We start from the raw sequence: 72,089 nt of genomic DNA, 5'->3' as shown, positions 1-72,089 counted from the left end.
GCGTTCAGCCTCTGTGTCCGCCACCCTGACCCCCTATGCACTGTCAGTTTCTCCTGTCGCTCTCGTTCTTCAAGATCTTGACAGCACTCAGAAGCATGAGCCAGGTACCCGATAACTGTCCCACCTAGTAGGTCTGACTAATGCTTTTCTTGTAATATACTGTGTCATACACAGACCCTTGAATTGTCACTTACAGTATACAGAGGTGTCAGTACTAGCCAAATTCTTTGTTGTTGTTGTTGTTGTTGTTGTTGTTGTTGTTGTTGTTGTTGTTTTGAGACAGGGTTTCTCTGTGTAGCTTTGCGCCTTTCCTGGAACTCACTCTGTAGCCCAGGCTAGCCTCTGACTCACAGAGATCCACCTGCCTCTGCCTCCCGAGTGCTGGGATTAAAGGTGTGCGCCACCACCGCCCGGCTATTAACCAACTTCTTCCCCTAGTTGATGGTGTCCAGCACTTTTCAGGATGGGTCCCCTAGTTGACAGTAACCAGTGCCTTTGGGGATGGATTCCCTAGTTAATGGTAACCAGCGCCTCTGAAGATGGATCCCTAATTGAAGCTGCTCACCATTTTTCCTGGATAAACCATATCCATAAGGTACCACCTGGGAGTTGTGAAATCGAGTTCTCAGAAGAGGCAATATAGATTAGGAATGTTTTGGGTTTCAAGTATCAATGATTTAAGTGATGTAAACATTTAATTATCTTGGAAATCCAATAGACAGATACTTCTCCATCAGTGCTTTGCCTCTGTGATGTCACAAAAGACTCAAGCAAGCCTCTCCTACTTCAGCAGAGGGTTTGTAGCCTTGTGGTTACAAAATGGTTGCTGAATCTCCAGCTGCCATATCTATATTCCAGACAGGGAGAAGGTGGCAAGTCTGTTACTTACAAAACAACTTCTCATAACTGTTCCCAGTGCCCACAGGACTTTGACCTGTCCTTGGTAAAATCTGGATCACAGGGTATAGCCACCTCTGAGGAAAGTTGGCAAGGCAACCAGGATGTTTTCCAGACAGAGCCCACAGCAAAGGCAGATGAGGAAGCATTGGAGACAGGTGACAAGATACCCAGACAATACGACCCACCAAAGGAGACAGAACCCAAAAGCATCTCACAGCCTTGTGAGTGCAGAATTCTGGATGTCCTGAAGTATTCATCTTCAGTCTGAGAAGTGACCACTTTTGTATTTGTATCTACTTTTGTATTTGTATCTAATTAGACACCATTCAGTTTCTCTTTTATCCACCCAGTTTAATTTAGTTGAAATTATCTCAACTGACATGAGTAGGTCTGAGCACAGTCCAGGATACCCTCTGCAACTTCTTCACTCCTCCTGGAGCAGCCCAGGGAGCAGAGATTGCAGTGCATGCCTGGAGGGGGGTGGGGTCTCTGAGGTCCTGGTGCTCAGCGCTTTGCTGAGGATTATACCACACAAAATCTGGACATCACCCTGAGTCAACCAGGAGAGCATTTGTCAAAAATAACTAGAGGCTCTGTCAGAAGTTTGAACAAAACTGAGACATCAAGCCTGCTCTCCTGATAAGGGGATGGGATGTGGCATCCTTCAGGATTCTCGAAGATAGAGAGCAGGGAGTGGAATGGAGATGCTGGGCACTCACGCACACAGCAGATGGTACAGCTGGGGTGCCCACATCTGCTGAGCTGTCCACTGCTCAGCACACAGGCCTCACACAAACCACAACTGCTATGCCAGAGGGCTCTCTGTGGCCTTTAGTGGGGGAGCATCAAGACTCTTAGATAAGCCTTCCATGGATAACAGCAGTTTGGGACTAGGGGCTCAGTCCTTGGCCCCCTAGGGAGACATTCAGAGAAGTGCCCAGCAGGTCCCCAGGAGTAGAGTTTGATAACCCAATCAGCTGGGCTTTGTCCCTTTCTGAATGTTACTTCCCAGGAGGATTCTTCAGAATTGCTCCCCAAATAAAGTACCTAGAGGCAAATCCTGAGACAAAATATCATCACTAACACTGTGGGCACTATTGACACTTGCAATACGGACCTGGAATGCGGCCAGACAGAACATGCTATCTCTCTCCTCTTCCCCAGGGGAGAGTTACTGCTACAGATTAATAGACCGAGGCCCAAAGAGCCTGGGAAACTCGCTCAATGACACACAATGAAAAATGGACGAACAGATAATATTACATATGCATATATAAATGCATGGAATTGTGGACTGAACCCTTGCGGGGTTGCCGAGCCCAGGGCCTGCTAGAAAATGCTCTACCACTGAGCCACAGCCCAGCTCCTTAGAGGCCCCGTCTAAAGCTCCAAGGGCATCAGTTCCTGCAGCAGGGTGCTGTAGTCTATTGAACGCTTCAGAGAGTCACAGTGTGCAAAAGCACATTCAAGGTCCTGAGAAGTCCTGCAGCACGAAACCTGTGTAGGACTAGCAGAAAGTGCAGCTCAAATCCTGACTCAGCACAAGCTGTGTGACCTTGGGGAGCTTAGTCATGCTGTCTGGTGCTTCTCTTGTGTCTTCTCTGGTAGACTCAAATAAGAACCGATCAGGTTTATGGAAGTGTGACAGGAATCCAGTGTGTCAATCAACTAAATATATAATTCAATATCTAATATATTGTGTATACACAGAATATACTCTGTGTATTATATAATATATATATATACCGTCACCACCTACCAAATAAATGTTAGATACATGTTACAGTCTATAAAAGGTATTCATTGGTTTAATACAACATATTACAGAACTTTAATTCTGATCACACTTTTATGTGTGCTTAAAACATATGTATGTGTTCCTGTGTATATGCAAACTTATGTGTGTGAGCTTGTCAAGCCCAGAGGTCAATTGCAAATGTCCTCCTCAGTTTCTCCCCATCTTATCTTTGGAACCTGGGTTTCATGGAGCTTCCCAATTCAGCTAGACTGCCTGGCCAGTGAGCTCCAGGGTCCTCCTGTCTCTGCCTCCCCACTGCTAGGATTATAGGCACACAGCACCATGCCTGGCTTTTGTGTGGACGCTGGGAGTCGAACTCAGATCCTCATGCTGCACAGAGAGCAGCTTACCGGCTGAGCCAGGTCCACAGCCTCTGGGGGAAAAGAAGGAGACTAACACACATTCCCTGTGTCTTAATGCGAAGGGTGGAAAGATGAACTTTTCTTTGTAAACAAAGAAGCCATTCCAGCCACCTGTCCCTTTAATGACCACCTGGAGAGTGAGCAGTGTGATTATACCCCTAACTTTGGAGCCCTTCACCTATAGACCCATTCTTCTGTCTTCTGAGCCGATTGCTCTGCATATAGACCCCCTTGGAAACAGTCCCCAAACAATGTATAGTGGAGACTTTGAATCTAACTCCTTAGGCCAAATATGGCATCAGATCCTTATTTTAACAGCTGCTGGATACTTCACGATACTAAGAAATCAGAATTCAGCTGGCCAGTTCCCATTGATGGACAGCTGAGCGGCCCACCCTGTATCTCCACACACCACCACAATGTCAGACCATGTACACGGTATACCAGGCACATGACTCCACCTCCACCTGGCCCACCTCTCTTTTCCTCTATGATGTGACCATCCCAAAGGCCTGGCTTACCCTTGAACCGGGGTCGGTCAGAGCTCAGCAGGTTAAACAAGATGTAGGGCTTGATGGGCCAGGGCTGACGGTGCCAGCTTCTACCAGGGCCCAAAGCAGATGGAGGAAGCCAGAGGGAGATTATAATAAAGAGGGAGCTGGCAGCTGGGCCTTCCTTTGGGAACCAGGGAGGCCAGCGAGGATGAATTAAATGCTTTTTTTTTTTTTAGGGAAAAAAAAAAAGGTGATGTGAGCTGGAATCTAGCCACAGGCTTGTCTTGTGTCTGACAGGGACACATATGCCTGGCAATGATGGACTCTGGTAACAGTTTGGGGAGTCCATGGTATGACATGAGGGACATCGGTCCACAAAGCCCAGTCTCGCATGCCTGCTTTTTGGTTTTTTTTTTTACACCCACCTCACCCAGACCAGACCATCTCAGGGCCTTTGCACAGGCTGGATTCTGTTTCTGGGAAGCTCTTCCCATGGATGGAATGTCTCCTTAGACGTCATTTACCCATCCCCTCTCCTCGATGGAGGCAAAGACACCCTCTGGAAGGCAGCCTTTCCTCCCTGAACCCACTGTGCTGCCCATCAAAGCTCCCTATACGCTTCTCTTACACAGCCAGGGGAAGTCGGGTGGGTACAGCTCAGTCGTACAGCACTTGCCCGATGTGACAGTTAATATTGTCAACTTGACAGGATCTGGCATTAGTTACGGCAAGAGTGCCTGTGAAGGATTCTCTAGACTGGGTTAACGGAGAGGGGAAGACTTGCTGTAAGTGTGGGTAGGGCCATCCCTTGGGCTGGGGTCCTAGGTTCAATAAAAAGAAGGAAATGAGGTAAGAGCCAGCATCAATGGCTCTCTGCTTCCTGACTGGGGACGGAGTGTGACCAGCTGCTTCTTGAGCCAGCTACTGAGACTTCCCCGTCATGATGAACGGCACCCCTCAATAGGGATACCCCTCTTCTCTTTCAGTTACTTTCTTATTTATTTACTTATTGAGACAGCGTCTCACTTTGTAGCTTCTGTCTGTAGACTAGGCTGGCCTCAAACTCACAGAGATCTGCCTGTCTCTGTCTCCTGAGTGCTGGGATTAAAGGTGTGCACCACCACCACCCAGCTGCCATTTTTATTTATACAATTTCAATGGTTTTCGTGAACAGTTTTACAATCAGGTTTGTTTCCTTATGTTTCTAAAAATGGTTATAATAATTACCAGTTTGTTCCTTTGTCTTTCCCCCCTTCCATCCCCCAACTTTCCCACCCCTCACCATTACCTTTTTGATCTATATATAACTCTACTGTTAGAAGCATAAACAGACTTGTAAGCTACAAAGAAATTTGCTAACTAGGCACACTGACAGGTAGAACAGTGTGCCCATTGGGTGTATTTGCGGTTACAGCATCATGCAAGGTGAGAGATAGTTTTGTCTCTAGTGGTTACTATTTACATCTGGTAAGGTCTGGGCTCTCAAAGTCAATTCACCAGCTTGAAGCTGGATCAGTCCGTTCTACATCCTGTACGACTCCATCTCCTTTGGGGATATACCAGGTTCTTCCTTTTATCCTCTAAGCAACATAACTTGAAAACTTACCCTTAATAGTTGCTTATCCCTTGTTCTCATGTCCTTCTTCCTCAAGTTCTTGGGGCATCGGCACAGTTATTAGAAATGAGGGAACTGTGGGTTTCTATGCTTCTACTTCATTCCCATTAATCCTAATATCATCGATTTATTATTAACATTTCTCCAAGACTCTTGTGGTTAAAATCATTCTCCCCAGAGCAGTGATATGTAATATGTAATATTAAACTTTATGACCTATTGTGACTCTTTCAGGCCAGCAGCACGGCTAGCATGGGGTCAGCAAGGAGAGCGTAGCACATACGCTCCAGGGGTCATGCCCAGAATTATGCAGCCAAACGTTCACAGGTCTTTCCCAAGTGGCCAGGGTCTCCAGGGTCTCGCCACAAGGACAGCCAATCATACTGTTCTCAGGCTTTGTTCCCCAAAGAAGTCACGTGACTCCTGCCCGGTCTTTCAGTCACTTTCATCAGTCACTTCGTCACAGCAGTAGAAACGTAACTAATACACCACACATGTGCAAGGCCACAAAAAAAAAAATGTCTCTTTTGCTTCCTTAACCCTGTCTATAGTGTAAACTCCGTGAAGACAGGGATTTGTTTTCTTTCTTGTCCCTGCCTTGCCCCGCCCCCACCTTGCATACCGCCTTGCATAGGACAGAGGTGGAGCCACACAGCACCAAGAATCAAACCTGGCCTCTGCCACTAAAAAACCTGAGCAAATCTTTTAAAAAACATGAGAATGAGGACTAAAGAGAGAGCTCCACGGTTAAGGATACTGGATGCTCTTGAAGAAGACCCAGGTTCAGTTCCCAGCTACGGCAGGAAGGTTTTTGGATCTAACATCAGGTCCAAGGGATCTGATGCCCTCTTCTGGCATCATTGGGTACTGCATCCACTGCACCTGTGGAGAGCAATTTTGTACATGCAGAAAAAAACTCATACACATAAAATAAAAATCTCAATTAAAAGTAAGTAAATAGTGGGAATGGTAAAAAGCTCTCGCCTTGCCAGAATGTCACAAATATTAAACAGCACCCTTGAACATATGCAGTGTACAGGGGCTCAAAAGTCTAGCCAAAGGAGTCCCAACTATGACAGACACCACCACCCCCTTCAGTCCTTCCCTGGATTTCCAAATCCATAATTCTACCCTGAAAGGTCTGGTCCAGAGTCCCTTTACTGCTGCTGCAGACCGCTAAAGATAATTATCACATGAGTTCTGGGGACCAAAATGTTATTAATCCGCACTTCTTTACAGCCCAGCTCAAAGGTCAGTTCTTAACAATCAACAGTGCCTGGGGGGCAGATTCTGACTTACTCATTAAGGTAGAAAACCGGCCTCTAGCCACTGTCCACTTAAAGCTTTAAATGCCAATGATTACAGCTTGCACGGTCCACACCCACCTGCTGACCAGCGGTATTATTTACAGAACAACACTAGTGGCCGTGTCTCTCCTTGAATTCTCAAATTCCCTGCAACAATCCCTAGTTGAATCGCTCATTAGCGGCTCCACGTGTAGCAACAACCTGCAAGGGTTGGCGGGCGGGGGAGAGGGGGTGGGCGGTGCTCCAAAACAGGTTTCCCTTTGCCAGGAAATTAAGGAAAATCCCAGCGGTTTTCAAAGCATCGTGCGCCCTCTCGTGGCCATACTATGAACTGCAACGCCAGGATCCAGAGTGCCGCCACTGGCCTTGGAGACATGCAGATGAACTTTAACCCGAAGAGGGGACACACATGACTTTTATTAAGTTCCATGTGGGAAGCGGGGGTAATGTGTATAAACTCTTAAAATAACAGGAATTAGGGCTTGTGCCAAAATAAGGCTACACCTGAACACTTTCCCTTGGATTTCAAAGCCAACTTGTGCCTCCAGGGGTAGGGAGTGGGGTGGGGGAGCATTGGGGTTTGTTTAGGCTGGGGAAGAAAGGGTTTCCTGCTGTAAGAAGACCGGATCTAAGCTCCGAGCCTCCTCCGGCTGCCAACATTTTCTTAAGCAACCTCCTTTGATGAAGCTGCGGCCAATTAATGGAAACACACGGAACACACGGAGGTGATTTCCACAGAAATCCACCAGGCCTGAGACGCAAGGGAAGCTTGGAGCTTGGGCAGAAATCAGAGGCTGCCAAGCTAAAGAGAGACAGACAGCCTCAGTTCAGTGTGTGCGTGGGCGGGCCAGCTAGGGCCTGGGGTCCTTAGGAAGGAGGCGGCTCCCTGGGGAGACCCACTAAGTTTGAATCCCTCAGCAACATTTTAAATGAACATGTTTCCAACCGGAACGCCGCTTCTTCGATCTTTCTTGCTAATGTTGTTTCCAAGACTGAAAATTCCCCAGCTCTCTTTGTGAGCAGCAGCTGGGTTCCAGGGTTCTACTCTACAGTCCCTGCTGACCCTAAGTAGCCAAAGACGAGGCAGTGGGCAGAAATTCATCTGTAAGAGCATCAATCTGAAGATTAGTAGGAAAAAAACGTGTAAGGACAAGCCACGGCCTGGAGGAGTGGCCCTGGGTACAGTTAAGTTTAGGGGGGGGGGGGCTGGACAGGACTCCCCAATCCCCTCCCCACAAGTGGGTATTCAGTTTGTAATATAAATACAAACAGAAATGCTCCCTCAGACAATTAACAGGTGCTGCTTCATAAATCTGGTTAAGAAGCTGGGAGTGGGGCTCAGTGGTGGAGCACTTGCCTGGCATGCTTGAAGTCCTGGGTTTGATCCCCAGAACCACCAAAATGAATTAAGTAATAAATAACTACAAGAAGATGCAGTCCTGGAGAGTCTAGAAGCCACTCTCTTCCCTAGGCTTAGCCCCCATGGGCTTGGTCATTAGTGTTGATGGAACTCAGCTCTTACTCCTATTTTAATCCCATATAAGGAAGGGAAGAAATGTTTTTAGTTGCTAGACTCTCTTAGAAGCTCAGAAATGGGGAGATTCACTTCCCCGAGGATTGAAGGGCAAATTCCTCACAACTGGGAAGTGAAGAAACACATCGAGTTCACACTCTAGGTGAACGAAAGGGCTCCGTGTTCAGAACCCAAACTGCAGCGCACCGGTGGCTTCTCACACCTCGGCCAACAGCAGAAGCCTCTGGAGGCTTGTTAAGCACAGGAGACAGGGCATCCCAGGATGGCTCACTCAGCAGGTCTTCACTGGGACCTAGGAGGCAGGGGTCTCACATCCCATAGGCTCCTGGATGTAGCTGAAGATGCCATTCCCATCCTGGGAACCGCACACTGAACCACTGACTACTGGCCCTGCAGTGAGTACTCCACTTTAAATAGAGGAGGAAACTGCAAAGGGAGGAGAGATCGGTCCAAGAGTTCCCAGGCTTGACTGTGCCTCCAATGTGACTGTGTTCCAATGCAGGTTCCCAGCCAGGTGGTGGCAGCTCAGGCCTTTAACCTCAGCACTCGGGAGGCAGAGGCAGGCAGATTTCTATGAGTTCGAGGCCAGCCTGGTCTAGAGAGCAAGATCCAGGACAGGCACCAAAACTACCCAGAGAAACCCTGTCTCAAGAAAACAAAAAATGCAGGGGGCAGGGTTCAGTAGGAGGCCAACTGGCCCCACGGTTTAAGAGTGGTAAGAGACAGCTGGGAGGAAAAGAGCACGCCCTGGCTTCTCTCCCTGATACCTGGGTTCAGTTCCCAGCACCCACATAGTAGCTAGCTCACAGCAGTCTATTTTAACTCAGTTATAGAGGACACAGCACCCTCTTCTGGCATCCCTGGGCATTGCATGCATGTGGTGTACACACATACATGTACATTTTTTTTTTTTTCTGTTTTCCAAGACATGGTTTCTTTGCATAGCCCTGGATTTCCTAGAAATCTCTCTGTAGACCAGTCTGGCCTCAAACTCACAGAGATCTGCCTGCCTCTGTCGTCTGAGTGCTGGGATTAAAGGCATGGACCACCGCAACCCAGCAACACTCTTACATGTAAAGACAAATAAATCAATATTTAAAGAGCTGCTCAAACATTAAGAAACACCTGGATTTCTGCTCCTCCCCCCCCCCCCAGAGTGAGCTAGAAAAAGATTTCCAAAAACAATTTCTCAATCCTGGCCACTACAGATTACTCATGAGCGCCTGTGGGACTGTCACGGGTGACTTTTCTAATCCAGGGATTCCTAGAGGGCCTCTGGCTCACTCACAGGTGGCCCTTGCATGGTCTCTGGATCTGCCTCTTCATATCACAGCATGCACACACCCCTCCACTCCCTACCATCCTTTATCCCCCTCCACCACCCCTACCAGCTTCTTCCATACTTCCTGGGCTGAGTCAAGACGGTACCAACAACCCACCTGGTGTATCATTCCACCACCATGACAAAGCACTCTTCATGGGGGAAACTGAGGCTTGGAAAAGCTTACAGAGTGACAGCAAGTGGCAGAGTCACAAGGGAACTCTGGCTAAGAGGCACAAATACTTGCTGTCGACGATGACGACGACATTGGGTCTTACAGCCCAGGATGGCCTGAAACTCACTATGTAATCCAGACTAGCCTCACACTCTCCACCCTCCTGCTCCAGAATGCCACTGTGTAAGAACACTGCTTTCTACTCCATATGGGAAACAGCTCCTATGGGAGTATGGCTTCAGACCCAGCCTGGGCCTCCCCTCCCAGCGAGCAGGGGCTCTTCCGTGTCCAGTCATTGCTAGAGCAAATATTGATGGGCCCACACACAGCACTATGGATTCACACTCCCCACATGCTTCAAACTCACGTGACTCTCAAGGGACACCATCACCCCCACTTGACAATGTACAAGCAGTTCACCAGCTGTTGGCCTTACCTGCGTCACCAGAGTGAAGATGTTTCCCCTCTGTTTGTAGACACCAGGCCGTCTGTAATAAAAGCTGGGTTTTCACCCGTTATGTGTCCAGATCTGGAGTCACCTTGCTCCACCTGCTAAGGTCAAATCCCTGAAGGTCTCACTTTGTTGACAAAGCCTGTTCTGCCACTGTGGGAACAGCCACAAGCAGGTGTATGTGGAGCCCATGGCCAAAGGACCCTGGACAGGAGCTGTGTTTTCCCCCCACGGGGTTGCCACTCAGACTCCTGGGAAGCCGCCCTCTGGACCCAGGTGTGTCAGCTGAGGCTGTGAGAAAGCCTAAGGCAGAGTGATGGAGCAGGCAGGGGAGCTTCGGAAACCCCAGGCAGGCGCAGCACAGGTCCATGCCTGGATCCTTTTCCCTGACACAGCGCAGCTAGGGCAGCCTGACTGAAACACGCTCACTTTCTCATACCTGGACACACTATACTGAGGGAAATTCAAACTTCATACAGATAAGGAGTTTGGGTTTTTTTGTTTTGTTTTGTTTTGTTTTGTTTTGTTTTGTTTTATTATTTCTTTGTTTTTGCTTTTCAAGGCAGGGTTTCTCTGTGTATCCCTGGCCATCCTGGAACTAGCTGTGAAGACCAGGCTGGTCTCAAATTCACAAAGATCCACCTGCCTCTGCCTCCCGACTGCTGAGATTAAAGGCGTGCGCCACCACTGCCCAGTAAGGAGTTTTAAATAATATTTTAATTAATTCTTTGAGAATTTCAAACGATGTATTTTTAAAGATTTGTTTGTTTTTATGTGTACCATATGCATGCAGTGCCTGAGAAGGCCACAAGAGGGCGTCAGATCCTCTGGATCCAGAGTTACAGATGTTTGCGGGGCACCCCGTGGGTGCTGTTAACTGAACCCAATTCTCTTGCCCTTAACCACTGAGCCATCCCTCCAGGCCCTGTACAATGTATTTTGATCAACTTCACCTCTCTTCCCCCAGCTTCTCCAAGATCCACACTCTCCGTCTTCACTTCCCCACATGCAATGTCTAGTTTTCTTTCCTTTTTTAACCATTTTGTCCAGTTGGTGTTACCCGAGTTCTCTTGGGAGTGAGAACTGCCCTGGTAGGTTATCACCCTATCAGGGGTAACAACTTTTAAAAAAGCAGACTCTCCCTCTCTCGGGAGCTACCAGCTGCCAACAGCTCTTCCTGAGCACCTCCCTGCTCCGCTCCATGCTGGCTTGAGCTCATGAAGGGCTTGGGCATGCGCATAACAACTGCGGCTAGTTTACATGTGCACCTTCCCTGCTGTGTCTGGCAAGCACTGCTGTGTCAGGCTTGCCTGCCACCTCTGCTTCTTACATTCTTGAGATGGCGGAGCCTTGAATACGAAGTATGATGTGTCCATCCCATTTAGGACTAAGCGCTCTGCAGTCTCTTGTGAGTCTTTGTATTAACTACCATTTACTGCAAGAAGAAGAAGAAGAAGCTTCTGGAGCTGGAGAGATGGCTCAGTGGTTAAGAGCACTGACTACTCTTCCAGGGGTCCTGAGTTCAATACCCAGCAACCACATGATGGCTCACAACCATCTGTAATGAGATCTGGTGCCCTCTTCTGGCCTGCAGGGACACATGCAGGTAGAATATTGTATACATAATAAATAACTCTTTAAAAGAAGCCGGGTGATCCCAACACTCGGGAGGCAGAGGCAGGCAGATCTCTGTGAGTTTGAAGCCAGCCAGAGAAACCCTGTCTCAAAAAACCAAAAAAAAAAAAAAAAAAAAAAGGAGGAGGAGGAGAAGCTTCACTGAGTCATTAGGAGGTGTTTTCATACTGTGTCCATTTAGCAGAATAAAAGCATTAGAGAGCTTCTCTCCCGGGATCTATGACTTATCTAGCCACAGGTTCTCGACCCTGCTAGGGGTGCCAAGTATGGGTCCAGCTCATGATGGAGTCCCCAGTTCCAAACAGGAAGTGGTTGGTCACTCCCATAACATTTATGCCACAATTGCAGCAGTGGGTGTATCTTGTCGGGCAGTTGTTGCTTGCAGGGTTCACGTCTGGGTGAGACTGATGGTTTCCTTCCTCCTCCAAAAGCATGCACAGCACCTTCTGGCCCTATGCAAGCTACAGTAGGGATGAAGCATTCAGGTGAGTAGCACTTTGATTTCTCCATGTGTGATGAACATGGGTGATTTGTGACAGTAACTTAAGACTTAAAACTTCCTTCATAACTTGCTCTGCGGGGTTGGGGATTTAGCTCAGTGGTAGAGCGCTTGCCTAGCAAGCAAGCACAAGGCCCTGGGTTCGGTCCTCAGCTCCAAAAAAAAAAAAAAAAAAAAAAAAAAAAGGAAGGCTGAGAACCACTGCGGATAACTTGCTCTGCAATGACAAGTGGCACATGGCTATGAACAAGGGAAGGCCCATTTTTTATTTTTTAAATTTTAGTCTGTGTGTGTGTGTGTGTGTGTGTGTGTGTGTGTGTGTTCAGGCTTGAGTACCACAGCACATATATGGAGGTCAGAGAACAAGTTCTGGGAGTCAGTTCTCTCCTTCTACCATGTTCCTAAAATGGAATTCAGATCCTTAGGGTTCTGTGTCAAATGCTTTTATGCCCTAAGCCATTTTACCAGCCCCAGTGAGGGACTAGACCGCCTCTTAACAAAGCTCACTGCGGAAGGTGTTGAAACTACCTTCCCAAAGCATTTCTCTCCATGTCCATGTCTCAGTCTCACACTGTGGTGGTGGATTTGAGGGTTAAACACATTGTACACGTTGTCTGGATTAATTATCTTAGCAATCATTCCAGTTATCCCCGTTCCTGTCCCACGGAACCAACCTAAACTCAGTGACAAAAACTTCTCTAAACCCAAGTTCATGGGGTGTGTGTGTGTGTGTGTGTGTGTGTGTGTGTGTGTGTGTGTGTGATGAAACCCTGGGATCCACTCATGTCCACTGAGATCCCTGCCCTGGAAGCCCAAAGCAGGATTTAGCTTTGTAAAAGTTAGATTCCTGGCTGGAGAGATGGCTCAGAGGTTAAGAGCACTGGCTGCTCTTCCAGAGGTCCTGAGTTCAATTCCCAGCAACCACATGGTGGCTCACAACCATCTGTAATAAGATCTGGCACTCTCTTCTGTATACATAATCAGGGACCTCATCTTGGTCCCCCAAGGAGTCAAGGATGGCATTCAGAGGTATGGGATGGAGGATCAGTTGGGCTCATGCCTCCACTCAGGGCTGGATCCTATCTTCTCTCTGGTCCTCCTTTTCCTTGACTATATACTTCCCAGAATTCAACACACAGGGAGGCCACAAGAAACGAGATCTTCACATCCCATCATTCTGGGGCCATAGATGCAGTTGCCACCACAATAATATGGCCCCAAATGGCAGAGCATGAAGTCCCAGCATGTTCCTGTTGTCTTATAGTCAGCAGGTCCCCTCATTCCCACCAGGCTGACACTCCCTTTCTACAAAAAGCTCCAGGCCATCCAGGAACATGACACACATCTTCCTTCTAGAATGGTCCAGCCTAGTAGCAAAGAAATACAAGCTATGGTCATTCCCTGTTTTGTCTTAGAATAGTCCCTGCTGTTGTAGAATATTATTTAAAGATGTGTTATATTTGTTTATGTTGTGGAACATTTGTTTAATGATGCAAAGATGTGTTACATTCTTTTATGTTGCATTTGTTTAACTCTGTGAAGCTGATGGTCTAATAAAGAGCTGAATAGCCAATAGCAAGGCTGGAGAAAGGATAGTCGAGTCTGGCAGGAAGAGAGAATAGGAGGAGAAATCTGGGGGGGAAAGACCAAGGAGCAAGAAAAGGAGGAAAGAAGGACACTAGGGGCCAGCCACACAGCTACCCAGGCACCCAGACACCCAGACACACAGCCACACAGCCACACAGCCACCCAGACACCCAGACACACAGCCACCCAGCCACACAGCCACACAGCCACACAGCCACACAGCCACACAGCCAGCTGTGGAATAAGAATGTAAGTAAGATACTCAGAAGTAAGAAAAAGCCCAGAGACAAAAGGTAGGTGGGATAATTTAAGAAAAGCTGGCTAGAAATACACCATGCTAAGGCCAGGCATTTATAATTAAGAATAAGCCTCCATGTGTGCTTTATTTGGAAGCTGGGTGGTGGCAGGCCCCCAAATGGCAAAGAGTAAGGAGTAAAAAGAAAAACCAACAACACCCTGTCCCCCACCCCAGACCCCGATGGGGAGTGCACTTTGAAGGTGTCAACAGGTAAGCCCTGAGTCAGGGAAAGCACTGGCATTAGGAATTTGCTTGCTTATCAGCTCACCAGTCCTGTCAACCGTGAGTCCACAGGGTACAGGCTTCCCTTTGCACACCTAACTCAGCACGGTGGCCTCACTTACAGCCCTTCACATCCAGATGCTCAGTTGCTCAAGTCACAAATCTAAGGGTCAGGCCTTGAGGGATGGCTCAGTGGTTAAGAGCACTTGCTACTCTTGCAGAGGACCTGGGTTCGGTTCCCAACACACACAAGGCTGCTTACAACTGTCTGTAACACCAGTTCCAGGGGATCAAATACCCTTTTCAGGCCTCCTCAGGCACCAGGCACACACATGACACATATACATATATGCAGGCAAACATTCCTACACATTTTTTTTTCTTAATTCACAGTAATGGCTGGGGATATGACTCTGTTGGTAGAGAGCTTGCCCAGCATGCAGGAAGCTCTGGATTCACTCTCTCGCACTGCATAAACCAGACATGCTGGCACATACCTGTCGCTTCAGCACGTGGGACAGAGAGGTTCAGGAGTTTGAACTCATCCTGGACTACATAGTGAGTTCGAAGCCAGCCCTGGCTACATGAGACCCCAAACAACAATAAAAACACTGGGTCACCTTGATCTGTTGTTCCCTTGTGGTCCATCTGCATGGGATGTAAGATGAATTGCTAAACAGTTTTATTAATTAAATTTTAGGATAAGCCACAGCCAGCCTCACCCTACCAACCCTCAGCCTCCAAAGAGACCTACTTCCTGTATACCCACGACTATATGCCTTTCTGTTCTGACATCTCATTTCCTCTCTCCGCCCAGCTACATCACTTCCTGTCTGTCTGTACAGACCTCCAGAACTCAATGGTTAGTGCTGGGATTAAAGGCGTGTATCACCACACCTGGCTCTGTTCCCAGTGTGGCCCTGAATTCACAGAGATCCAGATGAATCTCTGCCTCCCAAAGGCTAGGATAAAAGGCATGTGTGCTACCACTGCCTGACCTCTATGTTTACTATAGTGGCTGGCTTTTTCCTCTGATCCCCAGATAAGCATTATTGGGGTGCACAAAGAAAATATCACAATGGATGCTTGAAACTGAGTCACCCCTTCCGTGGAGACCTCTCCTCTCTACCCATCAGTAACTCCACCCATTACCACCACCTCCGAGTGCCCTATCCACAGCGCGTTCCCTCCTGAAACTGGCATTATTCCGTGTGTTTTTGCCTACTTGTGTCCCTCTCCCTTTGAAATCGGGTCCCTGTGATGGCAGAGGTCCCATGCACACACGCACAGACAAGCCAAGGAAGGAAGTTTTGTGAAGCTTGCAGGGAGCTCAGCGTCCAGCTCCAGGCAGTCTCCAGCTCTCCTCTGGCCTTCTGGGTCCAGGCTCCAGTTCTCACACGCGTGCACATGACTTACCCAGCTTCCCTTGCCTGGCTCCTTGTTACCATTCAAAATGTTTTGGCATCTCTGTCAGGCCGGTGGAGAACGCTGAGAAATGTGTCCACATTTTATGCAGCGGTTACTTTAAAGTTTGGTGAATTGTATTGTTTTGACAGGACTGTCACATCTTAAAACGTCCCGACTGAAAACATATACAGGTCCTTGTTCCTCTCCCCTCTTCCCTCTCCATTCTTCCCTCTCCCCTCTCCCCTCTCCCCTATTCTCTCTCCTCTCTGTCTCCTCCCTCCTCTCCTCTCTCCTCCCTCCTCTCCTCTCTCCTCCCTCCCCTCTCTCGCTCCCCTCTCCCCTTCCCCTCTCCCCTCCCCTCCCTTCCTTTCTTTCTCTCTCCAGCTCAGAAAAACTGCCACCACCCTCCTGCAGATAAACTCATGAACACAAGGGGGCACCATGAGGCCGTGTGTCTGCTCCATCTGTGAGCTGGCATGGTCTGGGACACTGGCAAACAGGAGATTTTTCTTAAAGTCATTTCAGTCTGAGACACAAAACTCGGAACACCTATTTGGGAAGGCAGGCTAGGAAGCTACATATCGGGACAGTGATAACAACAAGAAGTATGATTTCTTCCTGGTGGCTGAGGCTTTATGACGACTGAGATTCATTCAAACTTTCTTTGTCCTAAGTTTTTTGTTGTTGTTTTTTAATTTATTTATTATGTATACAGAAGAGGGTACCAGATCTCATTACAGATGGTTGTGAGCCACCATGTGGTTGCTGGGAATTGAACTCAGGACCTATGGAAGAGCAGTCAGTGCTCTTAACCTCTGAGCCATCTCTCCAGCCCCTGTCTTAAGTTTTTTTAAGTCACAGTTAGATGAAATATACAGCAGTGTGTATCAGTTGAAGAAACTGAATGTCTTGTCAGCTACAGCGTCCAGAAAGCCTTTCTTCATAATGGGGCCTTCAGAGGAGTCTGAAGACAGGCTGTGGACACGTGTGCTCACCCTGAAAGCACAGAGCCTGAGGTCAGATCCCCAGCACCTTAGCAAACAAGGGCACAGCACCTGTAATCCCAACACTGGGACCAGGGGGAGACAGGAAGACCCCTGGGTATGCTGTCATGGCAACGCAGCAAGCCCCAGGCACAGAGATAGACCCTGTCTCGGAAAGCAATAGAGCCTGGACATTGATCTGTGGCCTTCATATACACACACAGGTATGCATACCTGCACGCATGCACATAGAGAGAGACAGAGACAGAGACTGAGGAGTGGAGCGACATGAGAGAAGCCTGAACTCTACCTATTTTTACATCCTGATTACTTCCAAGGGGATTTCATTAATGCCATCACTAAGCCGGTTGGATGAATTTAGATGTAGGGGAAGGGAACAGGAAAGGGCTTTTAATGAACATATAATTATTACAAATATCTCTTGTACGGGCAAGGGAAATTAGGCAAAAGGGAAAACTGAGCCTTTGATATCGTAAAATCCTATCTGGTGTTCACACAGCTAGCTGTGTGTCATTAGAGAAATGGATCAGCCTCTCTGAGATGTTGTCTTTCTTATCTCTGCAGTAGACACAGTAGCAGTATCTACTTCCTGAAGCTGAGTTGGGTGGGGAGTAGAAAACAGTTGCCTCACCCTGCTCATGCAAAATAGCTGCTGTCTGACCTTTATTTCAAGCTCCATGACTTGGTGAAAGACACTTTTGCTGTCAATCTTAAAAGTGAAATGATTTCATGGCTGTGGATTATAAAACGTTTGTTTTTTTTTTCATATTCCTCAAAAGATACCAGGGAAGTTTGCACATGTTTTGTTCTGTTTGTGATGGGGTCTCCCTATGTAGCCCAGGCCAACCTTGAACTACCAACCTTCCTTCCTCAGCCTTCCAAGTTCCAGATTTCCACGCCCAGCTCTAATAGAACACTTCTCAAGCGAGCTGAGAAAACATTTATTATCCCTGATTACTGTCGTTCAGTCCAGGCCTTGTTCCCTGGGGTGGACTTAAGAACCAACTCTTGCTGGGCGGTGGTGGTGAACACCTTTAATCCCAGGAGGCAGAGGCAGGTGGATCTATGAGTTCCAGGCCAGCCTGGTCTACAGAGTGAGTTCCAGAGCTATAGCTCTGTAGAAAGACCCTGTCTCCAAAAAAGAAAGGGCGGGGGGCGAATAGGAACAGTTTTCACCTGGAAAAAAAACAGACTTCACCCCTTGGTCCCTGAAATGGCAAGTTACTCCCCACCTGAGAAAGCCCAGGTGTGCCCTGGTGGTGGGACCCCTCTGATTCCCTGCCCGTTTCCTCTCATCTGTCAGGTTCTGTATTTTAGGGGGTGGAGGTAGACATGAGAGGCTCCACATTTCAAAGACAGAAGTGTTCATGAATTGAGACAACCACTGCTTAATGAGTATGGCTGTGTTCAAAAATTAAAAAAAAAAAAAAACACTTAATGGGGCTGGTGAGATGGCTCAGCAGTTAAGAACACTGGCTGCCCTTCCAGAGGACCCGGATTCCATTCCCACCACCTATACTACAGTTCACAACTATCTGTGACTCCAGTTTCAGGGGATCCAATGGCCTCTTCTGGATTCTCCAGGCACACGGTACACAGACATACACACAGGCAAAACACTGATACAAATGAAGTGAAGTAAATATCAAAAAAAATGTTTTTAAACCCACTTAAATAGATGCTGACTTTTGAACATCAAATAATTTCCCACCTGTTACAAAGTCCTTCCTGGGTTTTTGTTTGTTTGTTTGTTTGTTTTTTTCCAACCACCAAAATGTAAAAACTGCCTTTTCCCTCATGAATTATCTAAAGAAATGATGGGTCTGTCGCCTGAATGATCTACTGACATTGCCATGCTAGTCTCAATGAAACCATTGTCCTGACCACTCTAGAAGATCCTTCTAGCATCCTCTGGTCCCAGTGTGAATTTGTGGATGAGAACTCCTAGAAGAAAGCCATGTCTGCAGAGACGGATCCACGGGTCAGAACTGCAGTTCTGTGGAGAGGTTGAAATGGTGCAGGTCCAGAGGCTGATTAGCTTATTTCGGGCTAGTTCTGGCCCTCTGGAACAGCCATTCCTCTCCCACCTCTGCATCAGAATTAACATCTGTGACTAATGGATAAAAACCTTTTGTGGTGCATGCCTTTAATTCCAGCACTTGGGAGGCAGAGGTGGGCAGAACTCAGAGTTCAAGTTCAGCCTGATTGATCTACAGAGTGAGTTCCAGGACAGCCACAGCTACACAGAGAAACCCTGTCTTGAAAAATGTGAAAAGAGAGAGGGAGGGAGGGAGGGAGGGAGGGAGGGAGGGAGGGAGGGAGGAAGGAAGGAAGGAAGGAAGGAAGGAAGGAAGGAAGAGAAAGAACGTTTGGAATTTATCAACTTAGCAGACCAGCTTCCACCAACCCAAAAGCTAAGAATGTCATCGGATAATATCTAAGACCTATAGAAAAGCTCCCCCATCTCATTGTGCCGACCTGCCTCTGATGTACCCACCAATGTATTTAAACTTGCCTTGATTTATGACTTTCTGTGATCTATACAACTATAAAACCTCATGAAATTGCTTCCATGTTGGAACATGGAATTTGAGGTAACCTAAAATCTGTGTTCCCAGGTCATGGTCACTCAAAATGGCTCCAGAATAAACTATCTCCTGTTCCCTGTGGTTTTTGCATCGGTACCTCTGGCCACACTTTAGTCAGCAAGACCACATCAATCGCCCTGTAGCCCTGGACCTGCCTCGTCTTCAGCTCAGGCCCCTTGCAGCTGGCTGTCAGCTGCTGGGATGGGGGGTCTCTCGGAAACAGAATGCCACAGTGTGTTTATAAATAAGTGTAGGTTTCTCTGGGGTTTTTAGAGGTGAGTGGAGGATGGTCACACACTGTGCTCCGGCCCCGATTCAGAAGCATCCCACAAAAGGACACCCTCCCTCCCTGCTCTTGCAGCAATTTCACAGAGATCTATCTCCTTCAGCTTCCACTGACTGCTGCACCTCCAGCTGGGGCATATCCTGAGTCCCTCACCGTGCAGTTATGAACAAATGAGTGTGTCTCACACTGATGGGTGGCTCTTCCAGAGAAATCTGAGTCCCATGTCTCAACTTGGAAATCCAGACACATCTCTTGGTCTTGTGGCTGGCACCACCCAGAGAAAGCACCGTGTTCACACAGGAGTCGCTGTAGCCAAGGTGCAAGTCACTCTAGCTGATGGAGCATGTGTACTGAGGAGAATCACCACAGACCACGTCTTCAAGAAGATTCCCCACAGAAGCAAGTTAGCCCAATTTCCAACAGCCACTAACGGCAGCGAGGAGGGGCTGTGCCACTGGTAAAGCATCTATTTTTGTGCAAATGAAATTCTGTTTTCGTATCGAGTAGCGGGCATGAATTTTACAGAGCCTAAGAAAGAAAAACACCCACAAATGAGCACAGCTGTTTCACTATAGGCCATTCCCCAAAAGCCGAATCACTGCAGGCGATGGAGAATGGACAGGATTCCTCAGAAGAAACTGGACTGCCAAGTCAGCAAAGACCGGCGTGGTGGGCTGCGGGACAGTGACGAGCTGGAGGTGCTCTCGCAAGAATATCGTGAAGGCAATTGGCCCCCTTCAGCAGGCAGCTTATATTCTTATTGTGGTGGCTAGTCCTATCTACTTGGCATACCTAGGAAGAGGGACCCCTAACTAAAGTATTATCTCCATTGCACTGGCCTGTGAACATAGCTGTGGAGCGTTTTTAAAAATTGCAGCTTGATGTAGGAGGGCTGAATCCACTGAGGGCGATAAACCCTTCCCTCCCACAAGCTACTTCTAGCCAGTGTTTCAGCACACACAGCAACAGAGAAGCTACCTAGGATGTATACTTCACGCTTCAATACACGTGCACATAGCATGACGTAAAATAGAGCATGGGGTTTACCATCCAGTCCTTCTTCCCTCCACCACAGACCCAGGGACAAATATCACACCTTGACTAACCATTCTTTAGGTAACAAAGTTTAAAGGATTGTTCAGGGTTCCAGGGAATGAGGGAGGGAACAAGGAGGGAATGAGGGTTGAAGTCTTATGCTGCTTGAACTGGCAAGTTGAAATACCACAAAGCCACTTACAGGACACTAGATTAAGTCATGGTTCATGTGTATATGAGGTAGCTAAAGGGCAGCTAAAATGACGTGAGAGGCAGCTGTTAGGGTGCCAATTCAGAAGATTCACTAAGATCTACTGAGTAAATAAGAGGGGAGGGGGTTTTCAATATGTGAGCCATATCCACTATGGTGCTTCCAGGCAGGCAGTGATGAATACCTTGTGTTTGAAAAGGTAAACTTCATCTGTGGACATAGGACAGTACTGCACAGTACTGGGACCTAACCTCATGTGCACATAGCAACTAGGACCTGTCAGAGCCTGGTGTGGTTCCTAACAGACTGTCCTCTTGTTTTGGGAATTACCCTGGCAACAAGAGGCCATGAGGATTTAAACCCAAGGAATCCAAACGTTGGCTCAGGTGCTGTGCTCCATGGCACTAGGTGGAAGGAAGGGTGTAACTAAGGGACGAGGAATGCAGGGCAGTGTGACAGTGACCTAATTTGTTTGCACTGTTGCTGGGCCTAAGTAACCCCACCCTTGGGGTGTATGCTACTCAGAAACTAGAGGGTAAGAGGGGCTCAAGAGGTCCACACCACACATCTGACACGTCCTTGGCAGGGCAGGTTTTCCTGACTTCATCACCAAAATTCTTTATTATCCAATTTTTAATTGCCTTTCCACGTGTATAAATGTTTTGTGCGCATGTATGTCTGTCCACCACATGCTTGAAGTACCCAAGGTCAGAACCCCTGGGAAGGCAGTTACAGACAATTACCATGTGGGCACCGAGAATCGAACACAGGATTAATAATAATCACCCCAAATTATACTTCACTACTCACTAATTTCTGAGTAGTGAAGAACCCAAAGACCATAAGCTCGAAAACTAAAGCCTGTTTCACTATCTTCTCCTTAGGAAGATAGCCAGAGACCACTCAGTTCCCGGCAGTACAAGTCAACCCTAAATTTACATTAGCCCCCAATCTGTACTGGCTACATTATTTAGCAGTTAAGTTCTAGTGGAGACTAGTCACAAAGGTCAACCAGGAATGAGAAGAAATCCTGACTCATTCATCCTAGCTGAACATTTTGTAATAAAGCCACAAAGTAAGCTGTAAACCCCCTCTCCAGACAACACTTACCATGCAGGTGCCTCAAGGTGGGGGTTCCCAAATGATACCAACACCTAGATCAATGCATGCAAACCAATGCCAAGTCCTGCCAACAGAGAACCTGCACATGCCCGGGAAGACCCCACTGTCCATGCAACTCTGCATTCTCCCTGCCAGCACCTCAAGCTCTCAAGTACTTAAGTCACACAATAAGCTTCCTCCCTGTGGACCTTCAACTGAGGGGAAAACGGAGAAGAGGCAGGTGTGCTAGAATAGTAAAGAAAGTAATTCCACACATGAAGACATTCTTCTATTTTACATTTTATTGCATTATGAAAATAATACATTTATTTGGCAAAGTGATCTAGGCTCCAAGTTGAAATAAAGGAGAATTCTGGTGTCTGGATTATTTTTTAAATGTGAAATATATGTATTCTAGCCAATACATACTAGCATCCTTGTTAGGCCAATAACCCAGTCAAGCTAGTTTTCATAATTCCATATGAAATTACAAGGTGTTTTTTTTTCATCCATTCATCTTATGATCAGCACAAAACTCAAGAACTGACCTTCATTTTATCAAAACCAATAGATCTAAGAAAGTCCTTCTCAGAAGACGATTTCAAACACTACTCAAAATAATTTGCTTTGGCTCTGCAGGTACAGCTCCTCCCTCTCATTAGTTTTTACATTCAAACATTGCAGCAGCTTCAGGCTCTGCCCAGGTACTGTTAAGTAAACTAGTACATTACATACATTATTTGAAAAATTAATTTTACAAATGCACAAATACATGCCTATCTACACTGCCAAAATAAAACACTGGGACCTCAATGCTCTCTAACAGGTCAGCCAGACTTTCTGACCCAAGACTTCTGGAACAGCTTTCCGAAGCCGATAGTTACAGCTCCCTAACTCCATTGCTCTGGCCACACGCGGGCAAGGTTGTAGTTGTAACAAACAGTAAATGGATTAAACTGAACCAACACTCAAAATGTATTTTCACTACTCATTTTTGCTCTGCCACACTCCCAGAACTGTCAAAAATGTTCCCTTTTTAAAAGGGGGAAAAAATGGCAAAGTCACATGTATACTCTTTCCTCATTGGCATCACCCAATTACATGTCAAGGTTGGGAGGGGAGAAATTGACTTAAGAATTTATCAGAGGGCCAGCTACTTCAGTCATCAAAACCTTGATTCTCCTGGATCTTCTCATAGGGATCTGCTGCATACATTAAAATATGCCTAAAATTTGCCTTTTGAACAAATGACTCAGTTCATATTAGAACTGATGCTTTCTTTGTACAATGCCTACAGTAAGTGCATCTAACACTACTTGTGGAAATGGGCTTCCAAAGGGCCAATGCATCTACAGCCTGCTGAACATAGTTTCACATGACGAGCACTGCAGCTGCCCTAGAGACCCTCCCCAGTATCCTACATGAATCTGTATAAACAGCAACAACTTTCATCTATGATCAACATAGGAATAGCTAATAAATATTAAAACTATTAAACTATAGATTAAAATGCAGACCTCTCATAGAATTGAGTGATGTCATTTTGGTACATTTACCATTATACTTTATTTAATAAAGAAATACATTTTCTCTTGCAAAGATAGTAATTGCAAGTTTACAAATAAAACCACAGACCTTCATTCATGATGCTAAATCTTCAACTTTAACCAGCAGCAAACTGATTTGTTTACAAATGGTCCATGGAACCATAAATAAAGACTTTCAAAGAGGTCAAAGGAGCTTCGAGAACAGGTTTATTGACAACAATCTCATAAATACCCTAAGGAAAATCTCAAAGTTTCTAAACCTAAAATGGTTAAAATCTGCTCTCACTGGCAATCTCTCAACAAAATAGAGTAACAGGTCACTACACATGAATGTCACATTCAAAATTCGCTTCATTTTAACATTTTTGCCAAAATTTTTTAAAATTACATTTGATTTTCACCCCTCTTGGGTGAAGTAAATCAATACTCAATTTCATTAGACAGATTTATAACTATATCTAGCTGCTGTGAACCTGAAGGTCGTAAGTCAGTAGTATATTACTCTGTGAACAAACGGAGCCAAATATCTTGCTATTTTCAGTCATAGTAATGTCTAAGTAGTCAAAATGCAAACTTTGTGGTTTCCCTCCAAATCCCCCAAAGCTTATGATACAGTGTGAGAAATTGTTTGCATCAGCTACTATAAGTCCATCTGTGTACCTCAGGTGTCTGAAACTAAAAAAGGAATTCTTTAGTATTTTGATAAAAATGTACTCGAATATTTCATAACATTAATATTTATTGCTTTATATGAATACTGTATTGAAAGCCCAAGCATTCAGTTTACACACGAAATTATACAATTATACCGCTTCACAAAGGCAGTGAACACATTACAGTCTACAAAATCTACTTTACAGAAATTTAAAAATTCTAAATATCAAAAGGTACAGCTGAAGAAACAGGTATAAATTTGGCAGCCAGTAATTTTGACAGGGAAGTTGCAGCTTGCATGACTTTAAATATGTGAATTTGAAAATATTGAGTTTAGAGTAGTAACTTTGTGCTTTGTGTTGATCTGAAAAATATAACACTGGCTGTCGAAGAAGCATGTTCAAAAATATTAATTCACTTCAAAATGTTATACAAATCGTGGTGGATTCTGTGTACCCTAGAGCTTTGGTCATTTCAGCTCAGGTACATTACTGAAGTGTCTCCTCGTTCTTCCAGTACAGTGCTGGTTCACAGCGGTGCCATGCGCACACAGAGTAATTTAGAAATAAAGGTGTAATGTCACAGAGTTCAGAAAAGCAAGTAGACGGGACCTGTGGGCTCTTCTGAGATGGTTTCCTGTCAGGCTCCTTCCTAAGCACTCCTACCAGTGAGTTAATGCTCCTATGCAACTCCCAACATAAAGCACATTTTCTCATAAATAATGAAGACTTTTTTTACTCAGGCACCTTAGAAGTATACAAAAGAATTTTAGTTTGCACAGGTCTCTTGGAATGTGTTTAACCTGGTATTTCAACAAGACTTAAAAGACTGCCAGGGTTTTACAGGGGCCAGCTTTTATCTCAATTACTCAGAAGAGAAAGAAAATGTCTTCTGAAAGAAGTGAACTCAGTCATTACCAATAAAAAAGTATCCACTGTATTCATCTCTTATAGAAACAGAAAAATATAACATTCCCCCTTAGAATTATCTATATATGTATATATGACTTAAAGTTCCATTGTACAGTTGAACAATAAAATCTGAAACCACATGAAACCCTATAATTCACATGTTAACATGTTCAAACTATGACTGAAATATGGAAACCACTAGAGACAAGACAAAAAAATCTTCCTTGTGTATGTATAAACCAAATGTGATCATCTTTAAAAAGCTCAAAATTATAATTATCTTCCAGTTTAAAAACTTTAATTCTAAATAAAAAAAAAAATCTATACACAAACCACTGATTTGAGTACACCAAAAACAAAAAACCCAAAACAAAACAAACAAACAAAAAAAAAAAAAGCAAAAAACCAAACAAAACAAGAAAATCAGCAATAAGCGGGACCTAGATGAGCCGGTATTCACAGCTCTTCCACACACAACTCCTTCAGGGTTTATTCTTAAGATTCTTTATTTTACAGCCTGTTTCTCTTGTAAAACTAAAGGTCCACTTTATTACTTAAAAGTTTTATACAGTGTAAAACCAGAACTGTATGTAAAATACTGCCTCTAAGTGGTTCTAAGTCGATAAGTCTTGTTCCATTGGTTCGTCTGAGACGTCTGTGGTTCCGTCGTCGTTCTCCATGGGTGACACCGAGACACCTTCTCCAGCTTTCCTGGGCCCTCCCGGCTCTTGTGTCTCCAGGCAGTCAGAACCACTCCTCACAGCCCCTGCACTGTCCCTCCTTTCTGGGGGAAGATCTCTCTGAGCTGCAGACCGGTCCGAGTCCTCCATGTGAGTACCCTCCTCTGAAGGCTCTTCATTCACAGCTAAGGTGTCTTCAGATTCTTTTTCTTGATTTTTTCTTTCTGGGACGATTTCTCTTGTTGTCATAAAAGATTCTAGAAATAAGCAAATGTTGTAGTTAGATTTTATTTACAAAATACACCCAGCTATGTTCCATGAACTCTGTTATCTACGGTTCATTAGCAACCACACGCAGGGGACTCTCCCCTCACCTTCTTCCTCCTCTTCCTCCTCCTCTTCCTCCTCCTCGTCCTCTTCTGTACAGTGCTGCCTGCTGTGACTTTCCCTGTCCTGCTCCTCCGGAGGGGAGGACGCTGCTTCGGCTTCCTCTGCTCTGACCGAGCCTTCACTGGACATGGTCTGGCTGGCTGTCTCTCGGACTTCACCTTCCTTGTCAAACCGCAGTCTTTTCACCTCATGCTCCTCAGCCTCCACAGCATCTTCATCTGGATGTTTATTTTTAACAGGGCTCAGTGAGGAAACCTCAGATTCGGATCCTGGAGAATCACTGCTGATGGTTTTTAAAGTGTTATTAACACAATTATTTTCCTCATGATCTACATTCTCATCTATAAACTGAATCCTTAACAAACTGCACTGTCAAATTAACTGCAAGTACCCGTGCTGAGAAAACACAGAACAACCCCAAAGCAATTTAAACTGGCTGTTCATGGATGTTCCCACTGGCACCTACTTGGCAAGTTCAACCTTTCTGGGAAATTCTAGAAAATCTTGTCTACATTCACCTTCAGCTGTACTAACACAGAAACCATAGCTCCTACAGCTACATTAAGGCCTGTTCTGACCCTCAGAACAGTAAATGGGTCACATCCCACAGGACCCATGGAAATTCCAGGATCCCAGGGCACCAAAATCTGAAGAGCTCCAAGTCTATATATAAAAGGCTCAGTATTTGCACAGAGCCTCCCTTCTATTTTAAATCACTGCTAAGTGGCATAATACCTACCTAACGCAAGTAAACACTATGGGCACAGGGGACAAATTCTACACATAACCAGTACAAAAGCAATTTTCTTCCTTAATTAGTTTTGATCTTTTACTGGCTGAATCTACCAAACCCAGAGATGGAACCCATAAATACAAGTTCATGTATCCTGTGAATAGTAAACAGTGCTAAAAGCCATTAACAGATGTCAAATTTCTATGCACTTCTGTCTCTCTTTAAATATAAAACACACAAACCTGTGGACTTTCTCTTCACTTGGCTGTAGGTCTGAGTCTTTGCTATCTGTGCTCTCAGGCAAACCATTTGTTGTCAAGGAGGCTGACAAAGAAAGCTTTGGTCGATTAAGTGGCCTGGGTGTTCCAGGCCCATTTATATTAGACCTAGAATGAGATAAACCAATATCATTTTCTACTTTTAGAAAAATAAATAAATAGATAAGTAATTTTGTGTGTGTGTGTGTGGGGGGGGGGGTAGCCCGGTATAACCTACAACATAGATCTCATATCTTCCCCATAAAATGTCCAATTTAAAAAAAAGTTTAGCCCAACACCCTAGATGGTTTAAAAAACCAAACAAACAAACAAAAAAACCAAACAAACTCACATACACACAATATTCTCACCTGTCAGTATAGTTTGGTGAGTTTCCAGGAAACATAACACCATTCATTCGGTTTAAACTATTAGAACTGTTCTTCCTGTAATAAAAGAAAACATGGTAGCACATGACTTTAATCCCAACACTGGGAGGCAGAGGTAAGTAAAGCTCTGAGCTCAAGGTCAGCATGGACTGCATAGCAAATTCCAGGTCAGCTAGGGCCAGAGTAAGATCCTGTCTCAAAATAAAAACAAATAATTCGGGCTGGAGAGATGGCTCAGAGGTTAAGAGCACTGACTGCTCTTCCAGAGGTCCTGAGTTCAATTCCCAGCAACCACATGGTGGCTCACAACCACCTGTAATGAGATCAGGTGCCCTCTTTGTGCATGCAGGAGTATATGCAGCCAAATTATACACTGCACCATAAATAAATAAATAAATATACATGAATCTTAAAAAACGCAATAAAGGAAGACAGAGGAGGGTGGGTTACAAATGGCTCACTTCTTTAATTTTGATAACAACTGGGTGTAGGACTGCAGAAATAGTTCAACAGGTAAGAGAGCACAAGCTGCTTGCTACTCCAGAGGACTTGTGTTCTGTTCCCAGAATCCTCAGTGTCTCACAATCATCTATAACTCCAATTCCAGAAGAGCTGAGGCCTGCTTCTCAACTCCATGGCATGCACAAGGTATACATACATTCAGGCAAAAACACTCACACATAGGAAGCAAAATAAACACATTAAAAAGAAGATGGGTCTTTAAAAACCAAAACAACAAAAAGCTCGAGCTGTCAAATTCAAACACACATAATGGGAAATTAGCGCGCGCATACACGTATAGCGGAAAACAACTATCAGTCAATGACACTTGCTTTGAACCTCCTGGAATGTTCTTCAGGTAACTTCATATTCATCAGAAAAGCAAAACATTTAATTCGAAAGGAAATCAATTTTGCGTCACTTTTTTTTTCTATCAAGAAGCATCAAGGGATTATCTCAGTATCTAACTTAGCAAGACAGACAAAGTCAAGAACTCTTAAAACAAAATTGTCTAAGAAATAAATGGCACTTAAGATTAAGCCAATGGATCTTAGGCCTCTTGTCCCCACCTTCACACACCCCAGAGCACTCAAATCTGTGAGTGTGTGTGCAATTTCCAGGACACCCGCCCACAACAAAGAATTATGCAGGTGGCCCAATTGCTGAGGGTGTCATGGCTGAACACATGCCTGGAACCAAGTCCTTAATTTGGCATAGAAATCCTGACAACTACCAATACCTGTCCATCATGGAGAATACCATGAAGTATCTTATTCCAAAACTAACAGCCACCTGTAGAAAATCATCTAGGTGGCTGTAGTTCAAATCTCTCTACTGGAAACACTTCAGCAGTATTTTGGCAGCATTTTCCTCAGGGACCAGGTGGTAGATTTCACATGTACTGAAGTATATTTAGTTACGTATAGAATGAATGCACACTACTTTAACAACATTTTAAAATAATTAGAATATAGTAATACCAAAAGCAGAGAAACTCTATACTTACTCCGAAGAAGGACACACACAGCTAACAACCATCACGTTCTGAAATAACAAAAGTAGTGGCTCAGTGAGTGAAAGCAAAGCACAGTAACCTACAGTGGAACAACTTGTTTGAAACTCTCAGATTACGCCTCCATCCGAAAGCAACTGGTTACAAATAACAACAACTAAACCAGAAAACTCTGAGCAGCAAGAACTTCAAGAGGGTCTCAGTGCACACTCACTGGCTTGCTTTATCATTTATCTTGTATGCCTTTGTGTCTCTGAGTTCAAGGCGGCAGACCCCTCCACCACACAAGTCTCAGGACCGGGCCTGGGAGACAGGTGCTTTGCTGTGCTGAGCGGCCTCACAGGGCCTGACCCCTACCTCCCACCACCACTCCTTTTAGCTGGCCTGGAATTCACTATGTAGACCAGGCTGGCCAAGAACTCAAGAGATGGACTTGCCTCTGACTCCTAGATGCTGGGATTAAAGACTTGTACTACCACACAAGGCTGAAATATTTTCTTTTCTTATATTTTCAATAATTTAAATCAGATAAGCGGTATTATGACTCCTGGAAACTCACCAAGCTATACTGTGACAATGTTGGTTCATTTTTAATTTCTTTTACTAGTTTTTTTTAAGCCTACTTTGGAACTCAGACAATGTGTAGTATATGTAAAAGTACAGTCCATTTTATTTTCCATTTTCCTGTGCACGCATAAGTACATGCATACACTTATACATGGAGAGCCCCAACAGTCTTCTACCTCATTCAACAAGACAGGATCTCTCAATTAAACCCAAAGCTCTATAGTCAGCTTGCTCTGTGGATCCCTGTCTCTAACCCCCCCAAAGCTGGAATTCATTACAAGCAGGCCAGCACATCCACCAGCACTTATATTGGATCCAGGGACTCAAACTCTGGTCTTCACACTGGTGTGGCATCTCCCCACAAATGTGATGCCCAAATCCCCAGTCTCTCTTCTAAAACTATTTTGAGATTTAAATATTTAGTACAAGAGTGATGAATTTCCTTATCTATAAAGCAATACTCAACCCAAGGACAGACCAAACCCCTCCTTTGGAAATTATCCCAGAAGAGTATTTTAAGGTCCCCTCACAGCCCTATCACCCAGATTATGTTTAAATCCCTGCCTCACACTGTAAAACACAGCAACACTGAGGTGGTAAATGCACCAGTGATATCCTATCTGCTCATCAAAAACTTTCCAAACACAATTACTAAGGGTCCCCAAGTTGAAGTGCCCTGCAGAATCTAATTCAATAGGCAACAGAAAGGATTAACAAAATGTATGAGAACTACCAGAAAGTTAATGGGCTGAGATTCCTGTTCCCAGAGTAAAAGAAGTGATTTTTTTTAAACAAAAAATTCTAATGTCAACTATGTTTTAGGATCAACTACCATATAAGAATTAGTCATCTGTCCAAATTCAGTTGATCCAATTACTCCTTCCAGTGATTTAATGTTTTGATCAAACACATCTTTGTTATTTCCATCATCATCACCCATCATCATCATCATCATCATCCATCATCATCATCATCATAATCGTAGCAGTACCCTGCCATCCATAAACGTGAACTAGAGCTTTCTACTCAATATATCACTAAAATGCTCTTACACATCAGTTTCTAAGGTTGAGTGCCTCTGAATTCCAGAATTCAGAATTCCACAACAATATTTATAATGTCCTGCTAACACTTACGTCTTTTTGCTGGACTTTTTTTTTTTTAATGCTTAACAAAAAAAAAAAAAAAAAAAAAAAAAGTTTGTAAAATAAACAAAAGAAGCCAGGCAGTGGTGGGACACACCTTAAATTACAACACTTGGGAGGTAGGGGCAGATCTCTAGGTTTGAAGCCAGCCTGGTCTACAGAGTGAGTTCCAGGCCAGCCAGGGCTATATATAGAGAAACCCAGTCTCAGAAAAGAAAACCAAAAAATAAATAATAAATTAAATAAAACTGAATAAGCAGCTTTCCTCAAACTTAAAATAATGTTTGCCTAGGGCCTTTCTTCTGCCTCTGCTTATAAATTTCTCTCTGAACCATAGAATGCAATTTAGAAAGCAAAATAACTCGGTCTATGAAACAACCCATGCCATTGTATTTTCTGTAACCTATTAGGTTTCACTTCAATTCGTGTGACAGAATACATACCTTTTCTACTCCTCTGAGAAATTTGTCTGTTCCTGTATAATTTCTTCTTGGATCTGTTAGCAGTTCACATAGTCGTTGAATAGTAAAAGGGATACTGCAAAGGAAAAATTGTATAGTTTGAGTGCTAAGTGTAAGAAACTAGGAGCAGAGATCCACAGTGAGCTTTATGGAGTCTCTGTGCTGTGTTAAGCCATAAACAGGAATGTAGGAATCACTGAAGCAATATAAAAGAACACTGAGAACTGCATCAAAACCCATGCTGGAAAAATTGTGGTGCAGTGTTTTAAATTTCAACTTTACCAGAGTGGAACACAAATAATAATTGTCAGTTTATTTTCATACAGAATGTTTTCTCAAGCATTCTTTTGCACCCAAACATTTTACGGAACATCATAAATGACTTCATTACTGGATAGAGTATAATCACAACAAATAAAAAAGACAATAATCATTATAAAAAGTTTTGAGAAAACCAGAAAGATGGCTCAGTAGTTTAAAGCACTGGTTCCTCTCCAGAGGACTCAGGTTTGATTCCCAGCAGCCACATAACATAGCAGCTCACAGTTTCTGTTAACTCTAATCACAGGGGAATCTGACATCATCCCCGGAACCAGGCACACAGGGGGCACATAAAGACATAAATGTAAGCAAAACAACAATTCTTATAAAACAGATAAATTTTTAAAAAGGTTCTGACTCAAAAAATTATTAGCAACCATCAGAATTACTGCTAAGTGTCATGTTGTAAGTACTAGATGTGAACAAACTCTGAGAAAATGTACAAAATACATCTTTGGATTTCAGTGTTTTCCATTAACATCTACTTGTGTGGTTTATGAAGAGCACTGCAAAGCCTCAGATTCACATTCAATATTCACAAGGTCTTCAGTTTCATACAATAGTCTACCCTACAGCAATGCAACTAGTGTGTGAGTGATAGTGACATTTCTGCTGTACCACACACATTTGACAGAAATCATAGTAGTTTCTCACTGGATAAACTGTACTTATATATCACTTTTTTCCCCTCCCTCCCCCTTTTTTTTAAAGAGGCAAGGTACTTTTGTAGACCAGGCTGACCTGAACTCAATGGCTAGAAATGGGGACAGAAATTATCTGTGGTGAGAGCCACATCAGAAGCATGCAGAGAGAAGCTGTATTTTCTTGTTCCCAGTTTCTGTCCATTTTAGAGCCAGGTGACTCAAGTATGAGGGGTTGATACACAGAGGGCCCAGTGAAGGAAGAAACTGAGCAATGTGGTCCAAATGTGCTTTGCCAGAATACCATCTATTAAAAAGACCTACAGACCAGAAATTATCATATATCTCCCACAGCTCTCAACAACAGCTCCTGAAATGGAAAATCCATGAAGAGTCCTGAAGCACCTGAATAAACACAGCTATGGGTTGCTAACATTTTGTTGTAAACGCTGCAGTGATTTCACACAGCATGGAGAACTAGAGCTTGTACACCATATATGAAGTCAGAAAGAAAACAGAGAACAGGCTCTGGAGAATATCTTCCTGCTCACTGAATTTCCAACAAGCACGAGAGTGTCTAGATCTAAAGGAAACAGCTATGGCAATCAGACTTGACTCTTGGCATGAAGGGTGCCTCTACAATGCAAGTCAGAGCTCTTGAGTGATCGCCTCTGTGGTGCAAGAACGCACTTAAGTATTATGCATGCAATACCCCATTCATTCTCACTGGAGTTGAGAGTAAGTGAGCTCCAGCCAAGGAGTAGAGAGGCTGGTATCTGCCCAGCTTCTGCCTGTCTAGTTCTAGGATTAAAGGCATGTGATACCACACTCAGTAAATCTCACACTCTTAGCACAAACACCATTTTTGCATTCTTATGACAGTGTAAGATTTAGGAAATGTTCATAATAAAACAAATGTTTTCTGATTTAAATGAATGTAAAATAAAAGGTGCATTTACCTGACATATCCAGAAACAAAACCCACAAAACTAACAATCAAAGTACAGCAAAGACACAACCTAAATAAAAAGCTAAGCAGACATCTTATTAGAAAACACCAAAATAATACTAATAGACATGTAAATCAATGGGACAAAAGACCCAAATGTGCTCATACAATTACAGTCATTCCATAAAGAGAAAGACAGCATCTTCAATCAATGATACTGGGGAACTGGATGCCCACATCTGGAAGAATGAAATTAGACCCATTATCCATACCCTGCTCATAATCAGTTCCAAATGAACAATGACCTCAATGTGAAGCCTGAAATGCCGAAACCACCAGAAGAAAACATAAGCAGTGTCTACAAGATATAGGTGTAGCTAAGGACTTTCACTCAAGAATTCAGGCCAATAAGTGATAAATGGGACCAAACTGAAAAGCCTCTATAAAGCAAAAGAAACTATACAGTGAAGAGGAAGCCCAGATAGTAGGAGAGAATTTGTCTGTCAGCTATACATCTGATAGAGAATTAATATCCAGAATATATGGAAAGAAAACCCAACACAATAAAAACTCAAAGAATCAAGAAAACAACCCAATTTAAAACTGGGCCACTATCTGAACAGAGTTCACAAAAGAAGAAATAAAAATATTTGTTAAGCCAGGAGGCGCATGCCTGCAATCCCAGCTCTCGGGAGGCAGAGGCACGTGGATCTCCAAAGCTACAGAGAAACCGTCTTGAAAAGCAAACAAAAAATTTGTTAAATGTGTTCAATATCCTTAGCAACTAGGGAAATGCAAATTAAAACAACTTTGAGTTTTCACCTCACCCTAGTCAGAATGGCTATGGTCAAGAAAACAACTAAATGCTGGCATGGGTGTGGGGAAAGGGGAACCCTTAATGTTGGTGGGACTGCTAACTGGCGCAGCCTCTATGGAAATCAATGTGAAGAAATCTCAAAAAGCTAAAAGTAGATCTTCGTATGATTCAGCTACACCACTCTTCTTGGCTACGTCCAGGACTCAACATCAACATCCTACTCCACCGATCCATGTTTAGAGGCTCTGCTAACAACAGTGAGGAAAAGGAAACCGACTGATGTCCCTCCACTGATGAATGGATTAACAAAGATGTGCTGGGCTGGAGAAATGGCTCAGAGGTTAAGAGCACTGGCTGCTCTTCCAGAGGTCCTGAGTTCAATTCCCAGCAACCACATGGCAGCTCACAACCATCTGTAATGGGATCTGGCGCCTTCTTCTGACCTGCAAGCATGTATGTAGGCAGAACACTGTATACTTAACAAATAAATCTTTAAAAAATTAAAAAACAAAAACAAAGATGTGCTAATGTGTGTGTTAAGTATACACAATGGCTGGGCATGGTGGCGCATACCTTTAATCCCAGCACTTGGGAGGCAGAGGCAGGCTGATCTCTATGAGTTCAAGGCCAACATGGTCTACAAATTGAGTTCCGGAACAGCCAGGGCTGTTACACAGGGAAACCCTGTCTCGAAAAACCTTAAAAACAAAACAAAACAAACAAACCACAACACACAATGGAATTCTCGTGGGCTGTAAAGAAAAAAGTGAGATCATGACCTTTGCAGATAAATGGAACTAGAAAATACAACAATACTGCATGAGTTAATGTAATACAGACCAAGAAAGGCAAAGGGGACCATGGAGTGTAGTGAAAAGGAGCTCTAGAGGGGCACAGGAGGACACACACAGGTACGATGAAGAAGGAAATGGGAAGAGTGGACGTGGGTGTGACAACATGACTAACAGGGGAGAGAAGAAGAAAGGCTAGCTATACAGAAGAATAGTAACACTAAGAATGCTCGAAAGAGAAAATCATTGTTTACTTACAATTACATGTAATCATATAAATGTATGTGTATATATACACACAGTTTAAATGCAGTTAACAGAGTGATAATGTTCTCCATGGGTTCTCCAAGCACAGAAAACCCTCATTTGAGTTGTTCAGGCTGTCTCTCCAATCAATATAAGCTATTGCCCTTGGTAGACTAGCAGAATGTGAAGGTAAGCCACTAGTGCTAAAGCTATCACATACACTCCAGACACAGGACTTGAAGACTAGGATAGAACTGACCTGGAAGCCACCTTCCTGAGAACTAGTAGTACCCAAAAGTGCAATGCAAACTGCCAAGGGAGGGCAGCAGTCAGTAGTCCTACCTAGCTGTAAATCCTGCAAACCACAATGACTGGCCCAGCAAGTTATCTCCAATGGCTGAATAGTGGCACTTTTTACCTTGGGACTAACCAACAACTGTGTAACTGGACTGAAGGCTGGCTAAATAGGAGGGAATTCATGCTTGTTACTATAAACCTAGTCAATTACAAAGTTATGGACCCTTGACGAGAACCTATTGCCATGTTCCTCAACCAGCATAATTTCTAAATGCACTAAGTATTTATCTTTATATTCACAAGTAAATGTAGCTCATCCCTCATCAAAGAAGTTTGTTTTTTTACAGCAGATGGAAACCATTACAGAAACCCACAAATGTTGGATTTCATGAGCCAGAGAATCAAGATGTCTGTTGCTGAACAGTGTTTTCTAGACTTGACAGGGAAGCTGCACCATTAAGTCCTAACAATACTGCTGTTCAAACAAGACCTGCATAATGACAACTTCAGTTATGTGCCTACATGGGTGGGGAAATCACACAAGATCCTTCTCCCAGATGAAGAGCTATGGGTGAACAGGACATAGAGAGAAAGCCCCAGGGTTAAGAGCACTTATTGCTCTTGCAGAGGACCTGGGTTCTGGCCTTAAGGTACTACTGTATGCATATGGTAAGCACACATACATACACTATTTTATGTCACAGCAACAAATGGATGCAGAAAGAGAAAATCAGTCTCCTCGAGGGATGAGCCCCCTGATAAATTATCCAATCTCAAGTAGCCCTAAACACATATAATATACATAGAGCAACACTCAACTCAGTATGCTGTATATACTTACAAACATACATAATTTAAAAGGTCATAAATTTGAGAGTGGGGCCAGAATGAGGGGTGGAAATTAAGTACTTGCAGTACTTATATATGAAATATTCTTAGAAAAAAAAAAAATCCAAAGAGTCATTCACTTGTATGTGCAGCATGCAGTTTTAGTGTGTCTTTTTCACTCAGTCTGACAAACTACTTAATAGAACTTAACTAATAACAAAAAACTGAAGAAAAGCTGGATGTGGTGGGTCACGACTTTAAAATCAGCTCTTGGAAGAATGGCAGACGGATCTGTGAGTTCCAGACCAGCCAGAGATACACAGTGAGACTACAGTAAGACGCTAGTACATCCTTCCAAGGTACCAGAACCTTGACTGAGGGTAGTGAGAGAATGAAGAAAACAGAGGCATCAACACAGAAAGCTAGGATGGGATGTCTAGGATAAAGAAACTATAGCACCCAGAAAGCTTAGTATGTTTATTATTTACAGCTAACCTCAGTAGGAACAAACAGTCTCTGTAGGAGAACCCATCTTCAGGAAATAAACAAAGCTAAAGTGCACATTTTCTGCAGTCAACATTCCCCAGAGGAAGGCTTTGTCAAACACACTCACAATTGTACTTGCTCCCTACATGATGCTGTCTCAAATAAAAGCTGAATAGGCTCCTACTGAATTATCTCACACAATTCAGAAACGGAAGTCTAATAACATTATCTTTACTTGAAGCACTATGTTCTTTCTATACCAAGGCTTAGTATTAAATGAACAATGGGCCTCTTTCAATATTGGCAAAAAGCCAAGGTTGCGAGTACATTAATGTTTGTCTCAGTCCACATCCCTAAGTCAGTCCACAGTATGTCAAAGCCTTTAACCAAGTTAATCACCTCAGTGCCCATAGTAATCTAAATTGTGATTTTATCATACCAACCCCTATCATCACAAGCCAAGGTGAGGGAATAATGTAAGGAGGAATAAGTACCAAATTATACCAATTCTCAACTAATTATACTCTGAAAGGGGGAGAGAAGAAAATAAGCACATTTTAATGAATAGACCTGCTGCTCTTACAGAGGACCTGGGTTTGGTCAAGCACCCACATGATGGTTCACAACCATCTGGAACTCCAATTCCAAGGGATCAGACCCTCTTCAAATCTCACAGACACCAGGTCAACATACATACACACATGCTGACTGAACACTACACATAATATAATCTTTAAAATATTAATATATTTATCCAGTTAACAAATGCTTACCCCAATAATGAACAAAAATGCAGGTATTTTCTCAACCAATAAAGGAACAGAAAACCCAGAAACAATAAAGTACCTCACAGAGTAAAGAACAAAGTAACAAAAAGGACACATGAAAACAACCAGAGTTAACGATAAAGCAAACAGCAAACCTGTTTCAAATCTGTATGTAATCCAAAGGATAAAAACCAAATAAATGCTCTTCTACAAAAGTACAAACTGGTCCCTCAAATGTAAACAGAAGAGATGCACATGTGCAGGATGGACACATGAGCACAACGGGGCAGGCACAAGGGGGCACACACACACACCACCAACAACAACAACACCTAAAGTATCAGTGTACATTTGAAAACCTATCAATCCAGATGTCTACCTCAGTCTTCTATAGCCTTTTTTGATAAAAATCAGTTATCCCCAGAAGCCAACCATTCAGATGATTTAAAAAAAAAAAAAAACAAAACTATTTTTTTTTTAAAAAAGGAAAGTGAGTGGCAACTTTTAACTAAAAAAGAGTAAAAAAATTACACACTCAGAATTTACTAAAATAAGGATCAAATGGGGAGGGAGGAAAAAAGGGTAAGGGAAGAAATACGGGAAGAGACAAAAATTAAGTGTCATTTGAAGGGCTTATGGAAAACCCATGAAACAGAAGCTCCTTAAAATATACACATATGGCCGGGCAGTGGTGGCGCACACCTTTAATCCCAGCACTAAGGAGGCAGAGCCAGGCGGATCTCTGTGAGTTCGAGGCCAGCCTGGTCTACAGAGATCCAGGAACAGGCACCAAAGCTACACTGAGAAACCCTGTCTCCAAAACCCAAAACAACAAACCCACACATACATGTAACTACATGGAATCACCAAACAATGAGGGAGGAAAAAAAAAGCCCCAATTAGACATTAACACCAAATGAAACCTCCAGTTCTAGGGCCCCACAGAACCCCTAAAGAACCCAGGCTATTGGTTGCTCTCCACAAAATGATGCTAAGACCCTACTGCTGAAGACAACACAGAACAACTCACTGAACAGAGACGTTGGGCTGGCACTACCTAGAGCCTTCCTCCTATAGATTAGTGTTCATGGCACTAGAAAGGACTCTGCACTCTACCAAAGAAGAAAGGCAAACACCAACCCAGCTACAAACCCTTCAACCTACCGCCAAGTGACCTGCCCCCAAGATACATCGATGCAATAGTGGCACAAAGCTTGGTTGGGGGAGTAAACGACAAATAACTGATTGGATCTAAGACCTAATCTATGAGATGGACCCATACCTGCTTGGAACCCTGACAGTGCTTGGGTGGCCAAGAACCTAGATAGCCCAGGTACCTAGGGGAAAACGAATGTTACTGCTCTGCTAAAGGAACATAACAATCAAATGACCCCCAGTGATAGTCTACAACACTTATAGATCAGCCAGTGCCTTGCTCAGCCATCACCAGAGGCTCTTCCTCCTACAGCAGGTGGGAACAAATACAGAGACCTTAAAACACTCAGCCCTAAATGAGATGTCTCTATCAAATTTCTCTCCTCAGGGTTCAAGGAACTCTGCAGAAGATGAAACAGAGTTTATGAGCCAGAGGGGATTAAGGTCTCCTAAACACAGCTGGAGTGGTGCACATATGAAGCTGGAGACTGGCAGCCTGCACAGGTCTGCACAAGATAAGGTCCCAGAGCTAAGAGAAGTGGACACACACCCTGATCACTAACCAAAAGCTACTTTTCCCCAGGAGAGTTTCACTGGGGAAACAAAGGGTAGGACCTTATGCCCAGCAGAAGGCATCTTTGGAAGTTGTCTCATATGTTGGATTGAGGGTTGTCGTTTTTTAATCTTACAGGTCTTTTGCATATATATTATGATTTCTGGTTTGTGTTTACATGGGATTCCTGTGTGTCAACATGTGTCTCTGCATCTGTGTTTCTTGTGCTTTTTCTTCTGTTTTGTCCTATACCGAGTTTTTCTTTTATCTTACCTTACTATTATTCCTTAGATGGCTGTTTTCTTAGGAAAGACCAAAGAGAGAAAGTGTAGATCAGGATGAGAAGCCATAATCAGAATTTATTGTATTAAAAAAAAATCTATTTTCAATAAAAGAAAAAATTAAAATAACGAAGTGAGTGAACAACTTGAAACTCAAAGAGCAAAAAATTACATACTCAAAATTTACTAAAATAATTTGGAAAATAATATAATCTGTATCAAGATACTATGAAGCATTTAATTTATAGCTTTCAAAAACTAAAAGCATAAGCTGGGCAGTGGTGGCGTATGCCTTTAATCCCCACACCCAGGAGGCAGAGATAGGTGGATCTCTATGAGTTCGAAGCCAGCCTGGTCTACAGATTTCCAGGACAGGCCAAGGCAGAGAAACCCTGTCTCGGACAAAAAATATGGGGGCTCATCTGAGACTCAAGGCAATCTCTTGCTTGTAGCCATTGTAAAATCAAAAAGCAAATTACAAACAGAACAGGGCTGGAGCGATGGCCCAGCAAGTAAGAGCACTGGCTGCTGCTCCTGCAGAGGACCTGAATCTGGTTTCCAGCATGTACACGGCAGCACTTGAACATCTGTATCTCTGGTCCTAGGGAATCTGATCAGGCCTTACCCTGGCTTCCAAGACCACCATGCATGCATATGCCGCAGACACACATGCAGACAAAATACACACACACACACACACACACACACACACACACACACACACACACACAGCTGGTAAAAGCTTAAGAAAAACAAAAAGCCATTAATTAAAGGACTACTGACACATGGAAAAAATGCCATTTTACTTCACAAAAGTACAAACTGGAACCTCAAATGTAGACAGAAGAGATGTACACAAAACCCCTAAAAACATACATAGGCATATACACATCTACAGTAACTAATTATTACACAGAGGCTGTAATAAAATGAACATTTTGTGATAGGGCTGGGATGTAGCGGATTGGCAAAGTGCTGGTATAGAATTTGCAAAGGGTTCAATTTGAACCTCCAGCAACTAACTAACTAACTAACTAACTAACTAACTAACTAACTAAAACAGGACCACAAAAGACAGCATTTTATTCTTTCCTTTTTGGATTTTTTTTTTAAAAAAAGATCATGTGTGTAATGTGTATGTGTGTATGCACACTTGAGGTCACATGTTGGTGGAAGCCAGAAGGCATTTAATCCTCTGGAGCTATAGTTACACGTGGTTGTTAAAGGGCCTGACATGGGTGCTAGGAACCCAACTGTGACCGTCTGCCATGTCTTCAGCCCCTCTTCTTTGGGTTTTTGAGACTGATCTTATGATGTAGCACAGGCTGGTCTGGTCTGCATGCGGTCTTAAAACATCCTGCTTCAGACTAGAGTGCAAGGATGAAGTGTGAGGAGCCACCACAACAGACTATAAATGTTACTTACTAATTACTGAAATATCAAAGTTTCTCTCAAGTGAAAATACAACTAGCATGTAACATGACTCCAACACATCTATTATGTTTGGGGATCTTTTAAAAAAATAATACAGATCACTTTTATCAAAGACAACCTATTAAAAATGAAAGAAGTATACTAACTAGAAAGAAGAGCCTCAACTGATAGAACAGGGCTGGGGCATTAGCTCAGTGGATGAAGTGTTTGCTCTGCCCCAGCACAAGCACCTGAATTTGAGTACCCAGCACCCTTGTAAAAGCTGGGGTAGTAGCACACATCTATTTTTCAAATGCTGGGAGGTAGAAACAAGTGGATCCCTGGGGCTTAATCACTGGCTAGCCAATCCAGGCAATTAACAGGCTCCAGGTCCAGGGAGCAATGGAAGATGATGCTATGACAGAACCTGTGGTGGCCACAGGCGCTGCACAGGTGAGCACACACACAGGCATACACCACACACAAAACGCTATTTAGAATTAAAAAAAAAAAAATCCAATGAAAAGCAAAAACGTATGATTAAAAAAATTATCAAAACCTTTATTTAGAAAAAAAACAAAACCTTTATTCAGAACTTTAAAACAAAGACTTTCTTGTTTCAACATATGCATAATTATAGACCAAAAATGCAGATATAAAATGAAAATTCATAATGTATCATTAGTTAAACTTAAATTCTGACTAATTAGAGTAAATAATCCAAACAGCTATTCTGAAAATTGGAATTAAAAACACCTTAAGAGCAATTATGTTTAAGTGTGCTTAGGCATTTAATGACTGTTCAAATCATCTAAAGTAGATGAATACATGTTTTAACATGTTAAGAAATTATAAATATTTTAACTTTATCTAACAACCTACTTATCTGTTATCTACTCTAATAGAATTAATTAAAAGAATATTTGCGCTGGGCAGTGGCGGCACATGCCTTTAATCCCAGCACTCGGGAGGCAGAGCCATGTGGATCTCTGAGTTCAAGGCCAGCCTGGGCTACCAAATGAGTTTCAGGAAAAAGGCACAAATCTACACAGAGAAACCCTGTCTCGAAAAACCAAAAAAAAAAGAATATTTGCTCTTACTAATTTATAAATTAGCTCATTATTCAAAATGCAGTGGTATAATTCATTTTAACCCCACACATCTGGAATGTCCGTGTGTGTGTGTGTACACATATGTACTATATACAAATATTCTACAAAGGAAGTCTGTTTATGCTGCATACATCCAGCTCAAGAATAAAATTTTATGCAACATATAACACATAGCTTCCCCCCCGCCCCCACATGTGCTTTTAAAGAGCCCCAGATAAACTCATAATAAACAGGCATACGGTTAAATAACTAACAGGACAACAGGGTATCTCCAAGAAAAGTTTTAGTAATAGACCTAATGCCAGAGCATAAGCTTCTGATAGCGCAGGCAAATTCCTAAACTTAAAATGGAATAAGAAGGTGAGAATGGGGCTGGAGAGATGGCTCAGAGGTTAAGGACATCATCTGTTCTTCCAGGTCATGAGTTCAATTCCCAGCAACCACATGATCTGGTGCCCTCTTCTGGCATGCATGCATACAGAACACCATATACATAATAATAATAACAACAACAACAACAATAAAGAAGCTGAGAATGGCAGTGTACACATTCAACATCAAAGGAACAAAGGAGGCAGTGGATCTCTGAATTCAAGGCCAGCCAGGGCTACACAGTAAGACCCCGTCTCAAACCCCAGCTCCTCAGGTTATTTCCTCTTCACGTAACACCTACCAATAAACAGGGATCTTATTAACAGGAACCCAATTCACTGTATTTCACACTGTTGTCACATGCTTCAAACTACTAGAGCCAAATGCAATATTCAATGAGTCGACTCCACAAATGCATTATACCTTCAGTAAACAAAGTTCTAAATTAGAACTTAATGACTAATAGGAAGCACAGCAACACTTTAAAAGTAATAACATTCACTTAGTGTTCCTGGTGTTTTCAATATTTTACAAAAGATTAAAAGTGCTTATAGTTATTGAGAGAAAGGTGGACTCAACTTTAAAATAAATAAACCTCTTAAGTATAAATAAGTCTGGGTTGGGGATTTAGCTCAGTGGTAGAGCACTTGCCTAGCAAGCGCAAGGCCCTGGGTTTAATCCTCAGCTCAAAAAAAAAGTACTTTTCACCAAATATCAAAATAATATCAAATAAAGAAAAGAAACATTCAAATATTTCTTGACAAATGAATGTTGCTGCTATCTTGATAAATGCATGCATAAAGTATGAATACCCCCGAAACTCATAATCGGTTCAAGTTTTTTTTTCTTTCAATGAAGACTGTAAACATTTAAAATATTTATGAGCCAAAATTTGGCAAGCACAGCTGGGTGGTGGTGGTGCACATCTTTATAATCTCAGCACTCAGGAGGCAGAGGCAGGTTGATCTCTGAGAGTTCAAGGTCAGCCTGATCTACAGAGTCCCGAGACAGCCAGAGCTGTTATACAGAGAAACCCTGTGGGGGGTGCACCAAGCACTAGAGATACAATAGTCAATTATCAACCAGATATAGCAAAACTTAAAAGATATAACATCTATGTTGTTAAAATTAAATCTTTAAAATATTATTATGTGCATACCCATTAAATCCAGTGACAATTTTCAGTATTCTTTCCTTCATTTCATCAAAGGGAATATATTCAACATTAGGATTGGGAGGACCTCTTGGTTCAGGAGCTGAAGTTCTGAAATCATCCATCACTTTCTCCAGTTTGAAAATAAAATAACCTTTAAATTGGGACCACTGAATCCTATAAAGAAAAAAGTCAGAAAACATTAACAATTACTCTTGCAATTACTTAACACTAAACACAGACACAGACACTATAAAGATGCTCATAATTTCCATAATAATGCTTACGTGGACTAGGAAAGTCTCTTACCATTAAAAGTACAGAGTAAGTCACGTCTGCATATACCTTTAATTCCAGCACTTGGGAGACTTGAGTGTTTTAGTTAGGGTTTATATTGCTGACAAAAAGACACCATGACCACAGCAACTCTTATAAAGAAAAACATTTAATTGTAGTGGTTCACTTACAGTTCAGAGATTCAGTCTATAAAACAAGGCAGCATGCAGGCAGAAGGAAGTGGTCTGAGACACCTGAGTATATATAAAGTCTCAAAGCCTGCCTCCAGTGACACCTCCTAATGATGCCACCCCCTACGGGCTTATGGGGTAATTACAAACTACCAAACTGAGGCAGGAGGATCTGTGAGTTTAAAGCCAGTCCTGTCTACAAAGTAAGTTCTGGACAATCAGGGACCACACAGTGAGATCTTGTCCCAAAAACCAAACAACAACAAACAAACAAATATATAAGTAAGTAAGTAAGTTCGTTCTTTCCTCCCTTTTCACTAACTGTTATTAGAGGTATCCAGGTTACTGGTCCCAGCCTATCTGGCATAGCAAATAAAGTACACAAATGCCTGGGCTAGAAGATGGCTCCATGTTTAAGGCACACACAGTTCAAGCATGAAGGCAAAACCCTGGATCCCCAGAATCAAGTACCAGGTGGGTATGGCAGCCTATGTATAATTCTAGCACTTAGAAGGTAAAGATGAGAATCCATGAAGCTGACTGGCCAGCCAGCCAAACTGTATCAGCAAGCCCTGGGTTCTACAAAAAACTTGACTCCACTCAACAAAGTGGAGGAAGAAATCATCAATTCTAACATTCCAACATCATTCTTTGACTACAAAAATGAAGAAACACATACACACAGGCATACAAACATGCACACATGCATAAGGAAAATATACAGGTACCCCATTTATTTTTTATCTCTATTCATTGCTGGGTAGTAATTTCCTCCAAGATAAAACGCTAACATTGACCAGCTCACTGTGACCCATCTTCCCCAAACTTATATAAGGAGTAAGGACTGCTGATTTTTTTTTTTTTTAAAGTGTACGGGTATTTTGTCTAAATGCTTGCTTGTGCACCCTCTGGGTGCCTTGTGCCCAAGGAGGCTACAAGAGTGTATCAGATCTTCCAAAACTAGAGTTGCAGGCAGTTGTGAGCTGCCATATGGATGCTGGGAATCAAAACCCAGGCCCTCTGGAAGAACAAGTGCTCTTAACCACTGAGCCATCTCTCTGACTCCCTCCCACCAGACACTCTTAGGCAAGCTGAGTAACCTAGAAGATGGTCAGACCAGCTACACTGCCTGGAAGATACATTCTCTGACCTGCTCAGCTGCTTACAAGCGGCTCAGTGTGTTTCCAGCTATTGTAACCTGCCAGGCATTCTGGGGTTGGCTTTTGGTGGTAAAACTGCCTCAGAGTCACTTCTGCTCTTGTAGTTAACACTTCATCCGTGCTTCAACTAACAGCTGTATTTGAACAGAATGACTCCACACACAGACTCATATACTGAGTGCTTGGTCATTAGGGAGTGGGACTACTTGACAGGGATTAGGAGGTGTGGCCTTGGTGTTGGAGGAAGTGTGTGTGTGTGTGTGGGGGGGGGGTTTCAAACATTCAAGGCAGGCCCAGTGTCTCTCTCTTCCTGCTGCCTGTGGATCATGATACTGAACTCTCAGCTCCTTCTGCAACACCCTGTCTGCCTGCATGCAGCCCCACTTCCTGCCATGCTGATAATGGCCTAAACCCCCCCCCCCCCCCCAGCTGAGAAGTGAACCCAGGCAGGGCCTTACTGAGCTAAATCCCCAACCCCATAATGGACTAAACCTTTAAACCAGCAGTTTTCAACCTGTGGGTTGCAACCCCTTGGGGTGTCAAATGAAACTTTTATAGGGGTAGCCTAAGACCATCAGAATATATTTACATTACAATTCATAACAGGAGCAAAATTAAAGTTACAAAACAGCAACAAAAATAATTTTATGGTTGGGGTCACTACAACATGAGGAACACAGCATTAGGAAGGTTGTGGACCACTGCCCAAAATGTAAGCAAGCCCCAATTAAATGCTTTCCTTGTAAGAGTTGCTGTGGTCATGGTGTCTCTTCACAGCAACAGAACACTGACTGAAAGCAGTAAATATAAACTGAGCCAGTGCTCACCAAGTTGGACTTTGGTGATATCCTTACTTTAGTCTGACAATGGTTCCTGATCAAGGGTGAGTAGGTTTGTTCATGTCTCCCCAGGAATAGTACCAGACCTCTTAATCCTTTCTTCACATTTTACCATTAACATAAGAAAAAGTGTGAAGGTGATACCTAACAAACAGTCTCAATTCTAGGAGATACAAAAGTTAGGGATGTCACCTATTTTTTTTTGTACAGACAGTACTCTCATAGACATTCACTAAACACAATTACAGAAAACAGAGTATTAATTTGCTATATATGACTGTCCAGCAGTCCTACAAACTAGGAGAGTAGTTTCCAACTGTGATTTAAGACATCAGGCTTGAATCAGGAGTTAGGCAACTTCACTATGCCTACAACCCTGAGAGCAATGCTGGATGGAAAGGATGATGACCTAGCAGCAATCCAGCAGCAGCACCAAATCATACTAACAGTATTGTCAGAAATTCAGTTTTGCTTTGTTCTGTGTTTTAAATCTGGGGCTGGAGATGTTAACTATGTTGGTAAAATGCTCACCTAGCATAGATGGCGTGCCCTGGGCTTGATCTAGCACAGTATAAATTGGCCATGGTGATGTAAGACTGTAGTCTCAGCAATTGGGAGGTGGAGACAGGAGGTCAGAAATTCAAGGTCATCATGGGCTAACATGGGGTAAGCTCCTCCACCCTTTTAACAACCCACAACATCAAGGTCAAGAGCAGTAAAAGGTCTTGAGGAAGAGCAAGTAGTGTCACAGACTGTGGATCCCAGCTACTCAAGAGGCTAAGGCTGAAGGACCTCTTGAACCCAGTTCCAGATCCGCCTGTCTCAACATAAATTTTCTCAAGGAACAGGAAGATCCACAATCAACAAAATTAGTTTCAAAAGACTTTGGATTAAATAGAAAATTCATGACAGAGATTTTTTGTGCTAATACACAAAACCTACAGGAGGATCAATGTAGGTTTAGAACTGTTGACAGGAGGGAGCCCTGTTGACAGGAAAAGTTGGAATAAGCTGGACCTTAAAAGGATAAAGCCAGCAGTACAAGAAAAAAAAGTCAACAAAGGGAATTTCCCACACTCAGCAATGTTGGCATTGAGGACCACAAAATCCTGTCTTGCGGCAAGCTACCCTATGTGCTTTAAGTTTTCTGCAGCATGGCCAACCACTATCCATGTGTGCCAGGAACAATGGCCACTCCTCAGAAGTAACAATCAACAGAAGTACCCCCAGACATTGTTAAATGAACCTGCCATCAGTTAAGAACCACTACAACCCTAATCCCTTCTGCTGAAGACTACAATAAAAAAATGCAGCTAGGAAACCCAGAACCTCAAACAGAAACCTCACAATGAGACATAAGGCTTACTTAAGAATACTCTAGCACTGTGGCCTCTGGGAGGGTAAACACACAGGTTAGTCTTCCCGCTGGCTCTGCCTCTGACAACACCAGTCTGTGTCACTATGAAACTGTAACCCCAAATAAATCCCTTCTCCTTTCAGCTGCTCCTGTCAGGATATTATCACAGCAACAACGAAGTCACCAAGACCAACAGCACATGGAAAGCTATCTGTAGGTTCAACATAACAAATATTAAGGAACTCGAACATGACTTGGTATCAGCAGGATTCCTATATATCCATACCCTGAAGACACCAAGGGATGACTATCAGTTTGCAAATTCAAAGAGCTCACAAGGATAACTGAAAGTAGCATCTAAGAATTGACAAGACAGACCTGTATCAAAGCATGATAGAAAAAGGGCATAATCTTGGAACCAAAAAGAAAAACCCTACAATATTTCATTGATGAAACACAGAGGACCTCAAGTCTGTGTCAGAAAAGCAATAGGAAGACACCTCAAAATCTGAAGAGACGAGCCTTTTCAACTATATGCCAAAACTATCTATCCATCAAGTAGGACAATGATAGCAACACATCTTCAAACAATAAAAGCAAAATTAACCAGTTTGCTGTCCAGCCTTCCCTCACTCCATGAAATCAAATAAAACCAAGAAAGGATGACATAGTGTCTAGAAAATGAAGATCACAAATCAATCAGAATTATAAAGAGGGAGATCTTTCATTCTAAGAATTGTCAACTTAATTGTAAGATATGAAGATTCCTATCTTTATAACATGGTAAAATTAAAAACCTACAGGTAATCAATTTGGAATAAATAATCAAGAATGGTTCTTTCAGCTTTTATAGGGCAAAAGACACAGTCAGTAAGACAAAAAGACAGCCTACAGAATGGGAAAAGATCTTCACCAACCCCACATCTGACAGAGGACTGATCTCCAAAGTATATTAAAAAAACTCAAGAAACTAGACATCAAAATACTGAACAATCCAATTTAAAAATGGGCTAAAGAGCTAAACAGAGAATTCTCAAAAAAAGAATCTCAAATGGCTGAGAGACATTTAAGGAAATGGTCAACATCCTTAGTCATCAGAGAAATGCAAATCAAAATGACTCTGAGATACCACCTTACACCTGTCAAAATAGCTAGGATTAAAAACACTAATGGAATCAACCTAGATGCCTATCAACTGAAGAATAGATTAAGAAAATGTGGTACATATACATAATGGAGTACGACTCAGCAGCAATAAACAATGACATCATGAAATTTGCAAGAAAATGGATGGAACTAGAAAATATCATCCTGAGTGAGGTAACCCAAACCCAGAAGGGCAAACATGGTATGTACTAACTCATAAGTGGATACTAGATATAAAGCAAAGAACAATCAGACTGCAACCCACAGGGAGGCTACACAGCAGGGGGGGACCTTATCTAGAATGACTGTGGCTTATAATAAGTTTTGGTTTTACTCAATCACTGGGCAAGCTTCAGTGAAACATTTTACTATTAGGATAAGAATTTGTACTGTATCAAGCTGATAATAGAAAAAAATTAAATTAAAAAAAATAGTTCTTTCTGGGCTAGCAAGAGGCTCAACAAAGAAGGAGCTTGCTGCCAAACCTGATGACTTGAGTTCAATCCCTGAATCCTACACTGTAGGAGAAACAAACTCTTGCAAGTTGTCCTCTGACCTCCATGGGCACTGTTACACGTATGTCCATCACCCACCCCAATTTAAATTTTAAAAATGCCTCTTCATCCCTGGGCATGGAGGCCCTTGCCTATAATCAATCCTAGCAGAGGGAGTCCTGCCTCAAACATCTACAATGGGGCTACTTGGGCCAGCCCTTCCAAAGGTCACAAAAGCCAAGGGATGATGCAGAAGCAGTCCGTGCATCTAACTGTAGTGTGTAGCCAGCCATTCCAGCTTTGATCTGGAAGTTCCAACCCCCACTGAGGCTTTAGTAACTGTCATGCCTACAAGGTGGGGCCGAGAGAGGACCCTGAACGATGGAGGTAGACCAAGCTGAGTTCTCCAGAGAACACCACTGGACTGAGCTACACCTTTCCCAGACCCTGTAACCAACCAATCCCTTCACTACTAAATTACCTCACAAAATAAACCTCCCTTTTAACTACATGGAGTGGCCTTAGTAATTTCACCAATACCTGACACTGTCTAAAAGTGATCTAACCATGGCTCCTACTTGCATTCTGTTTATATTTGTATCAGATAGTGGCGTGTTTCACCTCAAGACTGAGGTGTTGAAACAAAGAGTGAGATGTACTTGGCCTGTCTTGCAGGAATGAATATACTCTAAGGCAGTGGTTCTCAATCTGTGGGTCACAACCCCTTTGGGTGTCCAATGGCCCTTTCACAGAGGTCACCTTAGAGCATAGGAAAACACAAACATTTACCTTATGATTTGTAACAGTAGCAAAATTAGTTATAAAGTAGCAACAAAAGTAATTTTATGACTGGGGGTCACCACAACATGAGGAAGTGTATCAAAGAGTCACAGCATTAGCAAGGTTGAGAACCACTGTTCTAAGGAGACACATACACTCCCTTCTTTGGCTATCAGACTACTAAGACTTGCTATTCTTGCAGAGGGCCGGCATTAAGTTCACAGCACTCACACTTCTGCTGACAATCATATGTAAATCCAATTCCAGGAAATTTGATGTTCTCTTCTGACCTCCAAGGGCCTCTTCTGACTCCAGAAGCACCAAGTATGCATGTAGTGTACATATATACATATAGGCAAAACACTCATACACATAAAGTAAATCTTTAAAAAAAATAATAAAGTAGAAAGAAATATAAGAACTTAGGGATGTGGGTAACATCTTGGGATGGCATTAGTAAGAGTAATATGTGTCAGTTAACAAAAATGTGTTGAGCTGAATATGTATTGTCACATTAACAGGTAACTAACTTCAAGAAATCTCTACCCTAGAAATACTTTCAGAGGCACTCTAAGTAATCTCTCTTATTAAAGAGAAGAAAATTCTCAGTATTACTTCCCAACTCATTTCTATTTCTTTAAAGATAAAGAAAATATGTCGACTGGCAAACCAGTATAGAAAATAAGGGAATATGCATTATATTACCATGTGACTGCAGAACAGGCCAAAGGGTCCAGCTAACTCCATGGAGCTCACACCAGAAATACCAGCAAAACAAATTTAACATATGACTAAGGAAGTCATCAAGTATCACAAGAACATCTAACATCTAAAAGGCCTTAGAATGTCTTTAAAGATGGGTGCCCACAATGGAGGAATGTAGCTGGAGAGCTTTTCTCCAGGTCCCACTACGCCCAGCAGTCCGGTAGCCCACTTATAAAATAAACACAGACGCTTACATTATTTAAACTGTTTGGCCTAATGGCTCAGGCTTCTTGCTATCTATTTCTTCTATCTTAAATTAACCCATTTCTATTCATCTATACTTTGCCATGTGGCCCGTGGCTTACCGGTACTTTACATCTCACTTGTCATGGCTGCAGCTGGCAGGTCTCTCTCCTCAGCCTTCCATTTCCCAGAATTCTCCTCTCTGCTTGTCCCGCCTATACTTCCTGCCTGGCTACTGGCCAATCAGTGTTTTATTTATTAACCAATCAGAGCAACACATTTGACATCCAGAACATCCCACAGCAGAAGAACAGGAAGTCACCTTGACAAGGGAGCATTATCTACTAAAGAACTAAGGAATTAAGTAAGCAGGAAAACAGAGGGTCACAATTTAATCAGACATATACTCACAGGCTCTCAAACTTCAAGAGGGCCTAATTTAACAGTGAAGGCACACGAGGATTTTCAATACTATGTCCAAAGAGAGTAAATAAAACTGTACTTCAGGAAAATATTTTTTAAAAAGCCCATGCTGGCCAGGTGGTGCTGATGCACACCTTTAATCCCAACACTCAGGAGGCAGAGGCAGGTGGATCTCTGTGAGTTCGAGGCCAGCCTGGTCTCCAAAGTGAGTTCCAGGAAAGGTGCAAAGCTACACAGAGAAACTGTCTTTATTTAAAAAAAAAAAAAAAAAAAAAAAAGCCCATGCTGAAATCCAAAGACAATGAGAATGGTATATAGAAGTTATGTTCCCTGATGGAAAACCCCAAATTGTCTGAGAATCTTATTTCCCCTACTGCAAGTCTCATTTCCTCAAATTTATAGTAGTTTCCTGAGAATTTTCCTAGTACTCCTTAAGTATGCTAGATTTCCCAAGAGCAAAGCTATGGTTTATCCCTCTCTTGCACAAAATCCTGAAGTAACCACTTCTCATTTCTCCGTTTAAAAATTCCACACACTGGGGCTACATTTTCTGACCACCACATCAACCAAGAGTCTTGCACTTCCTGACTTCCTTTGATCACTGTAGACCCCCACCTCCCCATCTCCTTCACCTCCTTGTACAACCAGTAAAAACTGCTAATCCCTTCCTAGGCACGACCTAATTTACTTACTAAAACACTTTGTAATTCTGTTAAAGCATCAGATACCTTGATGCTAAGACATATATCATGAGAAATGACCTTTCTTAGTCCAGCTTAGTGGCATACATCTTTAGTCTCAGTGCTTGGAAGACAGAAAGAGGCAGGCGGATCTGTGAGTTCCAGGCCAGCATGGTCTACATAGTGAGTTCCAGAGCTACATAGTGAAACCTTATCTACAAAGGGGATGGGAGGGAGAATACATTTCTTTTTTTAGGAGGCAACATCCTTGTCATGAAAACATTAAGGTGTAGTAGGTAGCTGTTTGAGCCATGCCCTGAAGCCCGCCCCTATTGAGGCAGCTGTAGCTGTTATACCTGCTTATGACCTTGACATATAGGCCTCTGGGGACGTGGCAACCAGGGACGACCCTTAAGACCTCAGATGCTGACCCTCTTCTTGGCTACCTTGTGGTTCTAGATGCTGAGATCTTGGACCAAGCCATTCAGCATGGGACATAGTTAAGCTTTCCCAGACCCTACAATAAATCTTCCATGGTTGTGAGTTTACCCTCAAATAAATTCCTTTGATCATTACATAGACTCTGTGGATCGATCCCATTATTGAGTACATAATACCAACTCAAAGATTTCCAGATTGAGGTACTAAATGTATCTGGGTCCAAGGAGGGGCTGCTCTTCACACAACAAGAGAGCTGTCATTGCAGCCAACTTCTGGAGTTTACTTAGTAGACCCCAGAAGTAGACTGAGTAGACAGACTGCATTGCTTGCTGGCTACAGAGTATGTACAAAGGAGCTGGCTCCCCAACACATTTGCACTCACTACTCTTCTAGAAAGACTTAAATAGCGGGGATGGGCCTCCCCAATTGTTTCTATTTTCTTTCCATGGGATGGTGCCCACCAGGTCTCTCCACAAAAAGTGGATTAATCCAGTGGATCGGTCATACACTCTCTCAGAAATGTAGAACAGAGAAGAAACCAGAGGGGAAAGCACTGATGCCTAACCAAGGAGCCTTTCAGCAGCAGCCCATGGAACAGTTCCACCAACTACGGTGGCTTACTCTTCCACAGGTACCTTATCCTCTACTCAAAGCCTGACAGGGTTGCTAACATCTTTCCCAAAAATGTATCTTTTTCTTCTCTTGGTTCCTTTTGGATTTAAGTGAATCAACATCAGTTATGCAAAAGACCTTACACTCAACTATACTTCCTAAAACCCAAATATCCTTTTAGAATATCTAGAATGCGTATTTCAAACAGAAATGAGGGGTAAAAGGGTCTCTTCTGAATTTCTCATTATGATTTAAATTTTTATTTTGTATAGTTTAAATGTTAGAGCACTAGTACATTAACTCAAGTCTTTGAGAACATTCCCAAAAGAGTCATTTAAACATCCACCCTAGCAGATCACCCAATACTTGAAGGCTCACCTCAGTACTCAGAGAATCTGGGCTTTAATATAGCACAATCTTCAACTAGTCACAATTAAGACAGTTTTCCCCATTAATCCTACTAACCCAAAAACAGTACACACATTTTGAACATCCCTAAATAAACATAAAAAAAAAATCCTTAAAATCTGGAAAACTTAGCTTTCCTGTCAGGGCTCAAAGTTTCAGATGTCAGAGCATTTTGGGGTTTGGATTTTCAGATTAAGGAAGCTGAACTAGTAGAGTCCAGAAAACTTCTTTTTGGACAAGGAATGTTGAACTATACCAACTATCCATTAAAATGTACAACTTTTTCACACTTAAGGCATAATTTAAGGCCAGGAGATGGCTCAGCAGCAAAGGCACTCACCCTACAAGTCTGACAACCTGAGCTCAATCCCCAAGACCTACATGGTGGAACTGACTCCTGCAAGCTGCCTTCTGTGAGGCACATGTGAGATGAAGTCCTGAGAGAATATGTATTGCTGACAAAGGCATGGCCAGGGCAAGGCTTTCCCCAAATCAGGCTCACAGAAATGTCAAAGCCTTTGGCTAAAAGCAATGTATCAGACTACTGAGATTAGCTAAACTGCCCAGCCCACCAGGGCTTCAGTAGCATCCCCCTCAGGGCACTCCTCCCCACCTGATACCAGCTAGCCTTCAGATATGCTTGTCTGTCTGACTGTCCTAGTTCATTTTCCTAGTCACCTCAGTCACGTTTCCAGGATCCAGCTCATGGCACACACAATAAATAAATATCCTTTAGGAGTGAATGCTCGGGCTGGAGAAATGGTTCAGCGGTTAAGAGCACTGGCTGTTCTTCCAGAGGACCCAGGTTCCATTCCCAGCGCCCACATGGCAGCTCACAACTGTCTGTAGCTCCAGTTCCAGGGGATCTGACACACTCACACCAATGCACATAAATAAAGTTTTAAAAAAAGTATTTAAAAAAAAGACTTAATAACAAAAAGAGTGAATGCTCTTTTAAGTTCTAGAGCTATCAACCAATACATTTAAATACATGCCTCTCATACACTTCAAACACTTAAGACTATTAAATCTAGGTATGAAATATAATACTCCATTATAAAGAAAAAAATGTTGGACAGTTTGGTATGAGAGTACTATGTCTAACTTTAAGATTCTATCCCCAAGAGGAGAGGGGAAGGGACAGAGAGGAAAACTGAAGTTCCAAAGATTTGTTTATACATTAAAATACAGGGGAAGGGGCTGAAACGATGGTTCAGCTGTTAAGAGAACTTGCTGTGGCAGAGGAGACTTCTGTTCCTCTGGCCTGTGCGGGCAACACACTCACGCACACATACTGAACCCCCCCATACACGATAAAATGATTAAAATAAACCTTCGAAATGTGGGAACAAAGGGCTAGAGAGATGACTCAGAAGTTATGACCAAAGGGCTGTAACTCCCCCTCAGAAAAACTATTCTACAAACCACAGAAAACAATCAGTTTTCCACAATGACTTTGGCTGCTCTTCAAGAGGTCCTAAGTTCAATTTCCAGCAACCACATGGTGGCTCACAACCTATAATGATCTATAGTGAGATCTGGTGCTCCCTTTCGGCTTGTAGGCATACATGCAGGCAGAACACTGTATAAATAAATAAATTTTTTAAAAAATTGACAAAAATCATATATTTAGTTTTTTTTATAATGTCTAGCTAGCAAAGAGAGTCCAGAATTAAGCCATTAGTCAGGTTAAGCTTATACTTAAGTCAAAAATCTTAAAAATAATTCACATAAATATTCATAAAAGAATTCACATATTCATAAACACAGGAAAAATTTTTATAAATGTAAATAAAGCAGATTTCAATTTTACATGTTCCTGTTATATGTCACATGTTTAAAAAGCTAGTACAGACAGCATGGCACTGAAACTTACTTTACTCACTAAGCATCTATCTCCCCAGTCCCCTAAGGTACTTGGGTACTTGCAACACAAGCTTGAGGACCAACCTGCCCAGTGTTTGCAGTGACAAAGAAACCCTGCTTCAAGGTGGAGAAAAATATACACCATAAGGACTTATGTGCCTGCATGCATACACACCCCCACACAAACACCCTCCCTACATACATGAAAAGAACTACATCCTTTTAAATAGAAGTGCATAGCAAAAAAACCACATCATTTTTAAGTAAAAATGCAGTCATTTGTCAACCCCATTCTGGACCCAACTGGTCTTGTACTCATTTAAAGGACTACTTAAAACATTTCTTAAAGAACTACATTTTTAGTCAGGCTCATATCCACTATTCCAGCTGCTTGACAGGCTGAGGCAGGAGAATAAAGGGGTACAAAGTATCTCACATAAACAGAAAAACCAATTTATAAAAGTTTCCTCTAAGGCCTAATTTTCAAAATGTAGTATATCTGGGACAGCAAAATATTGATAAAGGTTGTGAGCAAAAGAGTAAGTGAAATTTAATTCTTTACAAATACTACAAATGTTGTATACAGAATGTCCAAATACCTAACTAGCCATATAGGATGTACTGATAAATGCAGGGCCCTTCTCATATCTTTAAACACAGCTGAAGGAACAGCAACAATGTTTCCACAACTCAACACACACTTGCAAGAATGCCATCTTCAACACTGCACAATGTGATAGTTTGAATGTAACTGGCCTCCATAAGCTCATAAGGAGTGGCCCTATCAGGAAAGTGTGGCTTTGCTGGAGTAACTATGGCTTTGTTGGAGAAGTGTCACTGTGGGGGTAGGTCTCTTTTGCTCAAGCTTGGCTCAGTGTGACAGATCATTTCCTGTTGCCTGCAAGATGGTGCCTGCTAGCACCATGTCTGCCTGAATGCCGCCAGGCTCCTCACCATAATGACAATGGACTGAACCTCTGCCACCTTAATTAAATGTTTTCCTTTATAAGATTTGCTGTGGTCATAGTGTCTCTTCACAGCAATAAAAACCCTAAGACACACCCATACTTCAATTTAATGAGTAAACCCGAGATTCACTTATTGCACAAATCTGGCCAAGTATCAACTCAATTTTATCTTACAATATTCATAAGCTGACATTCTCTGAAGTGTGATGAAATATTGACAAGGCAGACAACAAAGTTTCACCACCACAGGACCTTAATGATAACTGTTGTAGGAATTTAGCAGTCACTGTATCTGGGGTAAACATTAAGAGTGAATAGTTGTTTTCTACAAGTACACCTAAAGAATCATTGTGGAAAGCAGTGATTGTTTTCTGTGATTTGTAGAGCTGTTTTTCTGAGGGGAGGTTAAAGCCTTTGCATGACTTTGGTCACAGGATGATTCTGGCACACCTTAAATTCTAGGAGAACTATGTACTCTAAGAGGCACACAATAAAAGGCTAAAGTCATGTGGGCACGTGAATCTTTCCTTTAGAGAGACATAGAGATTAATTAGGGACCTTGGTATGAGGAAATATTTTACCCCCAAAAAACAACTTTGTGTAACAATCAATAAATATGCCCTTGTCCAGCGGTTTGAAATTCAGTTCAGTTCATCAGAGGCTGGATCTTCCTGCTGCCACATAGGCCTTAAAATTTCATCTTGGAGTAACCTTTCCTCGATCAACCCACATAACACAGAACACCCCAACAGATACCCTCATCTTAGACTTCTCAGTCTAAAAAAACTGGGAGAAAAGATCTTCTCACTAAGCAGGCCAAGTGAAAATAGTTAAGTCTACTTACTACTTTGAAGGACCAATGATACAAAATGCATGATCCCAGGTAGATTGACAGTGCATGCCTATAACCCCAGCATTTGAGAGACAGCAACGAAAGTATCACAAGTTCCAAGCCAGCCTGGCAGAAACATAACCCGTATCAAGAATGCTGGGACTACAAAACAAGTCCTAGTCCCAAATAAATACACATATAAATAAGTAAGCTAGCTGTGGTTGCACAGGCCTGTAATCCCAGTATTTGGAAGCTGAAGATAGACTACAGGTGCAAATAAGGGCAAAAGTTCAAGCTCTTCGTGGGCAGAGACCCACGTCCAATGAAAATTTAAAATACTAAATAAGCAAGGCAGTGCATGTCTTTAACCCCAGCAGCACATGTTAAGCAAAAGATCTCTGAGTTCCAGGCCAGCCAGAACTAGAGAACCTGACTCCAAAATAATATAAAACTAAACAAACACACACTGAGACAGAGAGAGACAGAGGATATGAGCAGACAACCAAAGGAACTGGCTTGGCATGTGTAGTCAGATTTTCTGTGTCCCGGCCTGCCAGTGGCTGGACAAATCTCTCACCCACCACTCCCGTAAGTAAACACACAGAAGCTTATATTAATTAAAACTGCATGGCCATGGCTCAAGCCTTTTGCTAGCTCACTCTTATATCTTACATTAGCCTGTAACTATTAATCTATGTATCATCACATGTTCCATGGCTTTACCTGTGTCCCATTACATGTTTCTCCTTAGGCAGTTGGCTGGCGTCTCATGACTCAGCCTTCCTCTTCCCAGAATTCTCCTCGTCTGCTTATCCCGCCTATACTTCCTGCTTGGCTACTGGCCAATCAGCTTTTTATTTATCAACCAATCAAAACAACACATTCACAAAATACACAATATCCCGCAGCAGGCATGAGATGTTTTTAATGTAATATTCATAATGCAGAATAGAACAGCAAAAAAGATTTTAAAAGGCAAGATCACCATTTCCTTAACAGATAATCTAAGATCTAGGTGACAGCTAAACTGACAAAGAATGGACAGATTCTGGACATACAGAAATTGAAAAGTAAACAAGACAAACTTATCCCCAAATATTTACACATACATAGTCAAGGTTCACATATTTTTTTTTTCCCTTTTGGGGGGAGGGAGGTGGGGTTCGAGATAGGGTTTTTCTGTGTAGTTTGGGTGCCTGTCCTGGATTTCGCTCTGCCTCCCGAGCGCTGGGGCCACTGCCGCCTGGCTCACATATTTTCTAAAGTTAAGAGTATTGTCTTGGCTCTGGAGAAAGATCTAGACAAGGTGATGTGTACCTGTAATCCCAGTGTTGGATAGCTGAAGACAGGATTCGTAGGGTTTGTAGTCAGCAACTTAACTTAATTAGTGAGTCCAGGGTCCCAGTGAGAACTTGTCTCAAAGTCAAGGTGGCCAAGTGTGATGGCACAAACTTTTAATATCAGCACTCAGAAGATAGAAACAGGTAACTCTCTGAATTAGGCAGCTTGGTCTACATAGTGAGTGAGTGAGTCTGTCTGTCTGTCTGTCTGTGGGAAGTTACTGAAGGCCAACACCCACCCCAAATCAATCAATCAATCAATACTGAAGACCAATACCCGTCCCAACCCCTCCCCCACCTATCTGTACTAGCATGCACATAAAATGAGTTTTTGTGTAAATAAAGGAAAACCTTTTCCTTTTATCTTTTAACCTAGCTCTCTGTGTGCCACACTAAAGAGCAAGTCAAGTTCTGCTCACTCAGCTACAAAACTGTGAGTAAAAACAAACTATCAATGCACATATGAAACATCGAAGTATCTATGGAAAAAGACATGAAATCATAAAAAATTTTGCATATAAAATATTCAGTCATACACTACATAGCTGTATTTTGGTCATAAACAGAGCACTAAAAGAATACATAGGAAATGAAAAACTTCTATTGCCTAATATGATGACACGGTCATGCCATCAAAATAATTTGCTTTAACAACACACTACGGTCCGTGTGAATTTCCTAACAACCCATTGCACTGTGTATATTAGAACAGTGCAACTTATACGGGTTACTGTGATGCAGAATACTTGATAAGAACATGTAACTCACTATCTACATACATTTTATTGCTAGAGAATACCTAGATATAGCAAAGTTGACTGTGTAACAGCAAACTGCACCGTGCCAGCTGCAGCCTCAGACACCAAGAGAACCCACTCACTGACTGCAATCTGCTATGTTTGCAATAGCAACTTCCAACAAGGTTCTCAGAAAGTATCCCCATTAAGTGATGCAGGCCTGTTTATAGAGTCCATTTTGAACAGTCTTAAATGACAAACTGAAGTTACTCTATGAAGAAAAACGGAAAATATTGTCAGCATACACTTTTAATTTTGTGTGTTTTTGTTTTGAGACAAGGTTTCTCTGTGTAGTTTTGCTGCCCGTCCTGGATCTCACTCTGTAGACCAGGCTGGCCTCGAACTCACAGAGATCCACCTGTCTCTGCCTCCCACCTGGCCCCATTTTTAAATTTTTAAAAAAGATTTATTTTATCAGTATTAAGTGGTCTTTGTTTTGTTGATTTTGTTTGTTTGGGTTTGGTTTTTCCAGATAGGGTTTCTCTGTATGTAGCCCTGGATGGCCTCAAACTCAAGAGATCCACCTGCCTCTGCCTCCTGAATTCTGAATTAAAGGCATGCATCACCATTGCCTGGCAGTATGAGTGTTTCATCTGCAGGTATGCCTGTGCACCATGTGCATGCAGTCAGTGCCCATGGAGGTCAGAAGTTGTCAGCTCCTCTAGAACTGGAGTTACACAGACAATTTGAGCCACTGGCTGCTGGAACACAAACATAAGACCTCTGCAAAAATAAGTGCTCTTAACCACTGAACCATCTCTCCAGGCCCATCAACAATGTTTTTAAAGTTGCCAAACTTGGGGTGTGCCAGTGATTTCCTACACTAAGACAGCAAGTCCACAGACCACAGAAAATACAAGAAAGCCAAGCAACAAGGTAGCTGTGAATCTACTAAGTGAGCAGGGGCAAAGACTAAAAAAATATCAAAATCTTTGAATGAAGACAGGAAAGACAACAGCCCTATGAACTAGAACAGTCGTAGAATCAAGTGTCAGTAAAATGTCTCATATCCCTCAAATTTCAAATACTTCTACAACATATGCCCTCTCCACACAATAAAAGGCCAAGTTTATGTACTACAAACTAAAATTGAAAGGGCTCTCGCAGGCCCTAGCATGGCAACCATAGCTCTGGCAGGTCTTGCCCTTCCCCATTCCCTCTTCCTACATTACATTCTTAAGGACAGCCACCAAGATCCACCCCTTTGGAATCCATTCCATTTGGCCACTTCCTCCTCCTGAGACTGACTACCAAGGTCCAGCAATCAAAAGCCCCCTTTAACATGCCCAATCAAAATATCCCACTACATCCTAGCCCATTCTAACATAGACCTTCCCCCTTTTTTCCTCTTAAAAATTATACCTGTAAGGTCATTTGCTGCTGTTTTTCTGCCTGGGTCAGACAGAAATCAGACACTTTGTCTTCCCTGCTTAATAAAGAATCTCCCTGTGAAAACAGGTGTTTGGGTATGGCTTGTGCCTAATCCAGGGTCAGAAAGGGAACACTCTCAGGCTTGCAGGTCCTTTCAAAAATAACATCTATCAATCTAATCAAATGTATGCCTCTGCAAAAACTTTACTTATCGATAGTGTTTACCCTTTGAGGTCACTGGAAATGTCAAAATGAGATGTTAAGAGCACACAGGTCACCTATCTTACTGCCTTTTACTAAGTGCCTCCAAGCAGTGTTCATGTATCACCATACACAACTTTTCTAACACCTCTCCCACCCACAAGGCTCAGACATCAGGAGATGTGCTGTAACACAAAGAAAGGAGAGCTGTGCAGGTATGTAAGGTCAGCTTCGGGTGAACAACCACCACCTAAGTAATGATGATAATGGAAGCCCACACCCAAAACCTGAGCTCTGAATTCTAATGGTGGTGTTAAATAAGACTGCTGCAGTGGAGAGGGAGGATGTCCCACAAGTGAGCACAGCACAAGCAGGGCATAAAGCAATGAGTTCTAAAGGACCTGGGTATTGACTATGCCCAAGCGTAACTGCACTGCTTACCATCTGTACACTCTGAAGCTTTATAAGTCTTGCCCCACTTTAATAAACAAAACATATACTTCACTGAGAACAGTCACAAAGACTAAAGCAAGGTACGCATAGGAAATATTTGATGTCTTACACAAAATATGTTCATGCAATGTGTCTCTCCTAGGGTTTGGTGGGAGACAGTTAACAACCCAAATCAAAAATTCCCATGTAAGCCAGTCGTATGCACATCTGCAATTTCAGTATATGTCGTACAAATGTGTTGTACAATTTCAGTACTAAGGAGGATCACAAGTTTAAGGGTAGCCTGAGCTACAGAGCAAGATTTTACCTAAAAAAAAATAAATAAATAAAATAAAAAAATTGCCAGGTGGAGGTGGTAGCATGTGCCTTTTAAAGCACTGCAAAGGCAGGCAGTTCTCTGAGTTTGAGGCTAGCCAGATCTACATAAGTTCCAGGACAGCCAGGGCTACACAAAGAAACCCTACCTAAAAACAAACAAAAAAACCTCATACTGAAACCTATTCTGTATTAAGTAATATATGCTAATAAGAAAACTTTGTGGGGTGGGGAGGGGAGACGGTTGGGAGGGCACCTACAGTGATACTTCTGAAGCTAAGAGTGCTTAAGGGACCTAAGTCTCAATTCTCAGCTTCCACATAAAAAGCAGGGTGTGGCTTTGCATGCTTGTAACCCCAGCATTACAGGGTAGAGACAGGGATCCTAAAAGCTCCAATCAAACTGGCTTAGCCAAAAAGGTGAGCTTCCAATTCTGGCATCCACATGTGTGTGCGCAGGTGTGCTCCCAAAGCCCACACAAGTAACACAAAAGCAGTATGTACTTTACAGTTTATAGTACAGACAATGAAGTTAACTTATAGAAGTACAGCTCATACAATAGACCAAGTCTCACATGCTACACTCTTAAAATTAACTGGGAAATCAACAGTAGTTAGACCTGAAGAAGGAGGGAACACTAAGCCTTTAATCTATAGTTTCCTCCATAAAAAAACAAAACAAAAACTGGGGCTGGTAAGATGACACACAACCTGAGCTTGATTCTGGGGCCACATGGTGGATGGGGCACCTTAAGAAAATTAAGGGGCCAGGCAGTAGTGGCACACACCTTTAATCCCAGCACTTGGGAGGCAGAGGCAGGCGGATCTCTGTTGAGTTCAAGGCCAGCCTGACCTCCAGAGTGAGATCCAGGACAGGTACCAAAACTACAGAGAAACCCTGTCTTGAAAAATGGATGGATGGACGGACGGACAGAAGGCAGGAAGGAAATTAAGGGGGGGGGGATTAAGGAAGGACCAAATAGCCTCACAGTTTGTAATTAATAATAGTGACTACCTTTAAGTTGCCTAACTCTCCTTCCTTCCTGAAGTGTCAAATATACAAACACAAAGAAGGTCAGAAAGAACTGCCAGCTGGAGCCAGCCTAAGCGATAAAGCATGTTCCAGGCTAATCTGGACAACAGCTAGACCACCTCAAACTCCCAACCCCCCCAATCCAAACCCTACTGCCAGCTATTCTTTATTTAGCACCAGGCAGTGTACTAAGTTTTTACATAGTCTTTTCATAGTTTGAGGTATTTATTAGTACCCTTGTTTTAACCAGTTGTGTAACAGTTTCCTCCATAATCAAAACATTCCATCCTGCAGGCTAGCTCCAAAGCAGAGGAAAACACCTTAAGAAGCTGACCAGACTCACTAGGCCCCTCACCGGGTCACCTCTCAGAGGAAGAAAAGCTGCTGAGACTCTGAGGCCAGACCACTGCCTCAAAGAAGAGACCTGCAGAGCTGCCTGGAGGAGGTGCAGGCCACCCAAACACCAGGAAAGAGCACGCCAATCTGTCGCCCTGTGTGCAGGCTGCTGTGCAGTGCTCCAGGTTTACAGATTTTGTGAGCTGTCACCCATGCTGGGGTAGGCTTTGGTGACAGCTGTCTTTGAGTCACTTCTGCTCCTATAAATAATTCCTCACCCATATCCTTGTAAATAACCCCAATAAAACTCATTAGTTCACAAGTTCTGTACTTTGGTCTGTCGCGGGTCCCCCATCTGGGGTGAGTAGACGAGTGTGTTTGCTTCCCAGGAAATTTTGTCACACAGCTCTGGTCAAGCAAGGATTTAAGTTTTTCTTTAAAAAAGGAAATCAGAAAGAATGGTAGTGTTGGCTTTAGCTCATCTCTCAAAGCACTGTCAGACAGACTAGAAAACAAAATAAAAGCCCAACAAACCCCAAAGGGAGAGGAGAAGCTGACCAGCTGTATATCACTGGGACTACTTGGTCAAGAGGAAGTAACAGTACAGAGAGCAAGGCCCCTAACTCTAGCTACAAAGGATCATCACAAAAAACAAACAAAAACAAAAACAAACAAAACAGGAAACAAAACAAAACCACCAGAAACCATGGCAGCCCAACTTGAGAGCAGCAGTTAAAAATGAAATGCTCTTGGCCACTCTCCCAGTAGGTAAAGGGAAGATCTGAAGGACCACCATGTTGCTCACACTGAGCTCCTGAACATGGCACAAAAGAGATCTTGTCTCGACAGCAACTCCACATGAGAAGACAGCTATGGTTACACAGCAAGATGAAGTCTCAGAATGGGCTGGTGGGAGAGCACTCCAAATTGGGTACATCTTGTTTTTAAAAAGTAACATTCTTGGGGCTGGATGTTTACTTAAAACAGTTAAAGGTATTTACTGCTCTCCCAGAGGACCTGGATTCATTTCCAAACACCACAAAGCAGCTCACAACCATCTGTAATTTCACACACTGTCTCCTTCCTTGGTAGGCATTGCATTCACACAGTGCACAAACACATATGCAAGCAAAAACACCCAGACACATTTAAAACTTAACCTTCTTTTTCTTTTTTGAGCTGAGGATTGAACTCGGCCTTGCACTTGCTAGGTAAGTGCTCTACCACTGAGCTAAATCCCCAACCCAACGTTCTTCTTTGTGGAAGTAACATTGGCATTATCTCTACCTTTTTCAGTGTGTACTGATAGACCCATGAAATAATTGCAGGATATACTAATCCAATCATTCCATCTCCAGAACCAGAGATTTTTTTTATAGAGAAAGTCCATTGAAAAGCTCCACAGAATTGGGCTGCAGATGGAGCTCAGTGGTGAAGTACCTGCCCAGCATGCAGAAGGGTCTGGATGTGATCTCCAGCACCAGGAAAACAAAGTAATCACTAATATCTGGTTCTGCAGTTATGACTCAATGGCTGGGGGTGGGGGAGAGCTAACAGATGCAAGGCCCAGGTTCCACCCCTGGGAGAAGTGGAAAACAATCAAGCAAACAGGTTACATCTAATATGGAAGAAAATATTATCCAAACTTCACCACATGCAATCAAGAATATAAAAGCACTAACATTTTAATACAGAACATCTAATACACAATATCCAAACAATATAGTAAACAGAGGGTTCAAAATCTGACTGATTCTCAGGCTACCTGGTGATCCAGTAGGACCGGGTAAGACAGAACATTAAAGTTACCTTTTAGAATCTCTCAACTAGAGCAATAATATGCTTATCAAAAAGTTAAGGCAGTTTGTATAGACCAGACTGATAAGCATCACAGTCTGAGATAAACCTTCACCCCTCCTATTTCTGAAACAGGGTTTCTTCTCTGCATAGTTTGGCTGTCCTGGAACTCACTCTGTAGAGCAGGCTGGCCTTGAACTCAAAGAGATCTGCCTGCCTAAGCCTCCTAAATTCTGGTTTTGAAGGCATGCACCACCACCCAGCTAAAATAATCTTGTATGGAAAAAAAAAAATAACTTCAGGAAATAAAATGCTTTTCTTCTAATAAGGAAACAGCTTAGTCCAAGCTCAAGGAAGAGAGACAATATAAACAATGGTATTTCAGGGACTCATTTATTTTTGAAAGATGGCACCTAGTCATTTTTAGGCTTTTCTATATAAGTAAAACTAGTGACTTGCATCCATTTTGGGTGTTATGTCTGCACATAAAAATGTGCACCACAATCGTGCACTGTGCCCTTGGAAGCCAGAAGTGGACATCAGATCTCCTGGAACTGGAGTTACAGAATTTTGAGCCTATAAGTGGGTGCAATAAATCAGATCTGGATCCTCTGGAAGAGCAGCCAGTGACCTTAACCACAGAGCCATCTCTCCAGCCCAGTAAATGGCTTTTTTCACTAGAGGGTTCCCTTGTTTGGAGAACGGGACTCACTGTAGCTCTGGCTGTCCTGGAACTCATTATGTAGACCAGGCTCATAGAAACCTACCTGTTTGCCTTTAACCCTCTGCTGGGATTAATGGAATGCACCACCATGTCTGGCAAGGATTCTATTCTTAAAATGAACATGCACAGAAATATAAGTCACATTAGGTTGATGGATATATTTTCATCTTGTTTTAGGTTTGCTTTTGTTTTTTCAAGACAGGCTTTCTCTGTGTAACAGCTCTACATGTCCTGAAACTCACTCTGTAGACAAGGCTGGCCTCCCAAGTACTGAGATTAAAGGCTAGCACCACCATGTCCAGCTGTTTTAGTTTTTAAGACAGGGTTTCTCTGTGTAGCCCTGCCTGTCCTGGAACTCATTCTAGACCAGGCCAGCCTTGAACATGGAGATCCACCTGCCTCTCAAATCCTGGGATTAAAGGTGTGTGCCACCACCTTTCTTGCCTTGATGGGTATATTTTAATAAACTACTAAAGAGATTCTGCTTATATAACTACTAAATTACGCAGTACACTTAGATATATTTTCTTCCTAAAACCCAGCTACTTATTAAAAAGCTAAACCACAGCCATAAACAAATCTTGTAAGAAATGGAACACTTGTTAATAAAGACAGAGAGCATGCTGGGGTATGCATGTAATCTCAACATTACGTAGATGAAAACAGAATGAACCTAAGTTCAAAGCCAGTGTAGGTACCTTAAAGAAACAGGAATTCATATTTTTAAGGAGTAGAGAATGTAGCTCAGTGATGGAGCTCTCGTCTAGCACATGAAGTACTATGTCCCAGCTCCAGTGACAATAGTAGTAATAATAATAATAATATGATGATGACACACAAGAATGAGGAAAGCTAGGGAACAGCTCACATCTGCAATCCCAGTACTTGGTGGCTGAGATAGGACTGCCTAGAGTTTGAGGTCAGTCTGGGCTACCTAATTATTCAGAGCCATCTGAGCTACAGCATGATCCTATCTCAAAAAAATTAAAAACTGCCTGGCTTGGCTGCCCAAAACTTTAATCCCAGCACCTAGAAAGCAGAGCCAGTAAGGATCACTGAGTTCAAATCCAGCCAGGGCTACAGAATGAGATAATGACAGAGAAGATATATAATCACTTGCTGAATATTATACTCAAACTAAGCAGAGAGCTCACCAACACTAAACCCCAAATAACCTTTCTCTGCCTCCTACCCTACACCACTTAGGGTACAAAGAAAGACTATCTTACACTAAGTCACTGAACCAGAGTGTGAAAGAACTTGTACCACATGAATAAAGCAGTATAAGTTTGGATTGACAACATCTGGCAATGGGCCTAGTAAGTTGTTGGGCATCTGTAATAAGTTAACTATCCTAGAAAGTCAGGACAGTGACTTCACCATCTGGAATGAGTCAGATAATCTCTTAAATCCTCGAGACAACAAATCCAAGTTAGACTTTAAACAACATGGATTAGTCTGACAACAAAAGCCTGGAAACTGGGCAGTATCAAACAATGTCAACAACAAATTCCTATCAGTATCAAAGTCACAAAATTGTGGGAAGAAACCTGTTTACAATGATGAAGAAACCATAATGAAACATTGTTTTCTATGGTTCTTTCAAACTGGTAGGTTCTTCTTGTGCCAAAGCTGATATCCAGAAAACTTTGATAAATTCTAACAATTGTTATGCAACACACAGGAAGGAGTCTTGTCTTTACTGTGATCTTTAAGGCATCTCCAATTTTTTATTATATTTATCTACTTATTTATTTTTGTGTATGAGTCCAAAGACAACTTTTGGGAGTCAGTTCTCTCCTTCCATTATGTGGGACCCCCTAAGTGGAATTTCCAGATGAAATCCATGTCCTCGGGCCTGGCAGCAAGCCCCTTAACCAGTTGGCCTGTCTCACCCATCCCCAGGGTCTCCAATTTTGACAGACCTATTATATAAGTGTTCTGAAACCTTTTTCCACTTTTCTAAACAACTGTGAAGATAGGTAGGCCTGTGACCATGAACCCATGCTTTCTACTTACATTGTTTCTCCAGTCTTGGCTACATGACAGAGAAACTGATCCAGGACCGGACAAACTTCCTTTTTCCCCCTCTTCTCAAAATCTAGATAAGGGAAAGAAAAGAACATTTACCAGTATGTCCTCTACAAGCAAACTTTATTCAAAGTCTTGCTCTACATTAGAAAACAATTAAGAAAATCAGCCTCAGCTGGGCGTGGCGAGGCGAGGCAGCACACACCTTTAAACCCAGCATTGAGGAGGCAGAGGCAGGCGGATCTGAGTCCGAGGCCAGCCTGGGCTACAGAGTGAGTTCCAGGACAGCAAAGGGTACATAGAGAAACCCTGTCTCGAAAAACCAAACGGGGGGTGGGGAGGAGGCAGGAGAGAGAAGACATAGCCGAGAGAAAATGACCCTCTCACCCAAATACCCACAGCCACCCCGAGTTCCTACCCCCACGCCACCTTTTTCCACCCACAGCGCGAGTTCTCCTAAAGGGGGCACTCCACCCCACGAACCACCCCTCCCGGTGTTTCCCAAGAGTTTCCCACGGAGAGCCCCGGCATCCGGCCCAAGCCCCGATCCCCCGCCGTGGATACCTGAAGGAACCCACCCCGAGTCGCCCCACTAAGCCGCCAATCCCCCAAATGCTGCTGGGTCTCCAGGCGGGGCTGCTCAGAACGCCGGGACCCCCGCGGTTCCAAGTTTGGGAAGCCGCGTTCTCGAGCCTGTTGCTCGCCAAGCCTCGCTCGGTGCCGGCGTGGTGAGGGCGAGCGGGGCTCCCCAAGGCGCAGAGGCCGCGGCATCCGCCGGCCGCCGCCGCCGCCGCACGACGAGGCCGCGCCGGTGCCAGGCGCTCCCCTCCCCCCACGCCCGCGGCCCACACAAAGCCCCGCGCCGGGGCTGCGAGGCGGCGCGGGCGGCCCCCGCCCGAGCGCGCGCGGCGGCCGGCCGCGCGGCGACCCCCACCTTTCAGCGCCTCCTGCAGCCTCTCGACGTCCATGGCGCCGCGGAGTCCCTCGCCGCCGGCGCCTCCCTCGGCCGCCGTCCCGGGGGCCGCGGCGCCCGCCCCCGCCCCCCCCCCGACGCCCGCCCCCGCCCTCGCACACACTCCGCCACTCGCCGGCGACCGCGGAGGGGGGGGTCCCGGAGGGAGCCGGGGGGTGGGGAGGGGAAAAGCGAGAGACGGAGCGAGACCGGCAGAGCGAGCACCTCCCCGAGCCGCTACCACCAGCCCTCCAACATGGCGCCCGGCACGTCAGCGCGCGCACGCTCCCTCGCGCACCGCCTCCCTACCCCCCCCCCCCCCCCCCCCGCCTCCCACGCCCCACCCCCGGCGGCCGTCCTCGCTCCCGCACGCGCGCGCTCCCGCGCACGCGCGCACTCCCCCACGCCCGGCCGGGCCCGACCAGACCCGGCCCAGCCCAGTGCGCGTGCGCTGCGGGGCCCGCGAGGGGGCGGAGGCGCGAGTTCGGAGCCCGCGGCTGCCTGGTGTCCGCGGAAGCCGCGCCGCTGAGCCGACGGAGGGCCGGGGGTGGGTCCCTTGGCCTCTCTGAGCCTCGGTTTCCCCACCCGTACACTGACGGCGCCGGTGCCGACCACTGTGTACTGTTGCAATGAACACTGGGGCTCAGAGAATACATTTCCAAAAAAAAAAATTTTTTTTGGTGGAGTGAGGGGTTGGATTTTCAAGACAGGGTTTCGCTGTGTAGCCCCGGCTGTCCTGGAAATCACTCTATAGACCAGGTTGGCCTCAAACTCAGAGACCCAACTACCTCTGCCTCCCACGTGCTAGGATTAAAGGCGTGGGCCACCACCTCCCGGCTTTGATGTATTTTGTTTTTGTTTCCGAGGAGCTTACCTTTCCCAAACTGGAAGATGACCTTATTCAAGTCTCCTTCTGACTTCACCTCCCACGTGCTGGGAAGATAGAGGTGTACCGCCATTCCTGTTCGTATGGGTGCTGGGATACAAACCCAGGGCTTGGCAAGCATTTTACCACCTGAGCCGCATTCAGCCCAGTATGCTTTTTCTTCTTTAAATATCTACTTCTATTATTTATGCACTGGAGAGGGGGTGTGGCACAGCATGGGTGTGGAGGTCAGAGGTCACCTTTGAGAGTTGGTTCTCTCCTTACCCCTTGTGGATTCCTGGTAAACACCTTCACCAGCTGAGGCATCTCCCTGGCCCCTGTGCATTTTCAAAACAAAACAGACTTACTATTGCCTATTGGTGAGAAGTGATAGCTACAACTGAGTGACCAACAGCCTGAAGATCTAGATGCTGGATTGTTATCTCATCTCCCCTCGCTGGGTGACCTTGGGCTAGAGACCTAAACTCTAGAACTTCCCAAAGCCTCAGTGTGTCGGTGAGCACCCCAGAGCCCAGCACATGCTGAGTTACGTCGGGAAGATGGTTCCGCAGGGAAAGGCACTTGCTGCCCAGCTAGGGCCTGAGTTCTCTCTAGGGAGCTTCACGGGGTGGGAGGAGAGAACTGACTCTCACAAGTTGTCCCCTGATCCTTACACCTGCCCTCTCGCACGAACACACACTGTAAAAAAATAGTTTAAGCAAAGACTGAAAAAGGGCGTCTATAAAGCAATGAACACATTGGCTACGATTCAGAAGTGTTCAGGCACCTGCGGCTTCTTTATCATGGGCCTCAGTTCTTACAAGAAGAAAGAAGAGGACAGGAATCCGGGAGGGATGGGCTCTTCAGCCCTGACAAATGGAGACAAAGTATGTTAAGACAGTTCCCGGAACTCAGAACCTAACACAACTGGCTCTTACCAGCATGAGCCGCTTTACACTTTTACTGCCGGCCTCCGAGACAGGGTTTCTCTGTGTAGCTTTGCGCCTTTCCTGGAACTCACTCTGTAGCCCAGGCTGGCCTCGAACTCACAGAGATCCACCTGGCTCTGCCTCCTGAGTGCTGGGATTAAAGGCGTGCTCCACCACTGCCCGGCATACTACCAGCCTTTTTAAGAGATAGCGCCAGCATGATGGCTCTTGTGGTGAAGGTGCTTGGAGCCAGAGTTTGATCCATGGTACCCATGTAGCAGAAAGAAAAGGCTGACTCCCTCTGGTTGTGTACGTGTGTGAGTGCTTGCACACACACTCACACAAACACATTGTAAAAAAAATAGTTTAAGCAAAGACCGAAAAATGGCGGCCATGAAGCAAGGATTGGCTACGATTCGGAAGTGTTCATCAGGCAGCTGTGGCTTCATGACGTACATGTGCGAGTGCTTGTACATACACACACACACACACACACACACACACACACATACTAAAAGTAAATTTAAAAAATAAAACAGCTGAGCGGAGGTGGCGCACGCCTGTAATCCCAGCACTCAGGAGGCAGAGGCCGGTGAATCTCTGAGTTCGAGGCCAACCTGGTCTACAAAGCGAGTTCCAGGACAGCCTCCAAAGCTACAGAGAAACCCTGTCTCGAAAAACCAATAATAAATAATAATAATAATTAAAATAATAATAATAATAATATAATATAATATAAAAGCTATTGCTTATTTCATTTTCTTTTCCCAAAGCCCACTTACTACGTTGTCGACAAAGAAGGGGAGAAGCCTGTTGCTTGACTTGTCTGAGACAGTTTTGCTGACAAGTTGTCTGCCTCTTTAGGCCACTGCTGATCAGAGTATAGGTTCAATCACAGGAAGGTTTGGGGGAGGACAATGTCATGAAACCTTTGGCTATCACTGCCACGTGCTGGGTCCTTCCAGCTCTGAATGGACCTACCAACTCCACGACGAAGTTTAACCTCTCCTTCCTGCTACCCTATCTACCACAGGGCCCAGTTTCTGAAGTCAGAGCAATCTGTGCTGCGATCCAGCTGCCACTAGCCGGGTGCAGATATTTAATCTGGGGAGTAAAACTCAGTGAAATGTAAAGATCAGTTCCTGGACTCTTTGATGAAGACCAGTTCCTCTGGAACCAGCCCTGTTTCAAGTGCTCAGAACCAAGCGTGGCCGGTAGCTCCTGTGTCCCACCGTTACAGGGTTACAGGGAGTTAGTTCTCCTGGAACCTTCCTTCCCCTGGAGAGCAAGCCAGTTCACTCCTGTCACTTGTGATTTGTCCCTTGCTCCACCTCAGCTTGGCTCTAAGTGAACAGCTTTTATGGCTCTTCAGAATCCACATAGTTCTTTCTTTTTCGTGTGTGCTGGGATTGGAATCCAAGGCCTCTCACATGCTAAGGAAGTGCTATTCCGCTGAGCCCCAACCCCTCTATTCACCCACCTGCCCCCCACTGCTTCCCCTCCTCCTCTCTCCCTCCCTCCTTTCTCTCTTCTTTCCTCGCTCCCTCTCCTGATCTTCTCTCTCCAGTCTTCCTCCACCTCCTTTTTCTCTCTCTTTTCCTCCCTCCCTCTCCTGTCCTGATCTTCTCCACCTCCTTTTTCTCTCTCCCCTTCTCTTCCGTTCTCTCTCCACTTCCTCCCCTCTTCCCTCCTCCTCCTCTCCCTTCCCATCTCTTGTCCACCATCTCTCCTTCTTCCTCCTTTCTCTCTCTCTCTCCCTTTTCCCTTTTCCTCTTCTCCTTTCTCTCCTCCTCCCTTTTTCTCTCCCTTCTTCCCTCCCTCACCAGCCCTGTTCTCTCCCCTTCTCCCTTTGCTCCCCCAGCACTTCAAATTTTTACACATAAAATTGCTCTCTGTTGGCCAGGCTAGCCTGGAACTGGCCATGTAGCCCACACTCACTTCTCCCTCACCACCCTCTGCCTTCTGGTTTCCTGAGTGTTAAGATTATTGGCGTTGACCGCCATGTCCCGCCACCATGGCCCACCTCTCCAACATTCTCCTTTAGGGTTTTCTGTTTAAAAGCTCCTCCCTTGCAGTTCACTGTGTGAACTTCCTCACATATTTCTGGTCTCAGGTAAAACTCCACTTCCCTCTGTTCCCTTAGGCTAGCATTGCCCTGTGCACTTCTGTTGTGTGATATTTTGTTTGCGTTCTGACACAAAGCTTGCCTGGAGATGGAGAGGATGGAGCTAGCTACTAGTTAACCAGAGAGGAGTTGGAGGTCTGT

At 43.6% G+C, this 72,089-nt stretch overlaps 1 protein-coding gene across 2 annotated transcripts; it reads right to left on the bottom strand.

Annotated features, from left to right (window-relative positions):
- Positions 1–25,324: 25,324 nt before the first annotated feature.
- On the bottom strand, positions 25,325–68,297 carry Ppp4r2 (protein phosphatase 4 regulatory subunit 2). Of its 2 annotated transcripts, none has more exons than XM_036180210.1 (9): positions 68,012–68,297; positions 67,066–67,147; positions 43,266–43,436; positions 31,060–31,153; positions 28,899–28,936; positions 27,374–27,448; positions 26,988–27,131; positions 25,997–26,295; positions 25,325–25,879 (listed from the first exon to the last, which is right to left on the bottom strand). In XM_036180210.1, exons 1-9 carry the CDS (start codon positions 68,043–68,045, stop codon positions 25,557–25,559), a joined length of 1,260 nt encoding a protein of 419 aa, XP_036036103.1. In that variant the 5' UTR covers positions 68,046–68,297; the 3' UTR covers positions 25,325–25,556. The 2 variants fall into 2 exon arrangements, with proteins under 2 accessions (XP_036036103.1, XP_036036104.1); XM_036180211.1 differs by having other exon boundaries at positions 25,997–26,292.
- Between the last annotated feature and the right edge of the window lie 3,792 nt (positions 68,298–72,089).

The sequence above is a fragment of the Onychomys torridus genome, chromosome 3 (genome assembly GCF_903995425.1).
Source record: "Onychomys torridus chromosome 3, mOncTor1.1, whole genome shotgun sequence".
Taxonomy (NCBI): Eukaryota; Metazoa; Chordata; class Mammalia; order Rodentia; family Cricetidae; genus Onychomys; species Onychomys torridus.
The sequence above is the reverse complement of the archived record's forward strand: the minus strand, read 5'-3'. Positions and strand labels throughout refer to the sequence as shown.

What these genes read in the sequence shown, in the direction of transcription:
- Ppp4r2 (XM_036180210.1), bottom strand. Translation starts at nt 68,045, where the DNA reads ATGGACGTCGAGAGGCTGCAGGAGGCGCTGAAAG. An exon ending in ATTGTCACTGGATTTAATGG is followed by an intron (nt 31,154 to 43,265) that starts GTATGCACATAA and finishes TTTCCTTTGCAG; the next exon opens with TATCCCTTTTACTATTCAAC. An exon ending in GGAGGAAGAGGAGGAAGAAG is followed by an intron (nt 25,880 to 25,996) that starts GTGAGGGGAGAG and finishes GCTTATTTCTAG; the next exon opens with AATCTTTTATGACAACAAGA.